The following is a 71,857-nucleotide window of genomic DNA, read 5'->3' on the forward strand; positions in this document are numbered from 1 at the left end:
GATATCTATTAACACTCACGCCTCGCTTCTAAAAGGCCATAATGGATGTTGCGAGTTTCCTGAGGATGTGGCGCACGTGCGTCGCGGGCTCACAGTCAACTGGTGCGTTGATGACGATGGCTTGTGGTGAGTGCAGCGAAGGAAGAAGAGATATAGAGGATGTTTTGACTGACCCTTTCGCTCAGGAAATGTATCATCCCATGTAATTAACTCATTAATGCCATGTAATGCCACAGACTGGAATATATTCCGGGATTCCTCTGATAACATTGAGGAGGTTACCACATCAGTCACCGGCTCAATCAGTGCATCGACAACGTGACCATACAAAAATACCCCAACCAGAAGCTATGGATTACAGGTAACATACACACTGAGCTAAAGGATAGAGGTGCCGCTTTCAAGGAGAGGGACAGGCAAAGCGTCAATACAGGGTTAAGATCGAATCCTACTATGCCTGCTCTGACGCTCAACGAATGTGGTAGGGCTTTCAAACTATCCCGGATTACAAAGGGATACCCAGCCGCAAGCTTCCTAGCAAGGCCGCAGGGCTAGACAGAATACCAGGACGTGTACTTGCATGCGCTGACCAGCTGGCAAGTGTCTTCATTGACATTTTCAATCTATCCCTGACCTGGTCTATAATATCAACTTGTTTCAAGCAGACCACCATAGTCCCCATGCCCAAGAATGCCAAGCTAACCTGCCTAAATGACTACCGCCCAGTAGCACTCACATTTATAGCCATTCAATTCTTTGAAGGCTAGTCATGGCTCACATCACCCTGGACCCACTCCATTCGCATACCACCCCCACAGGTGACCAGCCTTTCAAAGCATTTCATGGCTATAAATGTGAGTGCTACAGGACGATAGTCATTTAGGCAGGTTAGTCCCCTTAAAGGTCATCACCAAGCTCAGGACTCTGGGACTGAACACCTCCCGCTACAACAGGATCGTGAACTTCCTGACGGGTCGCCCCCAAGCGGTGAGGGTAGGCAACAACACATCCGCCACGCTGACCATCAACACGAGGCCCCTCAGGGGTGAGCGCTGCTTAGTCCCCTCCTGTACTACCTGTTCAGCCATGACTCCATGGCCGAGCGCGACTCCAACACCATCATCAAGTTCCTCGGTGTCCACATCACTAAGGAATTAATATGCTCCACAAAACACCCACACAGTTGTGAAGAGTGCACGACAGCGCCTCTTCCCCCTCTGAAAAGATTTAGCATGGGCCCTCAGATCCTCATAAAGTTCTACAGCTGCACCATTGAGAGAGTTTTGACTGTCTGCATCACCGCTTGCTACGGCAACTGCAAAGCACCCAACCGCAAGGCGCTTACAAAGGATGGTGAGTTCGGATCAGTACATCACTGTGGCCGAGCTCCCTGCCATCCAGGACCTCTATACCAGTTGGTGTCGAAGACTCCAGCCACCCAAGCCATAGACTGTTCTCTCTGCTACCGCATAGCAAGCTGTACCAGTGCACCAAGTCTGGAACCAACAGGACCCTGAACAGCTTTTACCGTCAAGCCATAAGACTGCTAAACAAAATCCTAAATATCTAACGAAACAACTACCTGCATTGACCCTTTTTTGCACTAACTCTCTTGCACTGACTCCATGCACACACACTCACACATACTTAAACTGACACCGCAACACACACACACACACACACATATAAAATGCGCACACATGCATACTGATGACACACACGCTGCTGCTATCTGTCTATTATCTATCCTGTTGCCTAGTCACTTTACTCCTATCTATACATACATACACTGGCAAGAAAAAGTATGTAAACCCTTTGGAATTACCTGGATTTCTGCATAGATTGGTCATAAACTTTGATCTGATCTAAGTCACAACAATAGACAAACACAGTCTGCTTAAACTAATAACACACAAACCATTATATGTTTTCATGTCTTTATTGAACACACCGTGTAAATATTCACAGTGCAGGGTGGGAAAAGTATGTGAACCCTTGGATTTAATAACAGGTTGACCCTCCTTTGGCAGGAATAACCTCAACCAAATGTTTTCTGTAGTTGCAGATCAGACCTGCACAACGGTCAGGAGGAATTTTGGACCTTTCCTCTTTACAAACAGTTTCAGTTCAGCAATATTCTTGTTATGTCTGGTGTGATCTGGTCTCTTGAGGTCAGGCCACAGCATCTCAATCGGGTTGAGGTCAGGACTCTGACTGGGCCACTCCAGAAGGCGTATTATCTTCTGTTGAAGCCATTCTGTTGTTGATTTACTTCTGTGTTTTGGGTCGTTCTCCGATTGCATCACCAAACTTCTGTTGAGCTTAAATTGGCGGACAGCCTTACATTCTCCTGCAAAATGTCTTGATAAACTTAGAAATTCATTTTTCCGTTGATGATAGCAAGCTGTCCAGGCCCTGAGGCAGCAAAGCAGCCCCAATCCATGACGCTCCCTCCACCATACTTTACAGTTGGGATGAGGTTTTGATGTTGGTGTGCTGTGCCTTTTTTTCTCCACACATAGTGTTATGTGTTCTTACCAAACAACTCAACTGTAGTATCAGCTGTCCACAGAGCTACTGGAACATCCAGGTGCACTTTTGCGAACTTCAGACATGCAGCAATGTTTTTTTTGGACAGCAGTGGCTTCTTCCGTGGTGTCCTCCCATGAACACCATTGTTGTTTAGTGTTTTACGTATCGTAGACTCGTCAACAGAGATGTTAGCATGTTCCAGAGGTTTCTGTAAGTCTTTAGCTGACACTCTAGGTTCCCTCTTAACCTCATGGAGCATTCTGCACTGTGCTCTTGCAGTCATCTTTGCAGGACGGCCACTCCTAGGGAGAGTAGCAACAGTGCTGAACTTTCTCCATTTATAGAAAATGAACATTGATGAACATCAAGGCTTTTATAGATACTTTTGTAACCCTTTCCAGCTTTATGCAAGTCAGCAATTCTTAATCTTAGGTTTTCTGAGATCTCTTTTGTTCGAGGCATGGTTCACATCAGGCAATGCTTCTTGTGAATAGCAAACTCTCATTTTGTGAGTGTTTATTATAGGGCAGGGAAGCTCTAACCAATATATCCAATTGATTGGACTCTGGGTTAGGTGACTCCTGACTCCAATTAGCTTTTGAAGGAGTCATTATCCTAGGGGTTCACATACGTTTTCCAACCTACACTGTGAATGTTTAAATTATGTATTCAATATAGACAAGAAAAATACCATCGTTTGTGTGTTATTAATTTAAGCACACTATGTTTGTCTATTGTTGTGACTTAAATGAAGATCAGATCAAATTTTATGACCAATTTATGCAGAAATCCAGGTAATTCTAAAGGGTTCACATACTTTTTCTTGCCACTGTAGCTACTTCAATTACCTCGTACCCCCGCACATCGGCTCAGTACCGGTACTCCCTGTAAATAGCCATTTGATTTTGACTCTTTATTGTTATTTGTTATTCCCTGTGTCACTATTTCGATTTGATCTTTAAATTGTTTTGAAAAGGGACCTGTAGGTAAGCATTTCACTGTTAGTCTACATCTGTTGTTTACAAAGCATGTGACAAATAATATTTGATTTGAAATAAAAGCTTTGGCTATGGTACAGAGGATATGTGAACAATGCTATAAAAATGTTTCAATCTCTGTAGATAAATACAGACTACAATAGGCCTATTATTGAATTATAAAAGGTTTGGAAATAACCTAGGCCTATATGGTTTTTCAATTATTATTAGCCTATAAGCCTAATGGTAATGAAAAAAACATGATAGGCTATAAGCATAGGCCTACCGTATTACAAGGCACTAGTACTAGGCGATCCATGATGAGATGGAAATATTCTGGTAATATTCCCAACTATTTGATTGGGCTTGGTTATGAGATTGATTGTCATGGTAATTTGTCAATTCCGATACTATGTCAACGATATCCCTATCAGTGACTTTTCATTGGGGAGAGATGAAATTACTCCACATGAGATGCTGCAAGGCGGTGATAGGCCACTAGATGGCAGCAATGCCATGTTTGGGGAAACTAATCCTTGATGGGCAGAGTGTAGGCAGACAGGTTTTATCATCGGGACGATTATAATTATGAGCAGGCAATTTCATGCGTTCAATAAAAGATTAATTCGTTTTTGTTGTCGTTAAAACTAATGAATGGACCACTGTCGCCTAACACAATGTATAGCTTACATACCCTGTGTAGTGAACATGTTGCCTTTGTCTTCCCTATTACACATTTATTTCCATATAGGAACATTTAAAAACGCCAAATTGACTAGCGTGTGTAGCCTATAATAAAATATTTTATTTATAATGCAATTGTAATGCAATTCAAACGAAAATAGGCTAAACACGAATGGCAGTAAAATTGCATATAACATCGTAAACTAAAGATTTAGAGTTAAGATTTTTTTGAGGTGCAGGCTAAATAAAGAATTTCATCCGTTTCCGTTTATTCAAACCTTATATATGAACGTAGCAGGTGCTCCTTGTACATGTTGAACAATTATTCATTTTAAGAGACCTACATGCCCTCTTGCCATCAAATTCGTTCAACATTATCATTTCAAAATCGAAATAATTCTTAAACCTATAATGTTCTCCAATTATATAATATCGTACCAGTTCTACCAATTCCTAAATCTAAAGCATCGCAATGTAATCTAAAATCGGCCTACAAGCAACTTTTGTATGCTATTCAATTTCTTTACATATACTTTAACATTTACCACAGACCCATCTTCATTGTCTATGCTTAATTTCACCTAATTATGGCCTATACTGAACAATTAAAACGATATTTAGCAGAGTGATATGGAATATAGAAAGCTCCACCCTGCACCAGACACGTCCAATCACATTTTGAGATTTAACATTTGAAACGGTTCATTGGCTCTTGATATGAAGGCGGGGGATGTTGACGTAAGACCCTGACGTCCAATCAAAACAGACACCACACCCCATCTCTCATGACTATTAACAACTGAGATTACCATTGAAAATATTCATTTCAAAAGACACTGCACACAGGAACCCTTTTCGAAGAAACAAGAAAAAAACAGTGTCAAATTAGGTATGATATATATGGAACAAGAGCCATTTTGACAACAAAATATACATTTTAATTAGCTTGACAACAGGCAGACTAAATTTGAAAAAAAGCTGGCAATAGAAAAATCTTCTTCGTTGGCGTTAAAAATCGAAATATTAAAAGTATATTTGTCTAGTAACAAAATGTTATTCTTATAGTCCTAATGGTGTTCTCAGTGCTTTAGAAAAAAAAAAAAAAAAAAAAATAGGCCTACCTACCTATGCCAACTTCGTTTTAGTATGACCACAAAATAATTCTAAAATATAAATTAACATGGGGTAACCTGACTTTCAACTAGAAACAGGACTACTGTAACACTACACAGGCTATTGCCCTTTTCTGTTAAACTTACAAAGCTTTAAAAAAAATGTAGTATAACATAACTTCATATTTAAAGTTCTCTGTAACATAACTTCATAATTATTGATGCCTAAGCAACAGTTTCCCTAGTTGTGTAGGCCTGCACACATTACAACAAAATGCAGTTTTCTTGGTTTGGTTAAAACATTTCTTTACGGAGTATTTTGGTGGGTTAAGGGAAATTAACAAAATCATATGCTATAATCTAGCATAATATCTTCCGACTTATTGCAAATTAAATACATTAAATAGATTATTTCCAATATAATACATACAAATGTCAGCTTGCCTTCATATGAAAAATACCCATATTTGCCACTAATTACCATAAATATAGCCCATTTAAGCATAAAAGGCTAAATACACCCTTTAATATTTACACATAAATTCATACTGTCCATTCCACTGTAAGACAGTTGACCTTTGGACAGGCAGTGCAGATCATTTGAGTATTGACCACTTTATTTGTTCTTTGGCAGATTGCATTATCTGGAGAGAAAAAAAACAGAAATAACACTTTTTCAGATTGAGTGTGGAAAAACAACAGTATCACAGATCATATAGTAGTAGCCTATTATAGTATGCAGTGTGTTGTATTTATTGTTCATTGTGACACACTACAACCAGTAGGTGTCACTATTGTATTAATGTGAATGGAACTGCTCACACGTTCATCATTTACATGAAATATGAGCACCTTAAACTTGGCAAGTGTAACATCAAACGGTGTAAGTGTATTTTGTGTAGTAGACACAAAAAAGTGACAGTCAGCTTCTCTGAGCAGACTTAAATGTATTTTCATCTTGCTTGGAAACACAATTTAATTATATTCAACATCGGCAATGACCTGATGCAAGTGTGCCTCAGTGATTTATAAAATGTCACTCTTCCTGCTAAAATGAAATTCCACCAGAGAAACAAACTGCATTTCTGGGGCTGTTGAAACAGAGATGCATAGCATAAAACTACACACCAGGGGGCGCAAGGAACCCAGATAAAATTATGAACTTGTGTCTAGTGTTTACTGTCTACGTCTGGTCGTTTACGGTTTCGTTTAGTGCTAGAGTTTATTGTTTTAGGTTAATTGTCTAGGTCTAGTGTTTTTATGTAGGCACCATGACAATTCCATATATATTAGAGGGTCGAAAGGTATTGTCATTGACGTTTGGTTCCAACAAGGGAGAGAAACTGCCACAAGACAAATAGTTAATAGCTTTGGATATGAACCCTTCCTTGCAAGCAGGGTCTGACTCAGGATTACAGGGCAGTCTGAAAGTCACACATAGAGATGACCAGTATAGAACAGTCATGATGTGTCCATTCTATACGCTTCATATCTATCTGCAACATTCTGGACATTCTGGTCTTCTGAACAAGCCCCAAGAGACTCAAAATGTCCCATGTTGGAGGGTGAGGAATGAGAGGACTTACATTGGAGGTCATAGCCAATTTGTCCGTAATGTGCTGTGAGGGTTAAAGTAGAGGGTTAGGAGAAGCAGGAAAGAGGAAGTAACAGGCAGAACATTGCATGAAGGTAAGAGCAGCCATGTTGATCATGCAATGTGGCCCATTCCATAATTGACTATGCAGGTGTGAGCATGGCATCAAATCCAGATGCAGGTTAGTACATGCTGGCAAAGCTGGCAAATCTCCTAAATGATATTGAAAGCATTCTGTATGAATGCAGTGCATTTGGCACGCAAAGAATACATGATTCAAATGGATTAATCTATGTCTGAATGCAGTGACTTTAGTCAAATGGAAACCCTATTGTAGTATGATGACATGTCATATAACTGGACCCTATCCTTTAATCAACCTTCAAACAATCAGGTACTATGAGTAGCAATATTTGATCATTTTCAAATTGAACAATACTGGGAGACAATTATCCATATATTGTGTAGTGTGGCTTTATTCTACAGAACATTTAGTATAGAAATGATGAAAATGGGTAACTGGAAAGACACAAATCAGGGTTGGGGTCAAACCCATTCCAATCAATTCAGGAAGTACACCAAATTCCAATTCCAAAGCATTGAAGATAATTGGAATTTTGGTGTACTTCCTGAATTGACTAAAATTAAAAATGGAACTGACCCCAACCATGATAAGAATCATGTTCTAGTTCATATGCAATTAATGTACTGTGTATGAGAGTAGAATAAGGTTATGTTGAAATTAATGGCTAAAGCTGTATCAATGGAAAAGATAATCATAGTCTATACCCGCAGTGACATTATTTTGTGTGTGTGTGCGTGTGTATGACCTCACCTGAGCCACGCTCTGCTCTGACAGTGGGTTCTCATCCGCCTGGAATAGATACAGTAAAAGAGAGGACATGACGTCATAGCAATCACACACACACACCATTAGGGGCTGTGTGTGTAAAGAGTCAAGCACATAAAGCAAGCAACAACTAAGATAAAATAATACCTTTACAACAGTCATTTGATGCCTTGCGTTGCTAATGTAAATGCACTCTGACACTGGTGAATATGTCAATGTCCACCGCAATCCAATCAAAATGGCTGCCTCACACAAGGCATGCATTGTGCAAGGGAGTACTACAAAGGACCCTGCTGCTCTTAAAGTGTACCAACACCTATGGTATTTCCTGGAACCCCATACGGACTCCTTGAAACACTCGGGGTAACTTCAGTCTAACCACTGACAAACCCAAGCAAGACAGACTTAGTGGACGGTTGTTCCAACGTTGTGAACCTAAAGTGGCATGCTCTCTCACCATGCAGTTACCTGCACTGGATCTCCCCCCCCCTCCCTCACTCGCCCTCTCTGGTTGTAGGGGCAGTCTGTTGCTATGCACACTGGCTTCTGTCCGTCTGTCCATCAATGTTACCAACGATGTAATCAAAGAGGTCGAAGCCGTAGGCTTGCTCTGAACCATCCAGCTGACAGTGTGAGGAGATGGGTGGGGTCGGGGGAGAGAGAGGACACATGTAAGAGGAAGATGGACATGGGTGTTGAGGGGATGGTGGGGATGGGGGGGGCTAAAGACTAGCATTTGATGTTGTGATATCAAATAAGTTAATTCATTTTCCTAAAACATACAAGTTATCAGATTCCACAACAATCCACTAAACACAATCCCTACCTCAGTCGGTCCGAAAATATCATAATTTCCTATAGTCATCTGTGTCTTCGAGTATTGTACCCATATCAGAATCTATGTATTCATCCATACAGTAGACACAGTCAGTGATTGTAGATGTCTTACCCTGTAATTGACCTTCTGGATGACCTGCTGGGGGTCGCTTTCCAAGATCACCCTGGTAACACAATGATAGGGTCAGTAACTCAGAGAACACAACAAGATATTGTACCAGTAACTCCCAAAGCCCACCTCCGTCCCCTGAATGATACCTCAAATCAAAGTTTATTGGTGGTGTACACAGTTTAGCAGATGTTATAGCAGGTGCAGTTAAATTATTATGTTAATAACTCCTAACAAGGCAGTAAAATGTTAAAGGACACAAATAATCCAAATTTTTTTCAAAACAAGAAATCAAGAAATGTGGGAAAGAATCCAATTATCAACACAAATAGAAATGTAACAGTAATCCAAATGCAATCTATACGCTACCCCCCGTCGATAATTTCGTCCACTACTAAGAAGACTCCGTCCATGTTGTCCAATAGACACCTTCTCTCCACATTTTTCCTGTAAGTAAGAAAACTTGATTGACTGACTTGAATTGTAGTTAGTACGTGGAGCCCAATATGTGATTGGGTCTCATATTATTGTCCTTGTGACCAGAAATGTAGGGAACACTACTGCTCATATCACCTTAGGCTATTCTGTACATTTCAAACACTGACTTAAATTAACTTCCTGTGGTGCCAGTTGTCAAGGTTTGAAATGATACTAAACAGTTGGCATGGAGAAAAACTGCATGAAATGAGTAGAGAGAGCAAATAGATGAATTCACTCTCTCCCTCCCTGCATTGCTACTGCATTGGTTTCTATGGTAACGGCTCCAGCCCCTGTCAAGCTGTTCCACTACACTGAGGGCTCCGGGTGTGTCACTGTCATCCTATCATAATTTAACCCAAAATAAACAATCACTAACTTACTGTTAGTTAGCATCAACTGTTTCGGTTCCCCATATTTTGAACGCATGAAGGAAACAATTACACCAGAGTTACTCAAATCAGAAATGAACTTTTCGAATTTTGTTGACCTGTCCCCATATTTACAAGAGTGAGGTTTTCACTAATTATTTACCAAAAAAAATGGAATAATCGTTTCTTGCGTTGCTGTTGACTTTGTGGCGTTTTTTTCACCTCAATGTTTCTACAATCGTTAGCCTCTAAAGGTTGACTGACCTCCTCACATTTTAAAAGTGAGGCTACTTCAACATAGACAACACTTGTACGCTTACCTTAGGATTTGACCGAGGGACTCAAACAGACAGTTCAGTACAGCCATGAGCATGAGCTACAGGAAGAGAGAGCAGTGCAGTGGAGGAGGGGAGGATGAAAGGAAAACAAGAGAATTGAGAGGTATAGATGGAAGCCAGGAGAAATAAACAGAGAAAGGGTGTGAGAAAGAGAGAGAACAAAAAGTCAGGTGTGGTTGAGTCACACTGCTTGTTGTATATAAATGCTGATATGCCATAAAGGGACTGGTCTTTCGCTAGCAATGTACATAGCAACAAGAAGTGCTAAAGAAAATCTAATTATCGGCCATTTATTCTCATGGGCATTTGCTATATATAGGGTCTACATTGATGACGTCATGCCGACAAATGACCAGTGGCGTGTATTCATGGATGCCAAGGGAAGTCAGCCTTCCCCCAAAAATGTACCAATATATACACAGTATATATTTTAAAATCTTTTGTCTCTCTGAGTTTCATCATTTTCATTCAATTTTCAAAAGAGGCTGAATGTATCTACATATAGGCCATCTATCTGATGCTGTCTGGTCCAAACTAGTATGACATTGTTGCCACCTGTAGCACTGAATGCAAAGGAAGTCAGTGAGCATTTGGCCTCCCTTGATTTAAAAAGTCTTTTTTTTTAAATTGCCAATCAACGATGAGCTAAACTGAGCTCAACTGTGAATAGTCCTGGCGCACCAACAAAAAAAAGGAAAAAAAGAAAAGGGAAGCCAGTGTGGATTTTCGCATCACTCCTATCAAATCACATTGTGAGCATACGTCATTGACAGAAACAACTTCAATTGTTGCATCTCATTGTATTGTCGTCCTCCGGTGCCTAGCTAGCTAGCTCAAATTGGCACTTTCCTAAATTAGCCATGGATGGAGATAGGGATTCGGACTTGTGGTTGTAATTAATTATCTGTACTGGCCAATGATTAAAAATGGAGATTCTGATCCAACCATTAATGAATACATTGTGCCCCTGGCCTGAGAGGATGGAAGTTCAATATGTAGCTAGGTGTAGTAGGCTAATGTTAACTAGCTAACGTTGCCTATGAAAGGAAGTTAGGCTAGCTAGCAAGCATTTTAGGTAGTCTTGGACAACAACAAAAATAAGTGTGCACTGTATAACAGAGTGATAGACCGTTTTGTCAACATGAAAGAGAGGATGGCATTGGCGTTTCTCTACAAGTAGGATGAGTCAACATGTTTTCCTACTCGCACGAATGCGCACGCACACTCACACAGAAATCCGAACCATGGACAGCCACATCATATATAGCTTACGTTGATTGGACTAAATTGTTTTTGGTATCTTTTAGTTGTCACTGTATTAGACTAATCAGGGGTGACTTGATGACGTTGAAGTTGAAATGGTGCTGGAATAGTGGAGGCAGCGCTTTGTGGATTTCACCAGACAGAGGTCGCTCTCCGGTTGTGTGATAAAACAAAGGTGTGGTTGAATTTATTCTGCCACTGAGTCTTCTTATTGTCTCGGCTTTCAGGCATGTACACACACACACACACACACACACACACACACACACACACACACACATCTATATCACGGTCGCAAGACATTAATTAGCAGGTTAAAGATAAAACAAAGCAATTATCACAACACAGGTTGTAATGGGGACGGGGCTTCCCCAGTGATTTTTACCCATGCACCGCTACCGCAAATGACATGTTGCTTTCTGAGATCCGAATTCTAAATTGATATTCGAGGGCTTAACTCAGACTTTGTGTGAATTATGTGTTGAAGTCAATGCAAGATTAGTGCAAAAACTTCAGTTGCATGCTGGATCCAGGCCATAATGTAGTCTTTGAAGCACCAGTCTAGCCTTGTACTCCTTCTGCATCTGAAAGCACATTACCTACCTCATTCTCCTGTGCACTGCCCACCACGTAGAAGAACAGGTCAATGCTGCACTTATACACGATCGTCATCCCCTCCACAAAGGCAATCTCATCTGCTTAGAGAGAATGAGAGAGCGAGAGAGATAGAGAGCGAGAGAGAGAGCGAGAGAGAGAGCAAGTCGCTGAGATTTCAAGCCACCAAGTGATCTTTATTGCAACGTTAAAGCACATCCACATCTTATTCACATATACAGACATACCCAAGTGAGAGGTTTCATAGATGTCGCCAATAATGGAGGCTTCCAATTTAAATGAGTGTTGTCATATAAAATGCTAATCTCCTATGTGTGTGGGGAAGAAGGGATGGAGAGGAAGGAGGGATATCGAGATAGAGAGTGGGCATCCTCCTTAGGGGCAGGTGGACCCGGGGTGTCAGATGACTGCTGTGAATTTCATTGGAACAAAAGAGCGCGAGAGCTGTCTGTCGCTGAACTGGTTCCCTCCCCTTTTGTTCACTGTAACGTGAGCTTGGGACTGAAGGACCCAGAGGAACCAATACTGTTTCTCAACTTTTAGACAAACTAACCAATGAGGGTTGAGCCACAGGCTAATACTATACAGCTAACACTGCCTCATGGTCTCCTATGGTGGAGGATACACAGAAGGTGTGTGTACAACGGGTCGTGACCTAATAATGCTTTACACACAGTTTCCTATTGACGAGAAGGCAAAGACGACTGGTACACAGATGCAATGATTTACATTATGATCCTGTTGATACTGATTTCACTGCCAGTGCACATCTTCTCAACTCTCACCACATTGCTAGAAGCTATTTATTTTTATTTTTTTAAAGCTTAGTGGTTCATTAAAACTATAATATGGAACAGAATATCAGGCCTCAAGCTCCACTATCCACTTCAATAGTCTCCTGGGTAAAACTTACTGTCAGCTTTGTGTGTCTTGTTGAAAACGTTCTTTTCAAAGTTCTTCTGCTCCTTCATGGAGGGGTAGAGCTCTTTGTCGTAGTACTAAAACACGAACAAAGACAGACATTCGAGTCATTAGTTATGATTAATACACCATCTACAACAAGTGCTCATTTGGGGCAGTTATTTGGGGCAGTTCTCACAATGTCGACTCCACAACAATAACCAATGCGGGTCGCTATTGGACAACTGTTATTAGCATACCTTTGATAGAAGTCTGTTGCCATCGTTATCCAAAATGAAGACCGCTTTCACTGTGTACAGTGAGGGTTCCTGAAAGACAGTATGACCACATGTTGACCAGAATCAAGGACAATTTGCATTTCCATAGGACCTAGGCATACTGAACACATTCCTAACAGTTATTACTAGAGCACTGATGATAATGAAGATGATATTGGGGATGATAATACAGTCAAGTTATTCAAAAACATGAGGAATATGACAATATCAGGAAGAGATGCGAGTGTAGATGACGATGGTCCCAGTTCCTTCAGTTATTTCCATCCCATGGTGTTTTGGTTGAACCGGGCCAAAGTTCTGTTATGCACTGACTACCACAGACTCAGAGCCTAAGTGTATCACAGAACTTGGGCCAGGAACGTCACATTCAGGACTTTAGAGTTGAACTGGAGGAAAAGTCCAAACCAGTCATCCAGATGTCTACGGCAATTAGAAACAGTCAATAGTGGAACTAATTCCTTGAACAGTTCAATGAGGTGCAGGTTTCAGGTAACCAGTCCTATGGTCCTCTGTGCAACATTACTTTATGCATTAAGAACAGTGAATATCAATATCAAGAGTGCATTACTTATTGAAGTCCACATCCAGTACTGTGCAGCCATGACGGCCAACTAACAGAAAACACTGCAATTTACGTAGAGCAATACATCGGTTAAACTGATATCAGTAAAAAAAAAGTGTGTATATATACGAGAGAGAGAGATCTTTTGAGGCTGAGGAGGGTCAAGTACTGTACAACAGGTGTTAATCAACGAAAAGTAATTGCGGCCTTGTCCAGCGCTACTTGTATTATTCAAAGTTTAAATTAGTTTTTTTTTTTTTAATACTTGTAAAGTCGAAACGTAAACTTAAATGTATCTTAGTACAATGATAATCTGTCTAGAGTTTAACTCAAAAGTGTAAAACGATTCTATACATATTCTGTTGAAAAAAACCCACCTGTGGATTCAAGTGTTTGGTAAGAGTAAAATGCTGCGCAACGCACCTCCTCGGGTTGAAACCAAATATCGTAGACGTGGCACACAATATAGTCAGTGTTCACCCTTCAATGCTTGGGCAGGGTGATGTCACAGTTATAGTAAAAGTATAACCGACACCTCATGCCATTCATTTAAGTGTAAATCAGAACAAATGTAGTTATAATATCAGATATGTGACATGGGGTAGCTTTTCACACAGTATGCCCCTCTCTCTGGGATAATTTGGCAACTGTTCGAGTTTGTACAACAGCAACTGCCCATTGACGAGGAAAAAGTGCAACACATGTTGCTACTGATTGTGGAATTTCAGTACGCTACACTCAAATAGCGCATAGACTACATTCAGATTACAACGATAGTCGTGCAGAATACAGTACCTCCTAATGTCTGCTATCGTACCTGAAAAGATTACATCCAGCCAGTCAGAGACCTCAAACAATCACTTCTTAGGCTGGCCATACTGCAAAAATACTGAATACAACATCTTACGCAGCAAAGGGCTATAATGAATGCTATTCAAGCAATGGCCGACGAGGCCTAATCATGAGTTTGCAAGGTTAATGCTCGTTTAGAAATGTGTTTAAAGCGCCATATCCCTACCGATTGCTTACCAGAGACGCGATCTCCATAGTGGTTCTCTGGTGTTGACGTGGACAGGTTTGAGCTGTCATTCTACTAGACCTCGCAAAATCCTCTGACTCATGGGTGGGCGGATCTTCCGCAGGCCTGAAGGAGGCTCCGCGAAACCAAGCCCTTCATTCGGCCATGTTGGCTCCCTGTAGTTCGTGAATGATGTTTGGTCCTTGTTCTCTAGGAACCACAATGGTGTCAGTTTCTTATAGCGGTGCTTTTTACGCGTTACTCCAAAATTACCACCGATTAGGTTTTTGGTGAGTTCACCTACTTCATATGACCAAGCAGTGCATTATGGGACATTATGCATATACATCCTATCAGTAGTATATTTAATCGCATGTGTTTAGTACATGTCATACATGAACTACTCTTGTTCCAAGTGATAGCCTACTTTATTCTAAAATATGTGATTCAATCCATGTTGCGAGGCTTGTCTGGATTACCCAGCGCGGATGTCATTATTTTCTAGTTCATTCTAGCACGGCAGATGGCAGCAATGCACATAGGGATGGATTGACAGACAGCACAGACAGTATGATATTCTACTTTGGAGCCTGCGCACGGCGTGGCTGTGTTTAGCCATTGATTTGGCAGGGTTGGGCGGTATAGTCTATAGAGGGGCATGGTTTTTGACGCCGCAGAGTTATAGAAAAAAGAAAAGTGAAACGGTAGGCTTTACGTCATGTAGGGAGGGACAGCGAACTGCGTGGTGAACTGAGCAGGGGTTAAAAGTCTTCACTCTCCGATTTAGAGTCAGAATAGAAAATCTTCCAAAAGGATTGGGTTTGCTGCTTTTCCACTGATGTGCCTATTGTTGACAACTTTTGTATCCATAGTCCGGTAAGAGAATCAAAACAAGACACTGACATTACCTACACTCGTTTGTATTATTTGGCGTTTATGTAGGCCTAATGTTGGTGTTATTAATGTAAATAAACATGTAAACGAGTTATACACATTGTAGACTTTAAATTGAGATGAAGTGGAGTTTATGGCACAGTTAATAAGAACAGTTTTACATGGGATATTCAGTTGCTGGACCCTATTTGCCAATCAAAGTGGGACATTTCTGAAGAATGGGGGGAAAAAATATTGTCAATAGTTTTTATATCCTTGACGTTCATACATCATTCCAGATATTTTGAAATTAACCTCTAATGATTTCGCGGGGTCGTTCAGTGCCCTTTGATGAAGTAGCCTACACGTTAAATTCTCAAGTTCATCCTGTCAGGCAGATTCATGTTCAGTCATTTAAACCATCTTTTGTTGAACTGTCTCATATGACATGATGTTTCATGCAGGGGTAACTGCAATAGACTTGCCTATTGAAAACATATAGCAGAATACCATTGGTCACTAGTTTATTTACATGGCATAATACATAACAAACAGTCTACAGTTGCCGAAGTAATGCTGAGGAAATGTCTTGTCAAGTTATTCATTGACCCATTGATTGGCAGAATATGCTTGTTATTTCCCGGGTAACAGTGTGATTACATCATGTGGTGTAACCTTCACCACTGTCTGTCTAGTATCCGCCCTGGCGCTATCTACCAAACAACTTCTAGAACGAATAGAAGGAAGTAGGTCGAAGTGAAGTCACTGGTATCTGTTGATAACAAGAACACTTCCCTGTTTGTCATCTTTAGGGAGAATGTTTCAAAATTCCCAATGTGTCATACTATTAAGTGTACAATAATCTTATATAGGGCAGAACTAAGCCTTTTGGGTGCCCAAAGAGAGATTTTGTTGGGGGGGCCCCCCACCTCGCTCAAAACATTTTAGTGGCCCCCCTTTTGACAGCGGAGAGAGAAATTAAAGTTTTAAAGTTTATTTCCTGCAACTCTACACATTTTGCCATGGGGCAGAGAAAAAAACATCTGTTTTACAGCAAATGTCCTGCAATTCTACACATTTTGTAATGACTTATGCCATATAAATATAGAATCTGAGTGAGAATTACTAACAAAATCATTGGGGGCCCCATGGAGGTCAGGGCCCACGTGCCCAGTCGGTATTCGGCCATGATTACTAACTACTAACTACTAATCTAAAAATATTTTATTTTTGGGTTGTGGGCCCCCTAGCGTCCGGAGGCCCTAAGCGACCCTGATCTATGCCTGGAAGCGGCCCTGATATTATAGCATGGTGTTGAATTCAGCAGCCTCTGCTATTACATAAATTACGTTGGATTCACTACTTTTTATTTTATGAATGATCTTTTCAATGTGATATTCTTTTGAAATAACTCGTCAATTAATTGTATTATCTAACGTTATTTTTTTCATGTTGTGTTTGTCTGTATAGGATTTAACGATATTTGGAAGAGTGAAGAGGAGAGGATACACAACTTTTTATTTCACCATAATGTCTATTTTGGTGTATCCTAAATAGCCTTATTTTCCCTCTTTATTACATTGACTAGAAGCTATAGATAACCCATCATCAGACAATAAGTCTTCGGAGGCTTACACTTGGCATTTTGCCACCCACCACGTCTTCATTCCCTTTCCCCTCATTTCTTGCACTCACCCTGTAAACTCCGAAGACAAGACATGGTGTGTCTAAAGAAATATTTCACAGAGGGCTTGATCCAGGTAGCCATCCTGCTCAGTCTGGTTGGCGTCAGAGTAGATGTAGGCCCTTACCTGAACCCCTGGAACGAGATGATCCTGGGCCCCACCTCAGCCCTCACCCAGACTCAGTTCCACAACCTCCACAACCAGCTGGATGGCCAGGACCTCCACCCCAAGAGTGTAGACCTGGACGGCTTCTTCACAGCCCGGAGACTCCTGGGCTGGGTCCGCTCCCTGGACCGCCTCCGGGTGCCTAGCTCGGAGCTAGAAACCTGGCTGGTACGGCGCGAGCCTGATGTCCTGGTGGTGGGGGCTCCTGGTCAGCCAGCCCCCCTGGAGGGAGGGGCAGGTGGGTTGGAGGATCATGCGGGTGACCAGGTGGAGTCGGTCATGAGGTCAAGCGTGGTGGCAGGGTCGCAGGAGTCGGGTTACGGGCCAATCAGAGAGGACAGTCTGGACACCACGGCGCCACTTGTAAGAAGAAGCCATGAGGAGGAGGATGAGGATGAAGATCTCTATGAAGAGGTAAACTATGGTGAACTCTTCTACACTCTGTCAGTAAGACCAGTGGCAGCATAGAGTGGTGTTCAAGATAATTGGCTGTCAGAGCTTATTCAATGTTCAAATACAATGCAGTGCCTTAAACAAATGAATTCCATCCTTAGATATACAATAGTGAACTACATTACTGCAAACAAGTCCAAGACTCTGCCACTGGAGAAGTATGTTCAATTAGGCAACTATCAAACTGTTGATTTACAGAAGGCAAGTGATACATACGCCTGTCAAATATCATTAGGGATCAAGGGCAGGATTTACTGGAGGCTGAGATCACTCTATAAAAGGAGGCTTAACTGGGAGAGAAGAACACCCTTGTATGAAAACAGCCTTACAGTAAACAGAGTGGGGGTTCCCACCCTCCTTGGATTCAAGCAAGTGAAAGCTTCCTGGTTGTATTTGCTGTATCATGCTGTTAATTTCAAACCTGCATAACTAAGAGATTGCAAGATATTTACAAATCCCTTAATTTACAGCATTAGGGAATGCATCTAAGATTGCAAGTCAAGAATGAAGTGTAGGTTACTTTTCAGAATAAGTGACTGATAACTAATCCTAAAGGCCCATTCAGACTGTACGATTTTAGCCGTCTTACACCACAATTTCCACGTTGTGCGCAAATTCTTAGGTTGTAAACGATTGTCAGACGTCTTGGCTTATTCAGTGTGACTAGCAAATCAAATCAAACATAACTTAGCAGGTGTAAAAGACATGCCTGAAATTAGATCCCCTACCTACTGGTCTTGACGAGAAGGGAAAAAAATGTTGGGGGAGGTTCCATTCTGCACCGTTCAACCAATCTAGTAAATGTAGAGGACGAGTTAAGATGGAGTGTAGCCTTGTTAACATCCAAAAGAGGAAGTCGCGTCACAGGCTCTTTCCATTTCCCCTGAAAACCGGAACATCCGGTTGCTGTGTGACTAGGTCTGCCGATTTTAAGTACCACTATGTGTGGTCGTAGCCTCCGACAAAGTGTTGAGCCTTTATCGTGTAGTGTGGCTGGTGTTACAAGCCAATCCCAGTGACTGACCAATAGGAACACAGCCGGCACTGAGTATGCACACAATAATATGATTGAATAGTCAGATTAGTATTATAGTTTGATTTAAACGTTTACATGCTTTGCAAGAAGAACGATTTCTCTAATAATCGTCAGAAATGACAATTAACCCAAGTCACAACCCCATCATTATGTTTTAGCATTTGCTCACTTTTGTTCGAGCCTGTGTTTTGGCACCCAAAACACTCATTGAGCAACGGTTTTGGGCATTGAATGACAGAATCACGGGGAGTTAACGCAGCAGCATGCTAAAAGCTTGGCTGGACTTCCCCTTGTTTTTCAACAGCTGAGGGAGAGCTGCTTGTTGATATGTTCCATTAACTGTGAGGGGTGCGCTGGCTGGGCCCAGGCTGCTGTGTGTCAGGGGAAAGTAGACCAGAGAGGGGTGTGTGACTGGAAACATGTCCCACTTTAGCCACTGGCTGTTCAGATTTGCCCCATACATACAGCTTTCCACGCCCATCGCAGCCCAGCTGATTTGGTGTAGGAATAAACTGGCTGGCATAGTCATCATAAGTACACATTCTGTGTAGGCTAATTGTATTTGTACACCAATCATGTTTAGAAGTGCAATCACAATAATACTTGAATTTCCTATGGAAATAAAAGTATCAGAAGATACCTAAAATATTACAGTTAACATGTATTTATTTATTGAATATTGCAAACACGGGGGACAGGTTTTTTTCTGCTCTAACTTAGACTTTGAAGGGGAATTCCCAAATCACTTTAATTTAGCACTGAGGTACGCTATTAGTCACTTTGGGAGTGTATGGAGTTTTCAGTCACTGTAGGGTCTAAATATATATCTGCTTGGCAACATGCCTGAGTTTGCACCCTACACTGGACTCATCAACACTCCATAATGAGCTTGTTTTGGATTTGGGAAAAGTATGGGGGTTGATTTTGTTTTAGTCCTCTGCGTGTCATTGCTATCTCCTGGCTTCTGGTCTTTTGGGCCATTTGACTGCGTACCCAGTCTCAGCCACAATGACTGCAGACATCCACAGACACCGGAGGCTTTAGTTTTAGCCTCCCAAATCAGCTGCCACTCTCAGGGCAGAGAAAGTGGTGGTATTCGGCCTGGCCAATGTCACAGTTGACCAAGTATGCAGTTCAGACTGGACGTGTAGCCCTTTTGGCTATTTCTGGACAGGTGGGCATGTTTTTTTGGCATTGCTAACTGGTACTCAGTTCAAAATGTACATGCCTCATGTTTTCCCACCAACCCCCCATGGATGTATTCCTGCTGAAAAATATTTTCTTTTGGAACATTAGTTATGCTCTTCCTTCCATCGACGGTTATGCTTTCTGGGTCAACCAAGATCCCAGTAACTGACATTGAACTGACCATCTGAGGCCAAGTTATGGGCTGCAATCGTGATGTAACAATTCAGACATACTGGTAATCTTAGTTCCCTCCAAGGAACGAAGCGTCCCTGATAATGACCTTCACCCAGACTAACTCATCCAGGAAGCAGCAACTGCACAGAGACAGCTGGGCTGTATTTTTTTTTTAAACTCCAGCTGCATCATATTATGGCAGCAATTTGTGGTACTGTCTGGGGCATGCCACCACATCTCCCCCCCCTTATAGATGTTGTTATTGCTACAGGGCTAGACTGGACATGTCTAAAGTGCCAGACATCACCAGTCCTACAGTATTATGTTTGAGGAGAAAGGTCAACAAAGCTTCCTCTGCTCTGTGTGCATTCGTACAAAGAAGGGTCAAGGACCTCTCCTCAGGCCATGAGCTATAATTAAGCAATAAGGCTGGAGGGGGTGTGGTATATGGCTAATATACCACGGCTAAGGGCCAATATACCAAGGCTAAGGGCTGTTCTTAGGCCACAGCCCTTAGCCGTGGTATATTGGCCATCAGTGGGGCGGCAGGTAGCCTAGTGGTTAGAGCGTTGGGCCAGTAACCGAAAGGTTGCTAGATCGAATCCCGGAGCTAGGTAAAAATCTGTCGTTCTGCCCCTGAACAAGGCAGTTCACCCACTGTTCCTAGGCCGTCATTGTAAATAAGAATTTGTTCTTAACTGACTTGCATAGTTAAAGGTTAAATAATAATATCACAAACCCCCAAGGTGTGTTATTGCTATTAAACTGGTTACCAACGTAATTAGAGCAGTAAAAATAAATGTTTAGTCATACCCGTGGTATACGGTCTGATATACCACAGCTTTCAGCCAATCAGCATTCAGGGCTCGAACCACTCAGTTTATAATTTGTCTTAACTTCCTGGACTTATTATTCAGTTCTATTACAACTAATCTCTGCTCTATTACCTTGACTTGCTTAATGAAACACTGAAGTGCTGCCAGGCTCATTTGTCTGAGCCTCTCAGGGCAGTAACATTGTGACATGTCAATATTGTGGAAGGTGGCAAACTGACAACGTCAGTGTTGACTCACCAGCTCGGCTGTAACTACAGATGTTTGTCATGGAAACTTGGACTCAGAGTGCTTTGTAGGTATCTTTCACTCAGAACATTGCCCCTGTGACCACAGCTTGTTTGCTATGTAACACGAGGTGGCATCATTCTAGCACACATTCATACCTTTGATTTCACAATGCTTGTTTACTAGCTGAGGCTAGTAGTATATCACCTCTTCAGACAGGCACATGTATATGTATAGCCCTATACCCAGAGCCCTCTGGACCCCATCCAATGCCCAAATCTGTCCAGAGCTGCCTTCTTTGGCCTCACCCCCACTTACCTAATAATTCTCATGTTGTGCTTATGCCTAAGGAAAACATGCTGTGCAATCCCTTCCAGTCATATTCAGGTACACATTGACCCAAACCCATAAGAGTGATTGCAGAGTAGCAGGACCACAGGCCTTAGGGAATGGTCAGAGGCAGAGGTTGGAACCGGTTCAGGGAACAGAACAGAAAAGCAGACAAAACAATTTTGAGGAAGGGAAACAGAACCAGGAACAAAAGTGATCTATATTCTTCCGGAACAGAACTGTTATTTTCTAACCTTGAGAGCCGGTTAAATGTTATTTTCCGTTACCAAAATATTCCTAATGTGTAGTATATAATTTTGGTTCCAACCCCTGGTCAGACCTCAAACATGTTGTCAAATACTGTTCAAGGGGTCACAAGATCAAACAGTCAGTGTAAACAGCCAAAGAGAGGCCAAAGACAGTCATTAGTTCGTTTCACTCAGGTCGCTGTACTGTAAGGTTAGAATCGGGGCATCACAAATGGCAACATCCCAAACTCCAATAGTCCCTTTCGGTGGAGGGCGAGAGGATCAGCTGCAAATTTAGAACTGGTTTAGGGACATGACTGGAACAGTTGGTATCACTAAGCTCCAACTTAAGGAAAAGGTTAAGTCTATTCATAGCCATCTCACTGTTTGTATGCTATGTCTACTAATGTATGGGCCTGTATGGAAAAAATAAACAGTAGATTAAATGCAAGGTGGCTGCAATCCCCTTTCTCTTTTTGTTCCTGGCCAGTGTCCTATCTAACAATACTGCCCTACCGAGCAAAAAGGAAGTAATTGCTCATAGTGTGGAACTAAGGAAAAAATGGCTTTTACTTACCTTGGTTTCACAGTAACCTTATGCAGTTACTGCTAATATGACCCCCATTTTCTCCAAAACACAAGAGGCAGGATACTTGTCCACATGATTAAGCATGTATTTAATGTAGCAAAAATGACTAACTCATTTTGGACCAAATGAGCAGTTACTGCCTTTTTGCTTGGTAGGGCAAAATAGTACAGCGAGAACTTAAATAAAACATACAAGGATACATAGGGCATTGTATGGATGATTGATTTTCATAGTTAATATGCTTAATAAGGAGGTGTAGATAACATCGCTACACCTAACATTTCAATTATTATCATGTGTTCACAGGATACAGATATGCTTTGGCGGGATCACTCTGATCTTGGACACCATCAGAGGCCTGAGGAGGAGGAGGAGCTGGTGGGGGACACCTGGAGAGAAATCTGGAGTGATGGTGGACGCTCTTACGACCATGCAAATGGAGAACTTGCACAGGATTTATCTGATCAGGTGGGACTCAGTCCTGAGGCTTATAAAATGTCCATATGTCATACATACCTGTACCCTTGGACTTGTTCTTAGACATCCTGGTTCAATTATGTTATAAAACACACATGTTGAAATGTAAGACATGGTGCACTTTGGGAAAGAGTAATGCTCCGGTTGCTTGAAACCAAATATGGGTTTTCTATCCTGGCTGTGCGTCGTGAAGCGGGATGGAGTGTTTGGGGTAGATGAGGTGGAGATAGGAAGCAGTCTTCCCACGTGTGTAAAATAAGAACATAACCCAGAAACCTGCAGTTTCTAACCCCAATCTCTTGCACTCCTATGGGTTAGAAGAGACCTGAAACTCTTGCTAATCCACTATACCTAATTTTGGGAACAGGGGCGGCCACATATCATTAAAAGGCATTTGCACTCCTCAGTGGTGTATAGCTAGAGCATGAGTTTCCTTGACCTAAGGATAAATACAGTATAGTGAAATGAAATTAACATTTGATACCACACTACAAAATGTTTCAGATAAAAGCCACGCTGTTCCAACTGTTTAGTTTTACCCTCTTGCCATAACATGTTCTGTAAAAGCCTAATAATTTCCACCGTCTGTGTCAGTTCAGCTCAGAAGAAAGGAACCATTGTCTTCATCCAGAACATCCAGGTAGCTCTCTGCTCACTCCTGTTCTCTTCTCAGATTGCCAGCTTGGAAGCACAGTCCTCAATGTCCTTTCAGGAATGCCTACGGCTCTTGGAAGACACCTTCCCTTTTGGAGAGGAGACAGAGGTACAGTACAGTTGTTTTATTTGATGGTACTAGGGTAAGAGATGACCATTGATAGGTTTGTTGACCATTGGATGACCATTGTGATGTTGTTTCTGTTTTAAGCTGTCAGACCCAGTTGGCGTTGATCAGAGGGAAGCCAGCGGAGAGGACCCAACCCCTGTCCGAGAGCTTCTTCTGTCCCCCCTGCTGTCCCACGAGGATCCCTCTCTGGACTTGGAGCAGCAGTGGCATGATATTCTCGCCACCATGGAGCCAGAAGTAAGTCCTGTGTGGTTTCTGATTTTTATCCCCTTCACAAAATCATAATTTATTTAGAATGTCAAAGTGTATAAACTTTGAAATACCCTTGCCCTGAAAGTAATTCAAAATAAAATGTAATCCAACTTCTTGTACTATTTTGGAAGGATATGGACCTTGGCAGAGATGTAATGCAATCTGGATCTATTCAGAGTTCCAGCTTGATGGACCCCGTTCACCAGGATGTCAGCCTTCATCAGGCAATCCTCCCCGGAAGCAGCCAGGATAGTTACCCCTTCAACTCCAGCTTTGGGGGCAGTGTTCCCCTGTTGGCCCCACTCCAGCCAGCCCTGCTCAGTCAGTCCTCTGACTTTGACCTTAACTTGACCTTTGGCCCATCTGACCTGACAGATACCACTCTTCCTTTGGCACCCCATGGCACTGTTGGCAACCCCATGGCTTCCATTCAGTCAAGCCTCTTTCTGGAGGAACCAGTCCTGCCTAGCCCACTTGGCTCCCTATTGGATGATGCCTTGCTGGATGAGATTAGTTTCCTGGACCTGGCTCTGGAGGAAGGCTTCAACCCAACACAGGCCTCCCAACTTGAGGAGTTAGACTCTGACTCTGGACTTTCTCTGAACTTCAGCCACAGCCCTGCATCCCCTAGCAGCTCGGAGGCATCCTATTCCTCTTCTTCATCCTCTTCATCATCTGACTCTTCTGTGTTTTCTGACGAAGGGGCTGTGGGCTACAGCTCTGACATGGAGGTTATTGTGAAGCGAGAGGAAGGTGCCGTGGGAGGCTACTCCCCAGAAGTCCGTAAGATGTGCAGCACAAGCTACCAGAAGCCTGGGCGTTTCAACAACCTCCCTTGGCTGGAACAAGTGGGCCACGACCATACCTACAACCAGCCAAGGGCCACCTCTCCCACGCAGGGAAAATCACGTTACAGCAAAACCTATGAGCATGACATTTCCGATAAGCTTTGGGGCCGTGATGAGCGCCGGGCTCTCGCCATGAAGATCCCCTTCTCCAACGATCTCATTGTCAACCTGCCCGTGGAGGAGTTCAACGAACTTCTGACCAAGCATTGTCTCAGTGAGGCCCAACTCAACCTGATCCGAGACATTCGCAGGCGGGGCAAAAACAAGATGGCCGCTCAGAACTGCCGCCGACGCAAGCTTGATGTCCTGTTTGAGCTCGAGGAGGGAGTAGAAGGATTATGCCGCCACAAGGCCCGTCTGTTGAAGCAAAAGGCAGAGAACCTTCGCTCTGTCCGGGAAATGAAGCAGCGGCTCAGCGGTCTTTACCAGGAGGTTTTTTCCCGCCTGCGGGATGAGCAAGGAAGACCCTTGCCTGCCACTGACTACACCCTCCAATTTGGTAATGATGGACAGGTCCTGCTTGCTACACGGAACGGTTCAGCCAGTGAGCAAAACCGCAAGCCCCACAAGAAACAGAAGAACAGAAAAAAGTGAACATTTGTTGGGTGTGCAGTTTGGTGTAGCACTCAAGGAGTCGATTGACATGGGGATGGCTGTAAAGATTCAAGAATTTCTCACAATAAGAGGGAACTGAAAAGGAAAGATGTAAGAGGAAACCTAAATCAGTTTAATCTGCTCTGATAGTTTATTTGCTGGAAAGGACATGTAGCACATATGATCATGCAAGAATCTTGTGAGCATCTTGGAAAAACCTGTCTCGGGAGCAAAATAACTGTTGGGAGGACCATGTCAGCCTTCCAAAGAAATACAGTACATAAACACTAAGGTGACAAGGAGGAAGGGCTAGCCTATGGCCTTCAGCCAACAGACCGGGCTCTTGGCGCAGTGCGGGCACATTGCTGTCCCGGTCTTCCAGTGCCTATATGTTGAGAGGGTAGGCCTAGGTTCCTTGAAGTCATCACTCACCGGACAGTTTATTAGGTACACATCTAGTACCAGCTCAGAGCCCCCTTTGCCTCCAGAACAACCCGAACTCTTCGGGGCATGGATTCTACAATGTGTCGGAAACGTTTGTTGCTCAACTGGTATCAAGGAAAAACATTCCCCACACCAGTACACCAGCTTGTACCAGGCAGGATGGGTCCATGGACTCATGTCGTTTATACCAAGTCCTGACTCTGACGCAACAGGAACTGGGATTCAACAGACCAGGCAATGTTTTTCCAGTCCTCAATTGTCCAGTGTTGGTGATGACATGCCCACTGGAGCCGCTTCTTGTTTTTAGTTAACAGGAGTGGAACCCGGTATGGTGTCTGCTGCATTAGTCCATCTGTGACAAGGATCAACAAGTTGTGCGTTCCGAGATGCCGTTCTGCACACCACTGTTGTACTGCAGCGTTATTTGTCTGTTTGTGGCCCACCTGTTAGCTTGCACGATTCTTGTAATTCTCCTTCGATCTCATCAACGAGCTGATTTCACCCACAGGACTGCCGCTGAGTGGATGTTTTTTTGTTTGTGGCACCATTCTCGGTAAACCCTAGACACTTGTGTGTGAAAAGCTCTGGAGGGTGGGAGTTTGAGATACTGGATCTGGTGAGCCTGGCACCGACGATCATACCACGCTCAGGTCACTCGTTGCCCATTCAATCACATAGTAACTGAATGCCTCGATGCCAATCTGCCAGCATTACAAAGCAAGCCTCAGCCACAAGACTCACTGTCTGTAGGAGTGATCCATTTTCATGAACAGGGTGGTGTACCTTTTATATATATATTGACCAGTGAGTGTATACCCAAGTAAAAAGGACAGGGGAGCCTGGTTGAGAACAAAAAGGAACCAAAAAGATTTGCTCCAGTCTAAAGTGGACATAACAAGTTACCATTAACTGGCTGTCAGTGAAGGAGTTGGATAGTGCTTTTAGTAAAGCCTTAGTTACCCACACAGCCATCTGTGGTTCTCAGGGGATGTGACTACATGACATGATGCAGACAATGGTACAATGATATTCAGGAAATAGACTGGTTTAAAGTACCTGAATATAATATCTACTCAGGCCCAGTGCCAACAATATTGTGTTAATGATATGGTTGTGGACTTTTATTTGTAATAAGTTGAAATTTAATGCCTTATCACACTGGAATATAACTTAATGCTGCATATTCATAGATGTTAAAAAAGTCAAATGTATGAAATGCCACTACAAGTACTGTTATTGTGGATTCACACTACTTTTATGCTTTGTCAAGCACTTTCCAAGTGTCCAATATCATCAACAGAAAAGTATAAAAAAAGACACTGAATTGGGTGCTTTATGGTATTATTGGTTTGAAAAGAACAAGATTTTGTTTTAGGAGGTTCTCACCTCATACTTTTGAATACTTGCTGGCAACCAAGGGATATTGCTATTGGGTGAATAAAACATTTTCAACCTACATCTTTTTGATCCCTTGACGATTGAGTGATATTACTAAGAATACTTATACATAAAGAATTACAAGTTAACTTGTTTCATCAAATTATATGAAACACCGTTGTTAACAAAAAAGATTTATTGTCCAAAAACATTTAAACAAGTAAAAGTAACCACTGCAAATGGTGACATTGATTGAAAGCAAGAAACATGCAACGAGATGTATCTTCAGTAGACACGAGAAAGAGTCAAAGACAAAATAACTAAAAAGGTTACATATGAGCCACTTGTCTAGGATATACTGTATATATAGAAATCTTCCGGTCTAGTATATTAGAAAAGATATACAGCCCTCTTAGACTTGTAATGTTAAAATGAGCAGTAAAATGCCAGTGCAAAATCAATCCAAGGCAACAGGCTCTATACCAGGGTCTTCAGTACCTCAACATTTAAAATGTTAGTCACGATTAATCAGTTAACACTTTCATTCAAGCTATTGTTAGCTGTGATTAATCGATTAAATCAATTACTTAGGATTTTTTTTTTAAAAGAAGAGGAATATTCAGACGCAGTAGAGCAGTGAACAATTCTGCAATTAAGCCAGCGGTAGCAAAGCCCCACAAACCAAACTTGAATATAATCCACCCACGTCTGAGGGTGTCAGATCTTTAATTGGCAGCTCATTTTAATATAACATGTCCAGACTCGGCGAGTATTAACATCAGAGGTAAAGTCTGAAAGTAGAATTAGCTTAGTTGGAGAGGTCATCATGATCTGGTCTTGCGATTTCTTGGGCAGGAGGCCCATAATCTTTTTGTCAGTTGTGTGAGATGGACAAGTTGCTAGATTGATCTATATTCACATGGCTGTCAACACCTTGAATATATTTACTTTACACTATAAACAGATCACCATAAAACCGTTGTATTTACTTTGAATCACAATATAGACTATACCTAGGGACCAGTCTTTATTTAAAACAGGGGTTTAGTACAACAGAGGCATGTGCATAGACCAGGGCATTCCAACCCTGTTCCTGGAGAGCTACTCTCCAGTAGGTTCTCTTCAACCCCTGTTTTAATTTACCTGATTCAGCTTATCAACCAGCTAATTATTAGAATCAGGTGCGCTAGATTAGAGTTGGAGCAAAAACAAAGGTCTGTGGCTCTCCAGGTACAGGGTTGGAGAGCCCTGGCATAGGCACTACATTTACCTCTGTGTATACCTCTTGGGAGAGATTTGACACTTGAATTACTGGCTTATGTTGGTTGCATTGCAAGAAAACACTTTTTTTTGTCCATCCCTCATCTTCACAACCCCAGCCAACCATAGGCCTTGACTGAGCCCAACCCTTCCCACCCCCGTAATCCAAATCCACGTATTTACAGTGCAGTTTGACGGCAATACCAAACCTTCTAAAAGCCCCAATCACCTCAAGAAATCCTGTGAATGGTGAGCATGTACTGCACATGGGAAGAGCTCGTCAAGAAAGCGGGACAGACTATGTGGACGTTATAGTAAATGAAGCTTTCCATCAAAGATGAATCTAAGTGAAAGCCCATCTTTCGCATCTTCATCTGTAGCTTCTTACTTATTGCCGGTTTTCTGAGGGTATGTTATCTGACAGGAAAGTGGATCACACCAATCAAGTTTTATTAGCCATGGGTACGAGCCTACAAACAACTCAGGTTACATAGGTCATACTGGTGCTCTACAACAAAGTGAGTTGCTCCATACCAGGGTTTCTGTTGACTAGTAATAGCCAGTTTTTGGCCGATTTAAAAAAATAAAAAAAATTAAAAAAAAGTGAAAAGTGAAAAGCCGATAAATAAAATTGCCGCCGGCCAATTGTCTGCGAGAAGGAAAAAAATCCCATTGAAAAATGCTTTTTAGCCTATTCATTGATGGAAATACCAGTCGATGCAAATACATATGACCGGTCAAGATTATTGGTCTATAGGTAAATTTGCATAATTTGGTGGAATTAAATTGCTGTTTGTGTATTTTCGTTAGTCTTTATGTATCTTATCACATGTACACAGCATACAGATGCAGCGCCTAATTTGAGCGGAAAATCTGTCAGAGAACGGAGGAGCTGCTGGTACAGCTTCTCAAACAGCGTGTTCCATGCTGCTGGAGTCAAACGTGCTTTTACAAGCCCAATCATTGCATAACTAAATGCAATCGTGTGTTAAAATAAGATGGCCACCATTAAAAATAGCTATTTTATTTCTTAACTGGAAATAGAAGCGTCTACCACTTAGCAATGAAATGGAGGCAGTATGCATTTAAAAAAAAAAATTCTTAAATGTTTGAAACCTGAATGTTTTACTTCATATTTTGAGGCATGTCTTCCCTTGCTTCAAAGTAGCCTAGCCAACATCCGACCGTAGAAATGTAAAAGCAATTGTTTTAGAGTTCCATGTGCCATTTTGCTGTTCGTTACTCGTCTTGTTGGCTGAGGAAAAGTACATGTGGACAGTTATTCTAACATCTTCAAAGTGTGCATTGGAATTCGGTAAGGACGCACGCCGTTGCATCCTCGATTTGCATGTTCTTTTTTTTTTTGATGAATTACCATAATGTAAAAGTGATTTCTGTCATTCGGAGCACCATGGCTGTACGCCCTAATCGGGTTACGCACACAATGCATATGGGTCGAGAAAATGTCTCAAATGTCCGGGAAATTAAAATGCTGCCAGTCAAATGTCCAGCGCCACATTTTCCTAATGGAAACCCTGCTCCATACCATTGTTCACAACTCTATACACCTATGCGTAACACTTAAAGACCAGAATCTAGGTTAACTCCAGTCTGAACATCCAAAACACTCAACTAGAATCCTTCTTAGATCGCTCTCATAACCAAATAAAACCACAACTATTTACACATTATATGATAATGATATGGCAAGGGAAGGCAGGTGCCAACACTTAAAAAACAGAGTTTCTGAAAAAGTCGAAAGAGAAACAAAAAGCACCGCAAGTTGCTCGATGAGGGATGTGTAGGTACAAGATATATGTTCTGACTAGAAATCAACTTCAACATTTCACGCAGGAAAACTGGAAATTAAGATTGGCTATTTCAATTGAATTAGCTGAGAACTTTTGCTGGATCATGTTTTGGAACCTGACCCTTCCATTTTGTCAACTCAGCTGCTGTAGTGATACCTCGCTCACTCATCTCGACAAAAGCTTTTCTGAGGCGAAGCTTACAGTAAGAGGAGCTGGTGATTTTGAAGCAATTCAGTGCTCAGAAACTGAAAACTACATATCCCATGGTCCTAGCTGATAAGACCCAAAAGTGAGGCCTGATAAAGTAATCTTGAGACTTACGAGTTCTATTTACCCATGCCCCCCCAACCCACCTCCTTGACAAGTCTTCCCATCATCCCTACCCATCTGTCAACCTCTGTTTTAGTTTCAACAGTCCGGGTTTGCAGAACGAAGCTTTTGAAACAAATCAGCTTCTCTGTCCCTCCCCAACCACTCTAAACCCCACCCTCTGTACCCCCTTCCCCTTCATCCTGGACCTGTGGCTAGTTCTTATCATCCTTCTTCTCTTCCTCCTCGGTGGGGTAGGAGTGCCATGTCAGACGCTCCTCGTAGAAGGATATGACCACCTGTGGACATTTAATGTTGGCCTCCTTGGCCGGCACCAGGTCCGCCTCATCACTGTTCTTCCTGTGGAGACAGAATTTAAGGGTGAAGCCATTTAAACCAGTTTTATGTTCCACTCTCCCAGTAACATATAGCGAAAAGTGTCAAAATCCCAATGCTGCCCAGAACTCACCATTTCATGAGGAACATCAGCTCGCCACTGGAGTCTGTGGCTCCAATGATCCGTTCGGGGTCAAGTCCACGAGCAAAGCCTCTGGGCTTCTCCGCCTGAAAGAATGATGGATAAGGAAAGCGAAGGAGAGAAGGGGGAGAAGGTTCAGTACAGGACTAGGTTCACGATCTATAGTAGCAGACATGTTCTTTAACATTGAAGCCAAGTACAAGCTCTCACCTCATCTTTCCTCTTCTTGGGCCTGCCTTCTTCACCCCCTGCCTCTGTGTCAGACTCGCCAGCTTTCCTCTTGCCACCAGACTCTTTCTTGTAACTTTCTTTTTTGTTATGATGATTCTGCATGTACTCAGCAATCAGGTCTGGGCAATCCAGGTTGTCCTGCGGTTCCCATGTATTGTCCTCACTGTGGTAAACAAATAGTTTAAAAAGGTCAATTTATACCTGGGCAATAATCATCAGATTCCGTTCCAAACCCCCCCAGAACCAACTCATCGAAAATTCCCCAGCCCATGGCCCAACGAACAATTGAGGTCAGTCCGATGTTATAATAACGCATGAAAAAAGGGGCAGGGCCCAGGGTAGCAGGACTACCACAACACTGGAAGACGAAGTAGTAAAACAGACAGATGCCAAATATACAGCAGCTGAAGACCAACCTATTAAGTCCATCTCTGTGTCAACATGGACCAGAAAAAGATAGAAAGTGTTTGTGATGGCTATTGACTTTTTGTAGAACGATGAGAGCAACCAACAAGAGCAAAAACAACCAACCAAAAGGAAAGATTAGGTAGCAGGCTTTGGCTTATGCAGTGCCAAGCCCAAAGAGTAGGGCCCTATAAAATCTACAATATGGAGAACCCAGACAGATTCCAGACATTAAAATGGAATTCAACAACATTCAAACATGTATTGAACTTAGGACATCAACTAAATGTATTGTATTTATTAGAAAATGTATTTGCCCAAGATTATAATAAGACATGAACAAATAGCATAAGGGATAAGGGATTCATATTTTCCTTTAAACTTAGAAGAGGCAACGGTGCAGGAAAGCCCCTGAGTGTGCGCGATTGTCTACCACAAAGCTATTAGCGATGATGCGAATTACAACCGTCTTTGTGTGCTATAGGTCTCTTGCTGGTGCCAGACTGCACACTTGAATTTAAAAGGTATCTACACCCAAAAATGTAAATGTCTTAGATTTTTCCCAGACCTCAAAAGTGGTCTCCTGGTATGGTTTAAGCATTGTTGTGTACTTACAACATCCAATTTTGTTGATGTTCTAAATAAGAATTGTGATTTTTGGAGCGAAAAATTGAAAAACTGGGAAAATCTGGGGGGGGGAAATTAAATGGAATTAGGAAAAAATAAATAAAAATAAAGATTTTATAGGGCCCTATAGGAGCCTACGCAAACTTGTGTAGGGAGCTGGGTGATGTAGCCCAGTTCCATAATCTTTCACAGCTAGTGGAGTTGGTGCAAGCAAGACACTAATTTCAAGGACAGCATTTCTGCGATTCCTGGCAACTGGCGAGCGATAGCTATCCTAGTGTTTAAATGTTTGATGTTGATATTAGATTGTCATGATGCCTAAGAGACAACCATGAAGACAAGTAAAAACTAGCCAGCTGACTATGTATGCTCATTTGCTAGCCACACAAAACATGTAAACAATACGTTAGCTAGCTAGCTAACATTATTTAAAATGTTTCTTGCAGTTATATTTCAAATGTTTGGTGTTGGCTAGTGGGCATTACATAGCCAGCTGGCTTCATGGTTGTCTTTTTCTCACGATGCCCATATAATGTTCTGAGCTCTTAAATGCTAAATAAAACACAAGTGTATCTGTTAGCTGCAAACTTAACTAGCTAGCTGGGTTGACTTGTCTTGGTTTGTAACCCTTATTTGGTAATCAGTGTCTTTGTGCAGGTGGGACCTACTAGAGCCTGTCCTTCCAATTTTGTATTGGACATGCAACAGTCTCTAAAATCATTCCAAAGACTTGCAATGCCATTCATAAGGTGTTGAAAGACCAATATCTGAAGGTAAGTTTTGGCTGAGGGGAATTCTTGTGTAAATCATTATGCATGAGGTTGTACTCTTAATATTCTGTGATATAGTCCAGGGGACCCAAAAATGTTAACCCCTTTGATTCCCCAACTTTATTTACATAACTATTCAGACCCTTTGCTATGAAACTTAAATTGAGGTCAGGTGCATCCTGTTTCCATTTTTTCATCCTTGAGATGTTACTACAACTTGATTGGAGTCCACCGGTGGTAAATTCAATTGATTGGACATGATTTGGAAAGGCACACACCTGTCTATATAAAAAAGTCCCACAGTTGACAGTGCATGTCAGAGCAAAAACCAAGCCATGAGGTCGAAGGAATTGTGCTTAGAGCTTCGAGACAGGATTGTGTTGAGGCACAGATCTGGTGAAGGGTATCAACATTTTTTTGCAGCATTGAAGGTCCTCAAGAACACAGTGGCCTCCGTTATTCTTAAAATGGAAGAAGTTTGGAACCACAGACTCTTCCTAGAGATGGCTGCCCGGCCAAACTGAGCCATCGGGGGAGAAGGGCCTTGGTCAGGGAGGTGACCAAGAGAACCCGATGATCACTGACAGAGCTCTAGAGTTCCTCTGTGGAGATGGGAGAATTTTCCAGAAGGACAACCATCTCTGCAGCACTCCACCAATCAGACCTTTATGGTAGAGTGGCCAGACGGAAGCTACTCTGCAGTAAAAGGCACATGACAGCCAGCTTGGAGTTTGCCAAAAGGCAATTAAAGACTCTCAGACCATGAGAAACAAGATTCTCTGGTCTTATGAAACCAAGATTGAACTCTTTGGCCTGAATGTCAAGCGTCACATCTGGAGGAAACCTGGCACTATCCCTACGGTGAAGCATGGTGGTGGCAGCATCATGCTGTGGGGATGTTTTTCAGCGGCAGGGACTGGGAGACCTGTCAGGATCGAGGCAAAGACGAACGGAGCAAAGTACAGAGAAATTCTTGATGAAAACCTGCTACAGAGCGCTCAGGACCTCAGACTGGAGTGAAGGTTCACCTTCCAACAGGACAACAACCCTAAGCACACAGCGAAGACAACAAAGTAGTGGCTTTGGGACAAGTCTCTGAATGTCCTTGAGTTGCCCAGCAGGAGCTCGGACTTGAACTCAATCTAACATCTACAGAGAGATTTGAAAATAGCTATGCAGCAACGCTTACCATCCAACCTGACCGAGCTTGAGAGGATCTGCAGAGAGGAATGGGAGACACTCCCCAAATAAAGGTGTGCCAAGCTTGTAGTGTCATACCCAAGAAGACTCAAGGCTGTAATTGCAGCCAAAGGTTATTCAACAAAGTACTAAGTAAAGGGTCTGAATACTTAAGTAAATGTGATATCCGTTTTTTATTTTGTATACATTTCTAAAAACGCATTTTTGCTTCGTCAATTTTAGAACAAGGCTGTAAAGTAACAAAACGTGGGAAAAGGGGTCTGAAAACATTCCGAACGCACTGTACTTGCCAACCGCTGACAAGTGTTCCACACGACCACTTGTCTCAAGCCAGAGACAGTGGAGACCATTGTTGACCTTGCACAACATGCTCTGTGAGGAAAACAGCAACCAATATGCCCGACCTGTTGAGGACCCAGGGGGTATGACAAATCCTGTTGCATGGTGACAAGACCCCCAGCTACACTACCCCATGGGTACCAATAAAGAGATGCACAATTATAAACGTATACAGGATTGTATGTAATGTATGCCAATATAATTTATGTGACTAGCATTAGAAGCATTAAATCTTCACTCACTCTGAGAAGCCTTTCCATTTGAGCAGAAACTCAACGCGTCCCTTTACCACCCGTCGGTCCAGCACCTTCTCCACCACATATTCCTCCTCCTCTTCCTCTACCACCTCCTCCACCTTCTTCTTGGTCTGCTTCTTGCCTGCTGTTGCCACCAACTTGACCTCTTCCTTGGGGGGCTCTGGTGAAGGGGTGGAGAGCAGAACAGTTTGGTTAGACTTCATAGACTTTGTTCACAGCTATAAGTCCCAATGATTATGGGCACACTTCACTATGGTCAGGTTGAGTCAGATTACACAGATGGGATTCATCCCAAAAACATTTGTTGGACTTGTTTTGCCAATCAAAATACAAATTGTGTATTTTCTGCAATTAAGCAGTAGTGCCAGCATGGCAACCACAGGGATGCAAACTGACGTGGGCCCAAAAAGGTAACTTTTTTTTTGTTGCATTGAAACAAAAAAATCCCTGCTATGGGGAAATGCAGGTTTTAACTAATTAAACAACAAAGAATATGATCTACATGATCAGTCTCTGTGCGTAAAATGAAGTGATTCATGTGAACCTAACTCACAGCTAAAAAAATGTAAAGAAAGCAATCCAATGTTATTTGTTGCCTAGACTTTACTGCAAATGACACGCAAATCTTGAGAAAAAAAACAATGCACACTAATATTGCAGTTAGCCATGACACCCTTTATAATTGAACGCTTGTAACCACACACCTAAATACTGCACTCTGGAAAAAAACCATCTTAAAGTAGAAATAGAATGAAACAAACAGGCATTCTATTTTTGCTCTATTATAGTGGCCAATATAGACGTTGATCAGGTGCGCAAGGCTACATGTGTGCAAAAATAACATTCACGAAGTTAAAAATATATATAATCCCCCCTCACTCACGTGTTACTGTCAAGTTCAACAGAGCAAAAACAATATACACTGCTCAAAAAAATAAAGGGAACACTTAAACAACACAATGTAACTCCAAGTCAATCACACTTCTGTGAAATCAAACTGTCCACTTAGGAAGCAACACTGATTGACAATAACTTTCACATGCTGTTGTGCAAATGGAATAGACAACAGGTAGAAATTATAGGCAATTAGCAACACACCCCCAATAAAGGAGTGGTTCTGCAGGTGGGGACCACAGACCACTTCTCAGTTCCTATGCTTCCTGGCTGATGTTTTGGTCACTTTTGAATGCTGGCGGTGCTTTTACTCTAGTGGTAGCATGAGACGGAGTCTACAACCCACACAAGTGGCTCAGGTAGTGCAGCTCATCCAGGATGGCACATCAATGCGAGCTGTTGCAAGAAGGTTTGCTGTGTCAGTCAGCGTAGTGTCCAGAGCATGGAAGCGCTACCAGGAGACGTGGAGGAGGCCGTAGGAGGGCAACATCCAGCAGCAGGACCGCTACCTCCGCCTTTGTGCAAGGAGGAGCACTGCCAGAGCCCTGCAAAATGACCTCCAGCAGGCCACAAATGTGCATGTCTGCTCAAACGGACTACATGAGGGTGGTATGAGGGCCTGACGTCCACAGGTGGGGGTTGTGCTTACAGCCCAACACCGTGCAGGACGTTTGGCATTTGCCAGAGAACACCAAGATTGGCAAATTCGCCACTGTCGCCTTGTGCTCTTCACAGATGAAAGCAGGTTCACACTGAGCAAGTGACAGACGTGACAGAGTCTGGAGATGCCGTGGAGAACGTTCTGCTGCCTGCAACATCCTCCAGCATGACCGGTTTGGCGGTGGGTCAGTCATGGTGTGGGGTGGCATTTTTTGGGCCGGGCCGCACAGCCCTCCATGTGCTCGCCAGAGGTAGCCTGACTGCTATTATGTACCGAGATGAGATCCTCAGACCCCTTGAGACCATATGCTGGTGCGGTTGGCCCTGGGTTCCTCCTAATGCAAGACAATGCTAGACCTCATGTGGCTGGAGTGTGTCAGCAGTTCCTGCAAGAGGAAGGCATTGATGCTATGGACTGGCCCGCCCGTTCCCCAGACCTGAATCCAATTGAGCACATATGGGACATCACGTCTCGCTCCATCCACCAACGCCACGTTGCACCACAGACTGTCCAGGTGTTGGCGGATGCTTTAGTCCAGGTCTGGGAGGAGATCCCTCAGGAGACCATCTGCCACCTCATCAGGAGCATGCCCAGGCGTTGTAGGGAGGTCATACAGGCACGTGGAGGCCACACACACTACTGAGCCTCATTTTGACTTGTTTTAAGGACATTACATCAAAGTTGGATCAGCCTGTAGTGTGGTTTTCCACTTTAATTTTGAGTGTGACTCCAAATCCAGACCTCCATGGGTTGATAAATTGGATTTCCATTGATTATTTGTGTGTGATTTTGTTGTTATCACATTCAACTATGTAAAGAAAAAAAGTATTTAATAAGATTATTTCTTTCATTCAGATCTAGGATGTGTTGTTTAAGTGTTCCCTTTATTTTTTTGAGCAGTATATTTGGGCTACATTGCACATTATACACTTTCTGCAGGTGGACACCTGTCCTACAATGTGCCAGAAAAAGTGAGAAAGTGTGTGGCGTTCCTTTCATCTCTATAGTGGCATCCAGCTTAAACCAGGCCCAGCTCCAGCTACACTTGATCCCTGAATCCACTTGTTTAACAAGCAACGCCTCATTTTCACCTAATTCTCTCATTCTGAAAATTAACCACATACTGCAGAGGGAAAACATACGTTAACAGATAGTGGTTAGTTCGTTAGCTAGTTAACCTGTTAGGGCTAGGGGGCAGTATTGACACGGCCGGATAAAAAACGTACCCGATTTAATCTGGTTACTACTCCTGCCCAGTAACTAGAATATGCATATAATTATTGGCTTTGGATAGAAAACACCCTAAAGTTTCTAAAACTGTTTGAATGGTGTCTGAGTATAACAGAACTCAAATGGTAGGCCAAAACCTGAGAAGATTCCATGCAGGAAGTGGCCTGTCTGACAAGTTGTGTTTCATCTTGGCTCTTTTTATTGAAGACTGAGGATCTTTGCTCTAACGTGACACTTCCTACGGCTCCCATAGGCTCTCAGAGCCCGGGAAAAAGCTGAACGATATCGAGGCAGCCTCTGGCTGAAACACATTATCGCTTTTGGCAAGTGGCCGATCAGAGTACTATGGGCTTAGGCGTGTGCCCGAGTCGACCGAATGCTTTATTTTCTTTCGTCTGTTTACCTAAACGCAGATTCCCGGTCGGAATATTTTCGCTTTTTTATGAGAAAAATGGCATAAAAATTTATTTTAAACAGCGGTTGACATGCTTCGAAGTACGGTAATGGAATATTTAGAATTTTTTTGTCACAATTGCGCCATGCTCGTCACCCTTATTTACCCTTTCGGATAGTGTCTTGAACGCACGAACAAAACGCCGCTGTTTGGATATAACTATGGATTATTTTGAACCAAACCAACATTTGTTATTGAAGTAGAAGTCCTGGGAGTGCATTCTGACGAAGACAGCAAAGGTAATAAAATGTTTCTTATAGTAAATCTGACTTTGGTGAGTGCTAAACTTGCTGGGTGTCTAAATAGCTAGCCCTGTGATGCCGGGCTATCTACTGAGAATATTGCAAAATGTGCTTTCACAGAAAAGCTATTTTAAAAATCGGACATATCGAGTGCATAGAGGAGTTCTGTATCTATAATTCTTAAAATAATTGTTATGTTTTTTGTGAACGTTTATCGTGAGTAATTTAGTAAATTCACCGGCAGTGTTCGGTGGGAATGCTAGTCACATGCTAATGTAAAAAGCTGGTTTTTGATATAAATATGAACTTGATTGAACAAAACATGCATGTATTGTATAACATAATGTCCTAGGGTTGTCATCTGATGAAGATCATCAAAGGTTAGTGCTGCATTTAGCTGTGGTTTGGGTTTATGTGACATTATATGCTAGCTTGAAAAATGGGTGTCTGATTATTTCTGGCTGGGTACTCTGCTGACATAATCTAATGTTTTGCTTTCGTTGTAAAGCCTTTTTGAAATCGGACAGTGTGGTTAGATTAACGAGAGTCTTGTCTTTAAAATGGTGTAAAATAGTCATATGTTTGAAAAATTGAAGTTTTTGCATTTTTTTGGTTTTTGAATAACGCGCCACGGGATTACACTGGCTGTTACGTAGGTGGGACGATTTGGTGCCACCTACCCTAGAGAGGTTAACATTTCACAGATTACCAGGGTCCAGTAAGCAACGTTAGCACATTATAACTTGAGGAATGGCAAGGAGTCGTAAACCAGTTAATACTATAGCGAATTGGTTAGGTTACTAATGTTAGCTCATCTGATGTTGCTGACTTTATTAGCCAGCTAATTTTCACACATTAAACTCAATTATTTGATCAGTTAAGTTGGCTAATGTTGCTCAACATTTCTCCAGCTAGCAAGATACTTAATGCTAACAATACTTGTTCCACCCCACTTTCTCCCTCACCTCAAACTTTCCAAATGCCAGTTGTTTTTCGGTTAACTCACTCACTTTTGTACATCGCCTTGATCCGTACAATTTACCTTATTTTAGCGCCCCAAAAACGTAATACTTCCAGATCAACTGTAATGCCAATATCATTGTACAGCACAATTTCTGCCCTTTCCAACAAAATTAATGACATGACCTCCACGCTGCCCGTTTCTGCATAATTCAAGAAGGCAATGAGCTCCTTCGGGTCTTTTAAAAAATGGCAGGTGGGGTAGCGAAACTAATGCGTGATAGTGAGAAGGAGAGGAGATGTGTTGGAAAACGTGCTTTTTTTTCACTTGATCTGTCCAACTTATCACGTTATCGCCTCTAAAATGTAAATAAAACACTATAAAGAGTTTATATGTGTCATTACATACCTATTTGACGGTTTGTGTCGAATTTGAATCGGGTTTAGGGCGGTGCCAAAGTGATCTTCAGAAGTAAACAGCGGCTTTTAAAGGCATGATCGCTTACAGTGAAGACGCAAAAAATGACTAGGTATCCCCCCCTTACCCCCATCCCTGTCCATTTCTTGTTTTTAAACGATGAGAGAAGTGCTACACCTGGTGGAGAGAGATTAAGACAGAATTAGTTGCTTTATGCGTACTGTACGTTACGGAATGACACGTCACGATGTAAAGGAGGGTCCATTTTCTCGACTTTTCTCCAATACTATAGCGCCATTACCACGTCGATCAACGCTTGAATAGAAACGTAGTTCACACCCCAGATTTTGAAGTCAACACAGTCGCTACAGTCCCATTAGTTTTCTTTGTAGCCTCGTTTGAATGTCGCGGTTGCGCACATTTGTACGGAATGGGGTGAGTTTACGTTACAGCTCATGAAGTACGCTTCATCACCTTCTCGCCCCCGTCTCCGTGGTCAGGCTGCTCCCCTAACATTACCTCTTCGTTCGTTATCGTTCAGGGGACGAGCTGCTGTAACTGCCTTTCTACTCTATGCTGTCTTTCCAGATCACGCACTGATGATGTAACTAGCGAATTGGTTGTCTCTGCAGTCGCTTGCTGCGCTGCATTCTGTTATGTAAACCATTGGCTGAGCCTTTGACACAGCCAGGATTACTCCAAAACGCACATCACTCGTTCGCTTACAGCCAGTAGTGATCCAACCCCCACCTTTCGCCGAAAGGTGACTAGTTTGCGTCTCTGCAACCTTCGTACCTTTTTATTATCAACCCTGTTTGCCAACCCTTTCTTCATTACAGTTCATGGAATTGTAGAGGACTATGCTGAGACGGGCTCTCTGATGTAGGCTTCAGTGTGCCTCAAGATCTCTGGCTCTGAATCACTAACATCTGACTGATCCACTTTCAAATTGGGTTTTTGTAACTCTGTAAATATAACCAAACCATGGCAATGGGTTTCTGTATTCAAAGAGAGATCCTCCAACTGACCCTCGTGGATTTGTTTTTAGAGGGGGTTAAATTAGTTTGGTATGCTCCTGGGGTAGTTTTAAGGTGTCCGGTATGGGGACTTGACCCAAGGGTTGAACATTTGAAGCACATATAGATAGACACACAGGTTGGGCAAAGGATAAGAGGCGTCAAAGCCAATGAAAGGTTTCGGTCACACTTTATTTGGATAGAATCTGTTGATAAGCAACTGGATGCTAAGATTAGATTTAGAATAAGGGTAAAGGCTAGGGCAAGGGTTACGTTTAGAGTTAGGATAAAGGTTATGGTTAGGCTCAGCAGATAATTTGTTTAAAAGTTACTGATAGAGCATCTACAGATAGTCTGTAGTGTATCCCAAAAAAGAGTAACCAAAATTTCTGAAACTATGGTCCACCTCTAGCTCCACCATAACATTAAAGAGCTGGACTGCACCCTTGAAAAACTAAAGGGCACATCGTAAACTCAGCAAATAAAGAAACATTCCCTTTTCAGGACCCTGTCTTTCAAAGATAATTTGTAAAAATCCAAATAACTTCACAGATCTTCATTGTAAAGTGTTTAAACACTGTTTCCCATGTTTGTTCAATGAACCACAAACAATTAATGAATATGCACCTGTGGAACGGTCGTTAAGACACTAACAGCTTACAGACGGTAGGCAATTAAGGTCACAGTTATGAAAACTTAGGACACTAAAGCAGCCTTTCTACTGACTCTGAAAATCATCAAAAGAAAGATGCCCAGGGTCCCTCTTCATCCGTGTGAACGTGCCTTAGGCATGCTGCAAGGAGGCATGAGGACTGCAGATGTGGCCAGAGCAATAAATTGCAATGTCCGTACTGTGAGACGCCTAAGACAGCGCTACAGGGAGACAGGACGGACAGCTGATCATCCTCGCAGTGGCAGACCACGTGTAACACCTGCACAGGATCGGTACATCCGAACATCACACCTGCGGGACAGGTACAGGATTGCAACAACTGCCCGAGTTACACCAGGAATGCACAATCCATCCATCAGTGCTCAGACTGTCCGCAATAGGCTGAGAGAGGCTGGACTGAGGGCTTGTAGGCCTGTTGTAAAGGCAGGTCCTCACCAGACATCACCGGCAACAACATCGCCTATGGGCACAAACCCACCGCCGCTGGACCAGACAGGACTGGCAAAAAAAGTGCTCTTCACTGACGAGTCACAGTTTTGTCTTACCAGGGGTGATGGTCAGATTCGCGTTTATCGTCGAAGGAATGAGCGTTACACCGAGGCCTGTACTCTGGAGCGGGATTGAGGTGGAGGGTCCGTCATGGTCTGGGGCGGTGTCACAGGATCATCGGACTGAGCTTGTTGTCATTGCAGGTAATCGTAACGCTATGCGTTACAGGGAAGACATCCTCCTTCCTCATGTGGTACCCTTCCTGCAGGCTCATCCTGACATGACCCTCCAGCATGACAATGCCACCAGCCATACTGATCGTTCTGTGAGTGTTCTGCCATGGCCAGCGAAGAGCCCGGATCTCAATCCCATTGAGCACGTCTGGGACCTGTTGGATCGGACGGTGAGGGCTAGGGCCATCCCCCCAGAATGTCCAGGAACTTGCTGGTGCCTTGGTGGAAGAGTGGGGTAACATCTCACAGCAAGAACTGGCAAATCTGGTGCAGTCCACGAGGAGGAGATGCACTGCAGTACTTAATGCAGCTGGTGGCCACACCAGATACTGACTTACTTTTGATTTTGACCCCCCCTTTGTTCAGGGACATATTATTCCATTTCTGTTAGTCACATGTCTGTGGAACTTGTTCAGTTTATGTCTCAGTTGTTGAATCTTATGTTCATACAAATATTTACACATGTTAAGTTTGCTGAAAATAAACGCAGTCGACAGTGAGAGGATGTTTCTTTTTTTGCTGAGTTTATATGATTCATGGATATCTGAAATCTGAGGATAGACGAGATCGTGTAAAGGATGATGATCAAAGCAAACAGTAACAGATGAGTGCATTGTTGACGAATGTGTGTGGAGGGTGGACACAATGCAGTACATATTAGGCTTGGGCGCTATACCGTATACTGGGGTATTTGGAAAAAGCTACGGAATGGTTTTTCAATACCATTTAAGCTAGTGATGCACCAATATGACGTTTTTGGCCGATACCGATATCCAATATTTTTCTTGCCAAAAAAACTGATACCGATAACTGATATTTAAAATTTGTGGCCTTTTAAGCATTCTAGTAGAGTTAAATAGTTAACACACAGACGCAGTGGTCTAAGGCCCTGCATCACTACAGTCCCAGGTTCTAATCCAGGCTGTATCACATCAGGCCGTGATTGGGAGTTCCATAGTGCGGCGCACAATTGGCCTAGCGTCGTCCGGGTTTGGCCGTCATTGTAAATAAAAATTTGTTCTTAACTGACTTGCCTAGTTAAATAAAAGGTTACACACACACTGACCAAAAAGTTATTTTGTTGGCATTTACAGTAAAACAATCAAAACCTATTTATTTCACTTACTTGCTGTGCTGTTTTGTTCAGTCGTTTCATTCTCAACCAGGATTTCTATGGAACGCCGTTTGGGTCTTTGCATGCCAAAAAAGATACGTCAAATAACACTATTTGACGTGTCAAATAAGCTTGTTGACCAATCAGGACCTGAATATGACTGCATGTCACACAATAATTTAACACGTTCCTAATTTTTTAACGTAGTTATTACACTATCACTCGTATTTCATATGTCACAACGATTCATCGATACATATGCTATGATGCTGGTAAAGTTGTCTCGCGCATCTACTGTGCTGGTCATAAAAAAAGCTAGCTAGCTCACGAATGCAAACAATGTTCTTCCCCAAATACATATCAAAATGACACTGTTTCAGTAGCTATAGTTAGCTAGCTAACTATATAGCTAGGTGTCATCTAAAATAACCCTAATTTATAAGACAGTTCTTTTTTGATTAATGGTGGTCGGACCCATCTATGTGAAGCTAGCCACAATAAGCATTAGCCACAATAGTGGACTTTGCGGTTTGCCTTCAAAATAAAAGTGTGTTATTGACAGTGATGCAAATGCATACAAATAGTAGAATTATGCCAAAATTGAATAGATCATGCTAAACGAGGTTGGAATGTTGTTATATAAAAACAAAAGACAATTTGTTAATTGGACAAAAATCTGAACACTATTGTTCAATACACATAGGTTGACAAGAAATGTGGCTCAATTCACAGTTCTGCAATAAGAACTACGATGCTAATGCTCTCTCGGTGTCACTGAGTAGACTGATACCTCATGTTATTGATCCACAATCCATAGGTAAGGCTGTACAGTGAAATAAGTATGCCCCCAATGCCATTCTAAAGTATAATACATTGTGTGATTAACAGATTTGTCAAATTAACAAATTGTCTTTTGTTTTTATATAACATTCCAACCTCGTTTAGAAATACACCTATGTGTATTGAGCACTATTCCCGAGGTTAAACAATATTGTGTGGATGTCTTGGAGTCTGATAACTAAGGAGGACGTTGGGAAAAAATGTCTTGGGTATTGCGTAGCCGGTTACCCCATTTCATTGATCCCCAATCCTTAAGTAAAGCTGTACAGTATGAATGTCAATACACACAATAGGTTGACTGGGGAGGTGATTTTACACAGTCACAGTCACGCAATAAGAGTTACAATGCTAATATTTGCGTAAACTCTTCACAGTTGTGTTCTGTGGGTGTCAGCAAGTAGACTGATCACCCATTTCATTGCTTCACATTCCAACCTTGTTTAACATTATCTAGTCTAAATATGGCATGAATCCACCAACTGTAACCATCTGCATCACTTTCAAATAGGTACTTTTACTTTGAAGGCAAACTGCAAATTCCACTATTGTGCCTAATCCTTATTGTGGCTAACTTTACAACACATAACCCGGTCAGGTCGAGCCTCACTAGCCAGATGAAGCTAGCTGGCTGCTTATAACGTTAGCTTTGGGCAACAGGGTTAAGTAGCTGGCTAGCTATTATTTATTTTCATGAACTGAAGTTCAATTTAAATAAGCGAACAACAATACTTACTCACAAGGATACCGAAATCATTGCTAAGAATAGTGAAAATGACTGCAGTTTCTACTGTTCATTGTTTTCAGACTGGTTGTATTGGTGCTAGCTAGGTACCAAGCTAAAGCTAAGCTACCTCACTGCAGTCCCTGGTTCGAATCCAGGCTGTATCACATCCGGACGTGATTGGGAGTCCCATAGGGTGACGCACAATTGGCCCAGCGTCGTCCGGGTTTGGCCGGGGTAGGCCGTCATTGTAATTAATTATTTGTTCTTAACTGACTTGCCTAGTTAAATAAAGGTTACCATTTTTTATTATATATGAAAAATAAAATGTGCTAAATGCTCTGCAGTTGTGCAATTGGTTTGCTAATTCAGTAGCTAGTTAGCTATCTGGCTAAGTGGTTAGCTTCTTCCAAAATCAAGCATTCACTAGGTAACTGCAGAGAATCCCCTCCTGGATCAAGAACCTTGCTGGCTAATATTTGTTATTTGCGTGCAGCAAACTGTATCATTTGAGTTACTTGTCTAGTTTAGGTCAGAAGCTGTACAAAATGTTTTCAATGCGCTTGTTAGCATTTAGTTAGCATTCTCTATGGAATTTTAAATGTACTTGTTAGTATTGCTAACCTTCAGATTACAGAGTATCAGTGGGGTTTGAAAACAGCGCCCCTTGTGTTCAGTGCCGGTATTACCGAATATCCCAGTATGTCATACCTTCATACCGACCTTGTGCCAATCTGGATAGCACCCAAGCCTAGTACATATCACCCTAATCTTGTCAAGGTGGGCAGCCAAGTCAGAGAGAATACTCTGGATGCCCCACAAAAAAATATTGAGGTAATTCCTGTTCTAGAGCAGAAGAGCTAGTTTAGGTTCAACTTCTGAAGAATGACGCAGGCTACATTACATATTCAAGAATTGGAGGTGAGTAGGAATGCAGAGGGAAAGATCTCAATTGCGTAATCTTCGCGTCCTCCTTCCCAAAACCCATTGGACGAGAAAGCCAGTGGTCCCTCCCCTCTGACCTTATCCTCCAATGGGTTTTGCGAAGGAGACGAGAGGACGCAAGCATTATGCAATTGAGATCTTCCAAAGGTGATTTCCACATGGAGTGGAGAAACATCAACAAATATGGCACTGATAGCTGTCTGTGTAGCTAGCTAGCATGATAACCTTATCTAGCTAACCTTATCTAGCTAGCTAATGTTATCGGTTGTTGCTAGGTCTTTTTAACTATACCCTATTCAAAAGATTAGCCAGGTGGCTATGGCTGGTTCTGGATTTGTCCTAAGCATTTAGAGAAAACTTTGCCACAGATGGAAACCACCATCTTTGACTTCGCCATCTATTGTTGTCTCCAAAGTTCTGGGATTTTCCATAAAATTGTGACTGCTAATCCACCATAGAAAGTTTTAAGTTGAAGCTCCTTTAATATGGATAACTACGAAAGGTTTAGAGACATGTTTTCTACATTGTAATGGACACGGACAGTGCAATATTTGGTAGGTGGGCTGCAAACAGGCATTGGCTGCGTTACAGCCAAGCAAAATCAGCCCGTGCTCATGGTTCTCACAGAGGAAGTGAAATGAGACTTCAATGACTTTGCTCATGATGCACGACACAAATTAAATGCAACCACACCCTAAGCGCATCGGACACGAAACACCAATATAAATGTAACAGCAAAACAAAATATATAACAAGTTCCTTGAATTTTCTTTTGCGGGTGCCTTTTCATTATAGGATATTGTGGTTTCTAGCTGCACCAATCAAAGCAGTGGAGCGTTTTGTGAAGCAATGGGCAATTCTTCTTAGGACCAATGGAATGGTCGAAAAAGAGCAAACCCCACACACCTGGGGCACCGTGCCTTGCAAAACGAATTCACCCAAAAGTTTTGTGGTCAAAACCATTAATCTTGGGGCGACGGGGGAATCGGGGTTCCAAAATGTAATATTTTTTTACAGACTAGCTAAAACAATAAGTGAAACTTCACAAATTCTCCAATAGATTATGATAACTTGGTAAAAAAGTGGAGGTGCAAAAACACCTAACTTTGCAGGTTTTTCTTATTATTAAACAAGCTAGTTGATTGTAACATTCAAATAACACCCAGCCCAGAAATAAAAATGTAGACTGAAAAGTATTAGCACGTCATCTCATAGGGGAAAACACATGGCAATGACACGGAAAATAGTTACCACTTCGGATTTCCCACTTCAAGCCCAAATATATCATATATTGATTAAGGCGATCAACTTAAATCCTTGTGCAACATCATGGGTAAGCTATGGTCATCATCTTTTACTCCCCCCCCAAAAAAGTGAATTTCCGCTTGTGTGCGTTTAAGTTCTGCCAAAGCTGGCAAGTCCACCACCCAACCCTATGGCATTCATAAGACAGAAACAATGGATTACCGTTTGCATTAGTAGAAAGTTGATCTACACCTTCAGTGGTAACACCAGTAGTAACACTGGGGATCACGTCGCTAGGGGCTTCTGTAGCGGTAGCAGTAGGCTCACTCATTTTCAGGCTGGGAGAAGGCAGTGGAACCACTGGGTTCCTTGTCAACAGTGCTAAACAGGGTGAGAAGGGGGGGGGGGTCATGGATCAGAGGCATAAGGGAGAAATCACAGAAGGAAGTAGAGAATGGCATTGGTAAGAAGAACACATGGTATCGTCTCTCACAGTCAATCGACTACTAACGTGTAATGCATGCATACCACTACAGCACAGATAGAACAATGAGACAGATGTTTCGTCGGATGTATAAATGTGAAGCATCCAGTTGGCATTTCAACTCACCACCAAATATGGTGATGAGATGGAAGACCAGTGGTCGGCAGTGGGAGAAGATGGAGCGAGATGGATTTTGGCCATCATCCTGATCATTTTCTCATCTATAAAACATTTGATCTCAATAGAGATGTGACCAAAACTACAATCTGTTACAAACTTTATCCTTTGCTAGGCTCTCCCTAACAGAAATATGCAAATATGTGCTAGAAAGCACCAATAAGATCTCGGTAGCTCGTGCTTGGCTCTACCAAACTCCTTTCTTGTTCTGCCTACTATGATTCATTTGCGCCTATTGGAAAACAGGCTGCGGTCTATCTTGGGTTAGTTATAAAAAATAATCTTTGACTAGAGTTCCTACTACGTGGTCAGTACTAAAACGCATGGAGCGGCGATATGTTTCTATTAAATGAGCTGGCATGCATTGATTGTACTGCAAGTCTGCAACTAATGCAAACAAATACACAGAAAAACACATTTGACGAGAATCACTCTACGTGCGTCATCACTATTTCCAGACATATTTATGACTACAGTCTAAATGACTGTTGGTGTGATTCCCAGAGGAGAGCCCTAGGGGTTGGTACCCGTCTCGAATACATGATCTAAGCAGGGGGTAGGGACTATACGAGTTCTTGAACATTCCATTGGGCTGTAGCCTTGATGTGGTGTAGACTAATGCACACCTGCCAATATCGTAGGAAAGTGTAAAAAATGTCAAAAGCACAATCCTTTCAATCAGACCAGCAATCATGCAGTCAAACGCATAACATTACATGAGATTCAGCAGGTGAAGGGGTCGAGCTTCGAAACTAGACATCAATGCCACATACAGTCAAATCAACTAAAGCACACAATCACTACAAACCACTGGCAGAAGACAACATGGTGAGAACAAGAATATCTGGAGGAAGAAAGGGGAGGGCACACACATCCTGGTTCTTACCCTTTAGAATACACAACACCAAGAAAACGCTTACCCCCACCCCCTCTTAACTGAACATTGGGGTAAGCTGGGGTAAAACATCACTATCATACATACACTGACAACGCAAATGTGTTAAAAACATAATTAAATAGGACATCGTTTTTCAGTGTCATCATATTTTATAGGCTAAACAGTGCCAGCTTTGATGTGCAATTCAGCAGTTTATTTAAAAATGTAAGTAATTTCAAGGTGATGATTTCTGATTCCATTGCCCTATTTGGGTAGAATTGAGTTTAGGTGCACGCTGCAGTTCGCTGGTGGCTATAACGTTCTTAACAGACAATGCTAATAAACGACGCAAATTTAGCCACTTGTAAATCGATGCAAATATATTTGTATCAAAAGCAGTCCTTTCTTTGCTACAGCACGTTTCCTCTCTTTTATGAGTAGCCAATTCGATGAGACACATTCCTGCCTGAAAGAAGGTCATGAAATGTAGCAACCTAATCCTTTTCCTACATCAATAATAACGGACAATCACGCAGTGCAACAAAATAACAACATGGTCAAATACACGGTAACTGTAAAGGGCTAAACACAATTGCAATTTATTAACCAACCCGTTCCCTATGACATCAAGCCGTTCCCGTTTCACATGGTGGTGCTAGGGTTTCTTCCCCCCAGAGCTCTCGAGACAGAATGACTTGTCGTCCATGTTGACCTGAATCGTAGCACGAGCAATCTACACGAACTCGCGCGAAAACAATGCAATTGAATAGTCAAAACAGAATCCGCATGCAACAATGTAGCAAGATGCACACTGCAGGGTGAATATATTGGCCTATTGAAATATGCTTATCACGCAATGTGCATAATAGAAGGTTAACGCTGGGGGGAGAAAACCGCTAAAGAGCAGAAGGCTATGGTGAAGTAACTAGCCACTTACCTTTTACAGAGAATTGACTCGAATGAATGAATGGTCGGAAATTTTGTTATTTTTATAAAATGGATACCAATGGTTTATCTAAACAATTTTAGTGCTTACCTTATATAAATATCAGCTTGTAAAATCTATTTTAAAAAATACTCTCTTCTCGTTTTTGCGTAAAGCTACAGACAAAAGCCATCCAGTGCCTCCTTCGTACCCGCCAACTCCGGCCGAGCGTGGCTACGCAGCGTGTTATTGTATGGCACCATGGGAGATGAAGTCTTTAAACATTTTATTTTTCTTTCTTTCTTTTCTCTATTATAAACATATTATTCAGAGATGTTTGATGATCTTTATTTTCAATGTTTAGTTATTGGTCCAGCATGTCAATGGGTAGAGCAATTACTTTACTTACAATGTCTTGTACTTGGTTCTATTCTCTAGAATTCCAGGATTGATTGATGAATTTACCATAAAAAAGTCAAATTTTAGAAAGCAGTAGTAATTCAATAACCTATGACACCAACAGTTGTGGAAGCCTGAACACGTCTCCCCCCACCTTGCTCTCCATGTTTCTCTCTCTATTCCTGTTGGCTGGTTAGCCATCGCTGACTTCAGCCAGTGAAAAGCGACTGGCAGACCTTCTCTTCTCCTTCTCTATTGACAGGTTAATTTTTAACTGACTGCACTTGCATGACTGCACCAACATTTATATCATACATATTCTGAAGGTATAGCATCTTCGATGTCCCGACTGACAAACTGCTGTATGTGAAAACACTCAGACCTCTGATGAAAATGTCACCCATGAGAGCTGCCATCTTCACCCTCTCTGTGTCCTTTGGGATATCATTAGAAGCCATCCTGTTAATTGTTTGATTAATTATAATACTTAACAGTCAATAGCCCAGACAACCAATGCTTCCAGAGATAGACAACAAAATGTGCATTCTTATTGTTGGCATGTAAATCAAAAGGAACAGATGAAAAAACACAGATTTAATGTGTAAATGATTTAGAGCTGGGCAGTGATGCATACTAACAAAATATCAGTAAAAAGCTTGCATTACCTGCACACGCACTAGTCAAGGTTTTGTTAAAAACAAGACCACTGCTGCAGAGCTTGGTCTTGCGGCTGACACTGTATCCAACGTGTGTGTGTGTGTGTGTGTGTGTATGATGATGATATGTGTGATCTTATTATTATTATTAGTAGTAGTATCTGGAATGCACAAACAAAAGCCATTAAACAGGATCTCTTCTGCATGCTCTTCCACATCTACAGTAAGTGATCTTGTCAACACACATAGGGTCATATCCTCTTTGTTCCTTTGACACAAAAAAAGAGCTGTACTTTTGGAATGGAAATGCAAATGCCTCTTCATTTCCCATGAAAACCATGAATTGAATCAATTGGATAGGCTTGAAATAGAGGAGAAGGAATTAACTCATAGGTCTATATGGACAGGTGGACAGTATAATGTATATTTGTTTATGTAGATCCCTAATTGATTTGACTGTGTGGCGAAGCGTTAAGGGTCAGGCAGGATGACAAGTGGTGTGATCATGTCCCCTGTCTCCTGAGGCTAGGTAACGCATGTGTTCTTCAAATACATGAATACATACCACAAACACACACACGCATGTATGCACATACACACGCATGCAAACACACCTATTCCCCCCTCCAAACACACACTGCACCCCTACCCCCTTTTGCATGTACACAAACACATGCACACATATGGTGTCTGCATTAGAAGTATGAGTAAGTGGGGAGAGGAAGGAAATGCGGAGGGGGAGAGGAGGGAGATGGGTAGGGGGAGGAGGACAAACAACACGTTCAGCTTCATTAGCCAATAGCAACCCCTTTTAACAGGAAGCTATTATTCACCCAGGACCCCAAGTCAATTACAAGTAGGAAGGAGGTGACTTTGGTGGGAACTTTCAACAAACCCTAACTCTCATGGTATATGAAGAAAAAAAACCTCATATGTATCGATTATATAGTGGCCAAAGAACTTCTCCGATTGTCTGGTCCATGTCCTTAGTCTATGTAGCTGATGATTGTGTTTTAATTAGTGTTGACAATTGTTATATTCAAATGTAAGTTGTACTCACAAATCAGCATGTTGCTGCCACTTGCCACAATGTTCTGTTGAAAAACAGTAAAAAACAAAAAACAGCAATCTCAGTTCACGAGGACAAGGAAAAGTTTGAGATCTTACTAAAAAAGGAGAGGATAACCGAGGTTGAGAGGGATGAAGTCTACCTCAGTAGGATGAAAGCGGGTATAGAGAGAGAACGGGTGAAGGGAGAGGTGAGGAAGGAGGGAGGGGGATAAGGGGTGATAGGGTCTCTCTCAGGTAATGTTGAGGAAATAAACCTGATTGGGTTTTAGCAGAGAACAAAAGAGGAGAGCACACAGAATTCATCTTGTGTCTCTGCAGCATGATAGGTCTAATTACCCCATTACTCACTAGGACCAGTGACCCTGTGTGTGAGAGAGAGGGGTGGGGGGAAGTGAGAGACAGAGAGAGAGAGACAAAGAGGGGTATATATAGACAAACAGAGTAATTGAAAAAGAGAGGGTCCTGATGAAGAGAGAAAAATAAAGAGGGAGAAAGTAATGTGTTGTCGAAAAAAGTGTCTACAAATCTACATACAGCACGAGATAAACCTATCAAGAGATGATGTGCTACCATTGGAATGACTATTATAATTAAGCAATAATGCCCGAGGGGGTGTGACATATGGCCAATATACCACAGCTAAGGTCTTATGCGCTAAGTGGAGTGACTGGATACTTCAAGATAAGAAAAATATATAATTTTTAAATATAGAAATAGCAACACGAGGAATAAATACACAGTGAATAATGAATAACAATAATGAGTAAAAATAACATATAACATATAAAATAGCTAATACATGGTCTACCGAGTTGATGTGCAGGGGTATGAGGTAATTGAGGTAGCTACACCATACATGCATATTCGCAAATTAAACTTGAGAGCTTGCGAGTGTAAACTTTGAGCGACCACAACTGCATTTCTGCATGCAGTAAATTAATAACACAGCAGAGATTTTTGTTCGCCTGAAGAAATACCTACTTCATGTCAAGACTCAGAAAGGACTGCGTCCCTACACGGATGTCTTTTCTCCCTCTCACACCAATTTTCCAGTTTGCTCTCCAAATAAATGTTGCTTTCGCAACTGCTTACTATAATTTTATAACAGGGAAATTCTAGCCAATGAACATAGCCTGTAGCGGTCTACTGAAATGCTGGACCATAGAGATAAAAAAGGGTCAGTGAAAGGTGAATAATGGCTGACAATAATAAAGAGATAAATTCAATAGTTTTTCAATAGAGGTCCTAGCTAATCAACTATGATTTCAATATTGAAATTGAAGTAGTTATTTGGTCTTCTGTTATTAAAACAGGCTATTGATCAGGCAAGCTAGTTAAACGTCAGCTAGCTAGGAAGCTAACGTTAGCTAACTAATGTTAGCTAGCCTGTTAGGGCTAGGGGGCAGTATTGACACGGCCGGATAAAAAACGTACCCGATTTAATCTGGTTACTACTCCTGCCCAGTAACTAGAATATGCATATAATTATTGGCTTTGGATAGAAAACACCCTAAAGTTTCTAAAACTGTTTGAATGGTGTCTGTGAGTGTAACAGAACTCAAATGGCAGGCCAAAACCTGAGAAGATTCCATGCAGGAAGTGGCCTGTCTGACAAGTTGTGTTTCATCTGGGCTCTTTTTTTTGAAGACTGAGGATCTTTGCTCTAACGTGACACTTCCTACGGCTCCCATAGGCTCTCAGAGCCCGGGAAAAAGCTGAACGATATCGAGGCAGCCTCTGGCTGAAACACATTATCGCTTTTGGCAAGTGGCCGATCAGAGTACTATGTGCTTAGGCGCGTGCCCGAGTCGACCGAATGCTTTATTTAATTTTGTCTGTTTACCTAAACGCAGATTCCCGGTCGGAATATTATCGCTTTTTTATGAGAAAAATGGCATAAAAATTGATTTTAAACAGCGGTTGACATGCTTCGAAGTACGGTAATGGAATATTTAGATTTTTTTTGTCACAAATTGCGCCATGCTCGTCACCCTTATTTACCCTTTCGGATAGTGTCTTGAACGCACGACCAAAACGCCGCTGTTTGGATATAACTATGGATTATTTTGAACCAAACCAACATTTGTTATTGAAGTAGAAGTCCTGGGATTGCATTCTGACGAAGAACACCAAAGGTAATAACATTTTTCTTATAGTAAAGCTGACTTTGGTGAGTGCTAAACTTGCTGGGTGTCTACATAGCTAGCCCTGTGATGCCGGGCTATCTACTCAGAATATTGCAAAATGTGCTTTCACCGAAAAGCTATTTTAAAATCGGACATATCGAGTGCATAGAGGAGTTCTGTATCTATAATTCTTAAAATAATTGTTATGCTTTTTGTGAACGTTTATCGTGAGTAATTTAGTAAATTCACCGGCAGTGTTCGGTGGTAATGCTAGTCACATGCTAATGTAAAAAGCTGGTTTTTGATATAAATATGAACTTGATTGAACAAAACATGCATGTATTGTATAACATAATGTCCTAGGGTTGTCATCTGATGAAGATCATCAAAGGTTAGTGCTGCATTTAGCTGTGGTTTGGGTTTATGTGACATTTATATGCTAGCTTGAAAAATGGGTGTCTGATTATTTCTGGCTGGGTACTCTGCTGACATAATCTAATGTTTTGCTTTCGTTGTAAAGCCTTTTTGAAATCGGACAGTGTGGTTAGATTAACGAGAGTCTTGTCTTTAAAATGGTGTAAAATAGTCATATGTTTGAAAAATTGACGTTTTTGCATTTTTGAGGTTTTTGAATAACGCGCCACGGGATTACACTGGCTGTTACGTAGGTGGGACGATTTGGTGCCACCTACCCTAGAGAGGTTAGCTAACGTTTAACCATGTGGTTTCGTTTAATAGACCGTCTCTGGTTAAACTAAGTGCATTGTACCTAAATTGAGGAGGGGTTTAGTAAAAGAGGAGAACATGGAACACCAGCAAGACTGGGTGGCAGAAGAAGGGTGAGAGGCAGGGCGAGGTGAGGTGAGAACCGACAGGGGAAGAGGGCTCAAAACAAACCGAGAAAACTGACAGCCAAACAGTCCTGTCAGGTGGAAAACACTCAACAGAAACAATTCCCCCACAAAACCCCAACAGAAAAACAGGCACTTATGTGTGACTCCCAATCAGCAACAACACTTTACAGCTGTGCCTGATTGGAAGCCACACGGCCAAAATCAATTAACCAAACCAACATAGAAAAATGCACATAGAACGCCCACCCAATGTAACACCCTGGCCTAACCAAAATAAAGAACAAAAACCCCTCTCTATGGCCAGGGCGTTACATAACCACATAATTTGATCTACAATCTGATTGAAATAAAGATGAAAGATTTGTATAACTTTCACTCTGTCAGTTTTTGTGCAGTTACAGGAAATGAGAATGACCTTAAACCATTTATCTCACTCCATCCTTCTTTCCATGCAGGTCCACTGTCACCAAAATGTAGTGGTGAAGTTGTTCTTAGTTGACAGAGACAGGAGATATAGGAGTCCATTCTGTTCCAAGTAGGTTACCTTGACTGTCCTCTATGCACAGCACTCTGGAGACTTCCTGCAGGTAACCATGACATCCACCAATCACCCCCTTAACTTAGTCATCAGTGGTACTGTGACTTCCTCACATTTCTTTGATGCTGAATGAATGCATTGTGCATAGGACATTTGTCACGTAGAGGGGATGATGACCAGCTGCTGTCTATTGGTTAGAAAGATGGTTATATAATGAATGTAAGTGATAATCATTGCTAAACGATAGCTCTCCACAAGGTGGGTTGGGCATGAAATGGCAGCAGGCTGTTCAATACTGAGCCATGTTGACTGACAAGTGGTGTGGATTGGTACAAGGAAATTCCACAGTTACAGAGTATTTGTATTTGTATTTATTATGGACCCCAATCTTCCTGGGGTCCAGCAAAATTAAGGCAGTTTATAAAAATTTTAAAACATTACAATACATTTACAGATTTCACAACACACTGTGTGCCCTCAGGCCCCAACTCCACCACTACCACATACAGTGAGGGAAAAAAGTATTTGATCCCCTGCTGATTTTGTACGTTTGCCCACTGACAAAGAAATGATCAGTCTATAATTTTAATGGTAGGTTTATTTGAACAATGAGAGACAGAATAACAACAAAAAAATCCAGAAAACGCATGTCAAAAATGTTATAAATTGATTGGCATTTTAATGAGGGAAATAAGTATTTGACCCCCTCTCAATCAGAAAGATTTCTGGCTCCCAGGTGTCTTTTATACAGGTAACGAGCTGAGATTAGGAGCACACTCTTAAAGGGAGTGCTCCTAATCTCACCTTGTTACCTGTATAAAAGACATCTGGGAGCCAGAAGAAATCAATCAATCAGATTCCAAACTCTCCACCATGGCCAAGACCAAAGAGCTCTCCAAGGATGTCAGGGACAAGATTGTAGACCTACACAAGGCTGGAATGGGCTACAAGACCATCGCCAAGCAGCTTGGTGAGAAGGTGACAACAGTTGGTGCGATTATTCGCAAATGGAAGAAACACAAAAAAACTGTCAATCTCCCTCGGCCTGGGGCTCCATGCAAGATCTCACCTCGTGGAGTTGCAATGATCATGAGAACGGTGAGGAATCAGCCCAGAACTACACGGGAGGATCTTGTCATTGATCTCAAGGCAGCTGGGACCATAGTCACCAAGAAAACTATTGGTAACACACTACACCGTGAAGGACTGAAATCCTGCAGCACCCGCAAGGTCCCCCTGCTCAAGAAAGCACATATACATGCTCATCTGAAGTTTGCCAATGAACATCTGAATGATTCAGAGGACAACTGGGTGAAAGTGTTGTGGTCAGATGAGACCAAAATGGAGCTCTTTGGCATCAACTCAACTCGCCGTGTTTGGAGGAGGAGGAATGCTGCCTATGACCCCAAGAACACCATCCCCACCGTCAAACATGGAGGTGGAAACATTATGCTTTGGAGGTGTTTTTCTACTAAGGGGACAGGACAACTTCACCGCATCAAAGGGACGATGGATGGGGCCATGTACCGTCAAATCTTGGGTGAGAACCTCCTTCCCTCAGCCAGGGAATTTAAAATGGGTTGTGGATGGGTATTCCAGCATGACAATGACCCAAAACACACGGCCAATGCAACAAAGGAGTCGCTCAAGAAGAAGCACATTAAGGTCTTGGAGTGGCCTAGCCAGTCTCCAGTCCTTAATCCCATAGAAAATCTGTGGAGCGAGCTGAAGGTTCGAGTTGCCAAACGTCAGCCTCGAAACCATAATGACTTGGAGAAGATCTGCAAAGAGGAGTGGGACAAAATCCCTGCTGAGATGTGTGCAAACCTGGTGGCCAACTACAAGAAACGTCTGACCTCTGTGATTGCCACCAAGTACTAAGTCATGTTTTGCAGAAGGGTCAAATACTTATTTCCCTCATTAAAATGCAAATCAATTTATAACCTTTTTGGCATGTGTTTTTCTGGATTTTTTCGTTATTCTGTCTCTTACTGTTCAAAAAAACCTACCATTAAAATTATAGACCGATCATTTCTTTGTCAGTGGGCAAACGTACAAAATCAGCAGGGGATCAAATACTTTTTTCCCTCACTGTATCTACAGTACAAAATCCATGTTATCGTGTGTGTATGCATGTGTCTGTGCCTAGGTTTGTGTTACTTCACAGTCCCCGCTGCTCCATAAGTTTTAGGTTGTAGTTATTATAGGATTTTATAGGACTATTTCTCTCTATACCATTTGTATTTCATATACCTTTGACTATTGGATGTTCTTATCGGCACTTTAGTATTGCCAGCCTAATCTCAGGAGTTGATAGGCTTGAAGTCATAAACAGTGCTGTGCTTCAAGCATTGCGAAGAGCTGCTGGCAAATGCAGGAAAGTGCTGTTTGAATTCATTCTTATGAGCCTGCTGCTACCTACCACCTTTCAGTCAGACTGCTCTATCAAATATCAAATCAAAGACTTAATTATAATATAATAAACACACAGAAATACGAGCCTAAGGTCATTAATATGGTAAAATCCGGAAACTATCATTTCGAAAACAAAACATTTATTATTTCAGTGAAATACAGAACCATCAACCCTAAGTCTAAATATTGCTGTTACATTGCACAACCTTCAATGTTATGTCATAATTATGGAAAATTCATAATTATGGAAAACACAGTTCGCAACGAGCCAGGCGGCCCAAACTGTTGCATATACCCTGACTATGCTTGCACTGAACGCAAGAGAAGTGACACAATTTCCTTAGTTAATATTGCCTGCTAACATGCATTTATTTTAACTAAATATGCAGGTTTAGAAAAATATACTTCTGTGTATTGATTTTAAGAAAGGCATTGATGTTTATGGCTAGGTACATTTGTGTAACGAATGTGCTTTTTTCATGGATGTGCTTTTGTTAAATCATCACCCGTTTGGCAAAGTTGAATTAGGCTGTGATTCGATGATAAATTTACAGGCACCGCATTAATTATATGCAACACAGGACAAGCTAGTTAACCTAGTAATATCATCAATCATGTGTAGTTAACTACTGGTTATGTGAAGATTGATTGTTTTTTATAAGATAAGTTAAATGCTAGCTAGCAACTTACCTTGGCTCATTGCAACAACAGGGTCCTTTTGATGCTGCAATCGCGTAACAGGTGGTCAGCCTGCCACGCAGTTTCCTCATGGATTGCAATGTAATCGGCCATAATCGGCGTCCAAAAAGGCTGATTACCAATTGTTATGAAAACTTGAAATTGGCCCAAATTAATCGGCCATGCTCAAAGCCATGTCATTAGTAAAGATTGAAAAAAGTAATGGGCCTAGACAGCTGCCCTGGGGAATTCCTGTTTCTACCTGGATTATGTTGGATAGTAAGGAGGTAAGGCAATAAATAGGCCATAGTAGCGAAGTAATTACAATTTAGCAAATTAACACTGGTGATAGATGTGCAAGTAGAAATACTGGTGTGCAAAAGAGCAAAAAAGTAAATAAAAACAATATGGGGATAAGGTAGGTTGTTGGATGGGCTATTTACAGATGGGCTATGTACAGCTGCAGCGATCGGTAAGCTGCTCAGATAGCTGATGCTTAAAGTTAGTGAGGGAGATATAAGTCTGCCACCGACGCTGCCCGCTACCAAGTACTGTGGGCTCTCGTTCTCCGTGGCCGACGTGAGTAAGATGTTTAAGCGTGTTAAGCCTTTCTAGGCCGCCGACGCAGACGGCATCCCTAGCCACGTCCTCAGAGCATGCACAGACCAGCTGGCTGGAGTGTTTACGGACATATTCAATCTCTCCCTATCCCAGTCTGCTGTCCCCACTCGCTTCAAGGTGTCCACCATTGTTCCTCTGCCCAAGATAGCAAAGGTAACTGAACTAAATGACTATCGCCCCGTAGCACTCACTTCTGTCATCATGAAGTACTTTGAGAGGCTAGTTAAGGATCATATCACCTTTACTTTACCTGACACCCTAGATCCACTTCAATTTGCTTACCGCCTTAATAACAGATCCACAGACGATGCAATCGCATCACACTGGACACTGACCTATCTCATCTGGACAAGAGGAATACCTACGTAAGAATGCTTTTTATTGACTATAGCTCAGGCTTTAACTCCTCAGTAAGCTTGGGGCCCTGGGTCTGAACCCCACCCTGTGCAACTGGGTCCTGGACTTCCTGACGGGCCGCCCCCAAGGTGGTGAAGGTAGGAAACAACACCTCCACTTCGTTGATCCTCAACACGGGCCGCACAAGGGTGCATGCTCAGGCATCTATTATGCAGATGACACAGTGGTAGGCCTGATTACCAACATTGATGAGACAGCCTACAGGGAGGAGGTGAGGGCCCTGGTGGAGTGGTGCCAGGAAAACAACCTACCCCTCAACGTCAATAAAACAAATGAGCTGATCGTGGACTTCAGGAAACAGCAGAGGGAGTACGCCCCTATCCACATCGATGGGACCGCAGTGGAGAAGGTGGAAAGCTTCAAGTTCCTAGGCATACACATCACTGACAATCTGAAATGGTCCACCCACCCAGACAGTGTGGTGAAGGCGCAACAGCGCCTCTTCAAACTCGGGAGGCTGAAGGAAGAAATTCTGCTTGGAGCTAAGACCCTCACAAACTTTTACAGATGCACAATTGAGAGCATCCTGTCGGGCTGTATCACTGCCTGGTATGGCAACTGCACTATCCACAACCGCAGGGCTTTCCAGAGGGTGGTGCAGTCTGCCCAACGCATCACTGGGGTCACACTGCCTGCCCTCCAGGACACCTAAAGCACCTGATGTCACAGGAAGGCCAAAAAGATCATCAAGGACATCAACCACCCGAGCCATGGCCTGTTCACCCCGCTAACATCCGGAAGGCGAGGTCAGTACAGGTGCATCAAAGCTTGGACCGAGAGACTGAAAAACAGCTTCTATCTCAAGGCCATCAGACTGTTAAATAGCCATCACTAGCTGGCTACCACCTGGTTACTCAACCCTGTACCTTAGAGGCTGCTGCCCTATAAACATAAACATGGAATCACTGGTCACTTTAATAATGGAACACTAGTCACTTTAATAATGTTTTCATACTGCTTTACTCATCTCATAGGTGTATACAGTATTCTGTTCTATTTTAGTCAATGCCACTCCGACATTGCTCATCCTAATATTTATTTATATATTTCTTAATTCCATTCTTTTACTTTTAGATTTGTGTGTATTGTTGTGTATTGTTAGATACTACTGCACTGTTGGAGCTAGGAACACAAGCATTTCGCTATACCTGTAATAACATCTGCTAAATATGTGTATGTGACCTGTACAATTTGATTTGATTTACACTGAACAAAAATATAAACGTAACATGTAACAATTTTACAGTTCATATAGGGAAATCAGTCAATTTAAATAAATTCCTTAGGCCCTAATCTATGGATTTCACATGACTGGGATTACAGTTATGCATCTGTTGGTCACAGATACCTTAAAAAAAAGTAGAGGCCTGGATCAGAAAACCAGTCAGTATTTGGTGTGACCACCATTTGCCTTATGCAGCGTGACACATCTCCTTCGCATAGAGTTGATCAGGCTGTTGACTGTGGCCTGTGGAATGTTGTCCCACTCCTCTTCAATGGCTGTGCAAAGTTTCTGGATATTGGCGGTAACTGCATACTGTCATACAAGTCGATCCAGAGCATCCTAAAAATTCTCAATGAAAGACATGCCTGGTGAGTATGCAGGCCATGGAAGAACTGGGACATTTTCAGCTTCCAGGAATTGTGTACAGATCCTTTCGACATGGGGCTGTGCATTATCATGCTGAAACATGAAGTGATGGTGGCGCATGAATGGGCCTTAGGATCTCATCACGGTATCTCTGTGCATTTAAATTGCCATCGATAAAATTCAATTGTGTTCATTGTCCATAGCTTATGCCTGCCCATATTATAACCCCACCACCACCACGGGGCACTCTGTTCACAGTGTTTTATTGTCAGCAAACCGCTCACACAGACAACGCTGTCTGCCAACTTCCTGGTACAGTTGAAACCGGGATTCATCCATAAAGAGCACACAATGAGCATTTGCCCATTGAAGTCGGTCACGACGCCAAACTGCAGTCAGGATGACGAGCATGCAGTTGATCTTCCCTGAGACGGTTTCTTATAGTTTGTGCAGAAATTCTTTGGTTGTGCAAACCCACAGTTTCATCAGCTGTCCTGGTGGCTGGTCTCAGAGGATCCCGCAGGTGAAGAAGCCGGATGTGGAGTTCCTGGGCTGGCGTGGTTACACATGGTCTACGGTTGTGAGGTCAGTTGGACGTACTACCAAATTCTCTAAAACGGCGTTAGAGACAGCTTATGGTAGAGAAATTAACATTAAATATCTGGCAACAGATCGGATGGACATTCCTGCAGTCAGCATGCCAATTGCACACTCCCTCAAAACTTGAGACATCTGTGTGTTGTGTGACAAAACAGCACATTTTAGTGTTCTTTTATTGTACCCATCACAAGGTGCACCTGTGTAATGATCATGCTGTTTAATCAGCTTCTTGATATGCCACACCTGTCAGGTGGATGGATTATTTTGGCAAAGGAGACATGCTCACTAACAGGGATGGAAATAAATGCGTGCACAAAATTTGAGAGAAATAAGCTTTTTGTGCATATCGAACATTTCTGGGATCTTTTATTTCAGCTCAATGTATCATGGGACCAACACTTTACATGTTGCGTTTATATTTTCTGCTGCCTAGCCCCACCACCACAGAAAGCACTGAGCTAGGCTGAAACACCTGCATTTTGGAGCTGCCTTTCTCAAAGCAAAAAAGAGACCATGTTTGTATGTGGCTTTATTAACACCGACCGAGCCAGTTCTCAGTGCATTTTTGCGTTCCAGTTGAACATTTACCTGCTCTGTCGCAGTCTACCATCGAAAAGTCGTGCTATTTGTAATTTAGCAATATGATTGGCCGTTCATTCAAGCACCACGACACTCCCGCGAGTCACTCACAACTTCTCGAGCACTGGAGTCGAGCAGTACAGAAGCTGATAGTACAGAAGTTGATAGCTTCGCTCACAGCACATGCAAGCGGTCCTGAACAAAAAGAAGCGCCCATCAATCTACTTGCTGAGCTTATTTATTTGAGGAACGTAATTTACTTTCATGAGATCAGGAAAAACTCCAGGCCCCGGAAAAGACACGTACAAATTTTGCCAAATCAATCAAATCAAATCAATTTATTTGATATAGCCCTTCTTACATCAGCTGATATCTTAAAGTGCTGTACAGAAACCCAGCCTAAAATCCCAAACAGCAAGTAATGCAGGTGTAGAAGCACGATGGCTAGGAAAAACTCCCTAGAAATGCCAAAACCTAGGAAGAAACCTAGAGAGGAACCAGGCTATGAGGGGTGGCCAGTCCTCTTCTGGCTGTGCCGGGTGGAGATTATAACAGAACATGGCCAAGATGTTCAAATGTTCATAAATGACCAGCATGGTCAAATAATAATAATCACAGTAGTTGTCGAGGGTGCAACAAATCAGCACCTCAAGAGTAAATGTCAGTTGGCTTTTCATAGCCGATCATTGAGAGTATCTCTACCACTCCTGCTGTCTCTAGAGAGTTGAAAACAGCAGGTCTGGGACAGGTAGCACGTCCGGTGAACAGGTCAGGGTTCCATAGCCGCAGGCAGAACAGTTGAAACTGGAGCAGCAGCACGGCCAGGTGGACTGGGGCCAAACCACTTTGAACCTGTGGTGCCACCTCTGCCAAGCGGTGATGCAGCCAGTCAATATGCTCTCAATGGTGCAGCTGTAGAACTTGTTGATTATCTGAGTACTCTTTTCAGCCTCCTGCAGGGGAAGAGGCACTGTCAAGCCCCTTTCACAACTGTGTGTGTGAGGAACTTGAAGCTCTCGACCCACTCCACTACAGCCCCTCGTTTCCTGTAGTCCACAATCAGCTCCTTTGTCTTGCTGATGTAGAGGGGGAGGTTGTTGTCCTGGCACCACACTGCCAGATCTCTGACCTCCTCCCTATAGGCTGCCTCATTGTCGGTGATCAGTCCTACCACTGCCGTAATGCCAGAAAACTTGATGATGGTGTTGGACTCATGCACAGCTAGCACTTGTGGGTGAACAGGGAGTACAGGAGAGGACTAAGCACACACCTCTGAGGGGCCCCCGTGTTGATGGTCAGAGTGGCGGATGTGTTGTTGCCTACTCTCACTGCCTGGGGCGGCCTGTCAGGAAGTCCAGGATCCATTTGCAGAGGGAGGTGTTCAGTCCCAGGGTCCTGAGCTTAGTGACGAGCTTGGAGGGGACTATGGTGTTTAATGCTGAACTGTAGTCAATGAACAGCATTCTTACGTAGGTATTCCCTTTGTCCAGGTGGGTGAGGGCAGTGTGGAGTGCAATAGAGATTGTGTCATCTGTGGATCTGTTGGAGGTGTATGCAAATTGGAGAGGGTCCAGGGTGTCTGGGATGATGGTGTTGATGTGAGCCATGACCAGCCTTTCATGGCTATAAATGTGAGTGCTACAGGGTGATAGTAATTTCGGAAGGTTACCTTGGCGTTCCTAGGCATGGGGACTATGGTGGTCTGCTTGAAACAAGTTTGATATTACAGACCGGGTCAGGGAGAGGTTGAAAATGTCAGTGAAGACACTTGCCAGCTGGTCAGCGCATGCTCTGAGTATGCATCCTGGTATTCCGTCTGGCCCCACGGCCTTGCGAATGTTAACCTGTTTAAAGCATCTGGTAGGCTCGTGTCACTGGGCAGATCAGTACTGGGTTTCCCTTTATAATCCATTACAGTTTGCAAGCCCCGAAACATCTGTGAAGCGTCAGAGCCGGCTTAGTAGGATTTGATCTTAGCCCAGTATTGACACTTTGCCTGTTTGATGGCTCATCGGAGGTCATAGCAAGATTTCTTATAACCGTCCAGATTAGCAGTGGCGTGTATTCATGGATGCCAATGAAAGCCAAGCTTCCCCAAAAAATGTACCAAGAAATAAATATTAAAACATACAAAATAATGTATCTTTTGTTTCTCTGAGTTTCATACATTCAGCTTCTTGCGAATTTAAGGAAATGTATCTCGCTGGAGAAAGCATCCAAGCAAACAAAACAGCACGTGTGGTATGTGTAGCCAATCTATCTGATGCTATCTGGTCAAAAAGAGTATGCCATTGTTGTCGCCTGTAGCATTGAATGCAAGGGAAGCCAGCGAGCATTTGGCCTCACTTGATAAAAAAATCTAAATAATAAAAGCCAATCAGCATTGAGCTAAACTGAATAAGGTCAGCTGTGAATGGTCCTGGCGCACCCCAAAAAAGTGTCAAGGGAAGCCAGTTTGGATTTGGCTTCACACCAATCACATCACAACAGAAGCCAAATGTCATTGACAGAAAAAATTAATTAATTGTTGCATCTCGTTGTGTCATTGTCCTCCGGTGGCTAGCTAGCTAGCTAAAATTGTCCCTTTCCTTAATTAGCCATAGATGGAGATAGGGATTTGGACTTGTGGCTTTACTTAATTCTCCATACTGGCCAATGATTATAACGGCGATTCTAATCCAGCCATAAATTCATATACTGTGCCTGAGAGAATGGCAGTTCAACATGTAGCTAGATGTAGTGCACTAATGTTAACTAGTTGGCCTGGCGCAACATTGCCCATGAAAGGAAGTTAGGCTAGCTAGCAAGCATTTTAGCCAGGTAGCCAAGGACACCAAAAACTAAAAGTGTGTACTGTATGACAGCCATAGACCATTTAGGCAACATGACTAAATCGTTTTTGGTATCTTTTAGTTGTCACTGTATTAGATTAAGAACAGGTGATTAGATGATGTTGAAGTTGAAATGGTGGTGAATAGTGGAGGCAGTGCCTGTTTTCTTTGTGACTTGCAGTAACTCTCCGTGGTTCTAAATCAATAGTTGTTTAGTTGTCCGAAAATGTCGTAAACATTAACTTGCTTGACCATGCTATAGGTCATGTAACTGTTTGTTACATGCAATATGTTTTGTGGACTTTACTAAACAGATGTTGCTCTCCCGTGTTGTGATGAAACAAAGATTATTTTATTCTGCCACAGTATTTTCACAGTATTCCTCCCGGGGAAGGACTGCCCCTTCCATGATCTCGCCATCACGGTTGACAACTCCCTTGTGTCCTCCTCCCAGAGTGCTAAGAACCTTGGCGTGATCCTGGACAACACCCTGTCGTTCTCCACTAACATCAAGGCGGTGACCCGATCCTGTAGGTTCATGCTCTACAACATTCGCAGAGTACGACCCTGCCTCACACAGGAAGCGGCGCAGGTCCTAATCCAGGCACTTGTCATCTCCCGTCTGGATTACTGCAACTCGCTGTTGGCTGGGCTCCCTGCCTGTGCCATTAAACCCCTACAACTCATCCAGAACGCCGCAGCCCGTCTGGTGTTCAACCTTCCCAAGTTCTCTCACGTCACCCCGCTCCTCCGCTCTCTCCACTGGCTTCCAGTTGAAGCTCGCATCCGCTACAAGACCATGGTGATTGCCTACGGAGCTGTGAAGGGAACGGCACCTCCATACCTTCAGGCTCTGATCAGGCCCTACACCCAAACAAGGGCACTGCGTTCATCCACCACTGGCCTGCTGGCCCCCCTACCTCTGAGGAAGCACAGTTCCCGCTCAGCCCAGTCAAAACTGTTCGCTGCTCTGGCACCCCAATGGTGGAACAAGCTCCCTCACGACGCCAGGACAGCGGAGTCAATCACCACCTTCCGGAGACACCTGAAACCCCACCTCTTTAAGGAATACCTAGGATAGGATAAAGTAATCCTTCTAACCCCCCCCCCCCTTAAAAGATTTAGATGCACTATTGTAAAGTGGTTGTTCCACTGGATATCATAAGGTGAATGCACCATTTTGTAAGTCGCTCTGGATAAGAGCGTCTGCTAAATGACTTAAATGTAATGTAATGTATTTTTATTGTCTCGTCAAGTCATATGAACTAACAGGTTATAGAACAAACGACGCAATTATCACAACACGTAGGTTGTAATATGGCTTTTTTTCTGGCTTTGCTTCCCCTGTGTTTTTACCCACACACCACTACTGTGGATTAGTGGCCCACTCCTTGAAAGCAGCAGCTTTAGCTCTGTGCAGATGTTGCCCGTAATCCATGGTTTCTGGTTGGGATATGTACAGTATGTACGCTCACTGTGATGGGGGCTGTGTCGTCGATGCACTTATTAATGAGGCCGGTGACTGATGTAATAAACTCTTCAATGTTATCGGATGAATCCCGGAACATATTCCAGTCTGTGCTAGCAAAACCGTCATCAGACCACTTCTGTATCGATACTGGTAAGTCCTGTTTGAGTTTTTGCTTGTAAGAAGGAAGCAGGAGGATATAATTATAGTCTGATTTTCCAAAGGGATGGTGAGGGAGGGCTTTGCATGAGTTTCTGTGTGTGGAATAAAGATGATCTAGAGTTTTTTCACATCTAAGTTGCACACGTCAAAATGAGGTAAAATGGATTTAATTTTCCCTGCATTAACATCACCGGCGAAGAGAAATGCCGCCTTTCAATGTGCATTTTCTTGTTTGCTCGCCAATGTAGTCTCGTCAGTCTTGCCTGCCTCTTTTTTGCCGCCTCTTTCGAGTCCTGGGGATTAGGGCCTGTTCCGGAGTAAACAGAACATCCAGAGCTGCCGACTCGTTGAAGTATACATTTTTGTCCAAATCAAGGTAAATGATGGCGGATACATTGGGTGTGTTCGTAAATTCACTCTGGGGTGCTGGAGTGCACTCAGAATGTGCTCTGAGCTTTCATAAATTCAGAGCGTTGTCGGACTGTCCGTTTGTAAATTGATCGTTTCGCTCTCGGAGCGTTCAGAGCGCACACTGGACGCTCTGGCCAAGGTGTAGGGTTGATCCGAGTGTTCTGACCTCACAACGGCAGTCAAGCACACAAGCTAACAGGCTAACATTGGCTAGCTACTTCCAGACACAAATGAGAGAACACCTCACTCTGACCATTTTACTCTCCCTAGCAGAGCTGGTTAGGCTGTTTTACATGTTAACCAGAGCATTGGTGACTGTAACTGTTCTGCTGGAAACAATTTAAGTATGTTTTTTTGCAGAGGTTTACTGACACCGGCTATATTCAACAGGTGTTGAGCGTAGATAAATTCATCAGTTATTCTACACTCGGAAAGGCTGGTCACGAGAGTGCTCTGAAATCGGAATAGATAGCCAGAGTGAATTTACGATCGTACCCATTATGTACAAAAAAAAAAGTCAAGATCAGTGTAAAAAAAACACACAAAAGAGCAGAATTGGTCTGGGGCTGTAAGACAGCTGCTATTCACTGCAGCCCCATCTAGCACCCAAACCACCCAGTTTATAATACTGTATAATGTAAATTATAAAAATGAAATGTATCTGAATATCATCATTCTGAATATAAGAGCTAGTAAATGAAAGGCACAAAACAGTTGTTACTGTAAAAATAACAGTTCTGTTTTATTGAATATGTACGTTTTTGTTAAATCTAAGATAGAGCTCTCGTGATGTGTGATTGTGGGACAGTGAGCAAAGGTCTCCATAGTGCTGGTCAGTGGGAATCATAGCCAAGTCACTGAAGCAGTGGAGGCTGAGAGTGAGGCTCATCTCCCTAAGGTCTTTTACAGGCCTGCTGAAAGCCAGGGGCGAGGGCCTTTTGATGGCACGCTCAACCTGGTCGAACTCTGAGGTCACTTCCTGGCTCTTTGGCCAATCAGTGGTCTTGACAGGATGGAGGTCCCAGACCGATGAGTTGTGCACTGAAGGCTCCTCCAGGGCCGAGCTCCACCACGTTCCACACAGGGACTTGTCAAAGGCAGAGAGAGGACTCCAAAGCTGATAGGACGTACATAAATCCATCCTTTGACACACGGAGGCACACACAACATTACCTGTCAGCTATGGTAGTTTACAGACTGGAGCTAGAGTTATGGTTTCCACAAAATTGCTGTGAGTGTTTTCTCTTTGGTAGCAAAGTAGAACTGTTGGATATCTGTAGAATGTAGTTTTTGGTCCACTCTTAGAATGTAGAATGTTTGGTTTTGGAATACGTTGTTTGTGACATCACGTTCTAGGATGATTTTAGTTTGAATTCAACTTCTATGTTTTCTTTTGATCACTGCATGTTGCCATGATGTTTGGGATACCTTTATGACATCACCACACTGTATCTGTTTTGTGCTCCAAAACCCTACTTTGTATGCATCAAGGGGCAAGAGGCACTGCAGGAAATGAGGAAAGTAACACATGAATTAGTATTGGAATACAGTGCACAGCTTCTTAACATTCCATTGCATTAGTGGCATCGATGCTACTCTCTGTGACCACTGCTACTCTCTGTTGTTATCATCTATGCATAACTCTACCTACATGTACATATTACCTCAATTACCTCGACTAACCTGTGCCCCCGCACATTGACCGGTACCCCCTGTATACAGTCTCACTAGTGTTATTTTACTGCTGCTCTTTAATTACTTGTTACTTTTATTTCTTATTCTTATTCGTTTATTTACAACACCTGTTGTATTCGGCGCATGTGACTAATAAAATTTGATTTGATTTGATTGTCCACACTGGTTAATGTGGAAGGATGAGTTCCAAAGGTTATTCAATGCTGCCACCGTGTGGATAAAAGGGTTGAGTGCTCTCTTTCAACAAATACTGAGAGTGGTCACTGACACAATACAATACACATGTAGAACAATTGCAATTAAAATTATACAGATTTTTTTGGCCTAACATTGTACTGAAGTAATGGGTTCTGGCACACTACAGCCCAAGGGAAGCCGTGGCACCATTGTCATAGGCAAAGCAGACTATAGGGTTTTCTGTCATCCCCCAGGGATGCTGGCTCATGTCGTCTCCATGCCTCCCACAGTTGTGTCAAGTTGGCTGGATGTCCTTTGGGTGGTGGACCATTCTTGATACACACGGGAAACTGTTGAGCATGGAAAAACCCAGCAGCGTTGCAGTTCTTGACACAAACCGGTGGCACCTACTACCATACCCTGTTCAAAGGCACTTCAATATTTTGTCTTGCCCATTCACCCTCTGAATGGTACACATACACAATCCATGTCTCAATTGTCTCGAGGCTTAAAAATCCTTATTTAACCTGTCTCCTCCCCTTCATCTTCACTGACTGAAGTGGATTTAACAAGTGACACCAATAAGTGATCATAGCCCGGGCTTCAACTGGTCAGTCGAGTTCATGGAAAGAGCAGGTGTTCCTAATGTTTTGTACACTCAGTGTGTGTAATCATGTATATCAATTGATATAAAGGGGTATTTCAATTGCATATCATGACTACTTGTGAGAACTGTTATCCCATGTTAATACGGAAGCTTTATGAGATTGGGTTCATGTAAGATGTTGCTGTAGCAATAGGTAGCATTGGATGATTTACTTGTGTCTTAGCGGCAGTTAAAGTACAAGTTGAAACAGATATAAACTGTCCTTTGGGTGAGATGTTAAAACGAGGTCCTGACTCTCTCACTACAGATCCCATGGAAAGGACATTTCCACATTTAACCCAACCCCTCTGAATCAGGCATTGGTCACAAGAGCAGTAATGGTGAATGAGAATGTGTCCACACACACAATCAATCAATTTACTGAATGTTTCTGCCCTCTTTGGGTATAGTTACAGCAATATTACTTAAACATTTCCCAAACATAACAATATTTACAAGCAGAGCTCTACCAGAGCAGAGTGCATACTCAGCCTATGTGCCCTTGGGAGTATATATCACTTTGTACCCCACTCCCCCTATCCTGTAGTATACTATCTAGTCTAGTGTGTCGAGGGCTTGCACTTTCGTACAGTGAAGAAGAAAAATCGATACATTATTATCTCAGCTGGCTTGTCTAAGCGATAAACCGAGCCACTACTTACAGCAGGCTTTAATACGAATCTCCCACCCCAGGCGTTAATGGCACCATAATATACCTCCTCTGTCCGATACTGATGCTTTACAGCTTTATGCTCTGCTGCTTTTGGCCACCAGGTGGTGCTTCAGAGCAAGGTTGATTAAAGCTGCATTGATACCGTAAGGCTGGGATCATCAACTATATGTGGATTCAGCTTCGGGCCGATTTTGTCTTGAGCTGATGGTCGGGGGGCCAGAACATAATTACAAATACTTTTATAGGCTGAAAATTGACCACAAGAAGCCCAAACAAATATAATATTTGACAGAAACATCATCATTTTAAACCATGCTCACGTTTGTATACGATCAAGTATACATTATGCGTGGGAATACTTGGGACAGATTGACAAAACTGTTATCAGTGTTTTTACAATATTTTATGTACAACAATTAAAAACGAATTTTCCCCATAAAACTTGTGGGGGGGGGGCAAATAAAATAAACAGACATGCAGACACACAGTAGCAGATCTAATCTCTCTCTCTCTCTCTCTCTCTCTCTCTCTCTCTCTCTCTCTCTCTCTCTCTCTCCCCTCCCTCTCTCCTTCTACTCCAAATGCTGTAATGACTTGGTTCCCAGTTCTTTCAGGAGCTGTGTTTTACAAGTGGCGGCCATTCTGGTGGAGGGAGGGAGACACCCTCTGTCTAATGTTACCATGGTCACAGAGTTCTTTTGTCAGCTGCTAGGAGCCATGTCATCTACCCTGAAGCATTTCAGACAGTGCTGACTTTTAAGACGTGTGTAGCTAGAGCACATAGTCTCAAAACACAGTAATGTCAGCTTGTCCCCAACAATTTTTTGGACTCCACCACCCTTATGGGATAAGGTTAAGACTTAGGGAGGGAAAGCTGTTTCCCAATGTGTTCTATTTCTGCACATAGCTACAATCCCCAGCACCCCTATGCAGCAAACAGAACACGGACTATGGTTGTAATGACAGAGACATACATCAGAGGGCGCCCCAATTCTCACATCCCAAGCCATTGATCCTGCCCTTCTGTTCTGCTGGAGGGAAGGAGGAGAAGAGATGTAAGCAGGAGGATGGCTAATTAAACAAGTGCAGCCAAGAGAGGGACTGGTAGAGCAGAAAAGATGGTGAGCCACACACACACACACACACACACACACACACACACACACACACACACACACACACACACACACACACACACACACACACACACAGTCCCTTCTCTTTCCTTTTTTCCTACTCCATTCCCTTCTTTCCTCCTCGACTTCTCTCTTTCTCCTTCTCATATCCCCCCTCCTCCTCCACTCTCTCGCTCCCTCCATCTCTCCTGCGGCACCCGCTCTCCGCTCTCTCGCTCCCTCCATCTCTCCTGCAGCACCCGCTCTCTGCTGAGACAGGCGGTTGTAATATCTCCCCGGCCCATCTGTGCACGGCTCTCTCTACATTCCCCCACTGCTAGAGAAAAGGGCTTTCTGATGATCAACACGGCCTTTTTAATATGCTTCTTCATCACCAGCTGCACCGAGCCAATGCACCCAGGCACTGATGTATGCCCTCTCTCTCTCCCTCTCTCTTTTCTCGCTCCCTATTCCCCACTCTCCCTCCCTCTCGCTCCCTCACTCTCCCTTTCACCCTCGCCTGCTCTTTTTCACTGAGACCGAGAGAGTTCACGCAGAGTACATACATTGACAACGTTCGTTTGGGAGCATACGGTTTGCACTTCGTGACTACGAGTCACCCCCTCCCAATGCCCCCACACACACACTCTCCCCTGCTGCACTGAAAACTACTCCATCTGGCCCCTATGGTCCCTCACTTCCTCTTCTCTTCACCCGCCCCCCTTCTCCTCTT

At 42.7% G+C, this 71,857-nt stretch overlaps 3 protein-coding genes across 11 annotated transcripts; 1 reads left to right on the plus strand and 2 right to left on the minus strand.

The window, feature by feature from the left end:
* Window positions 1-5,073: 5,073 nt before the first annotated feature.
* LOC106600844 (coatomer subunit zeta-1) lies at window positions 5,074-14,769 on the minus strand. 7 transcript variants are annotated; one of them, XR_006769174.1, is made up of 11 exons: window positions 14,550-14,769; window positions 12,920-12,988; window positions 12,673-12,757; window positions 11,748-11,842; window positions 9,864-9,919; window positions 9,065-9,142; window positions 8,699-8,750; window positions 8,252-8,372; window positions 7,735-7,773; window positions 6,892-6,924; window positions 5,074-5,949 (listed from the first exon to the last, which is right to left on the minus strand). XR_006769174.1 is itself a non-coding variant. In XM_014192552.2 (10 exons), exons 1-10 carry the CDS (start codon window positions 14,607-14,609, stop codon window positions 5,902-5,904), a joined length of 612 nt encoding a protein of 203 aa, XP_014048027.1. In that variant the 5' UTR covers window positions 14,610-14,768; the 3' UTR covers window positions 5,074-5,901. The 7 variants fall into 7 exon arrangements, 4 of the variants coding, with proteins under 4 accessions (XP_014048027.1, XP_014048026.1, XP_014048028.1 ...); XR_001327908.2 differs by lacking the exon at window positions 6,892-6,924; XR_006769175.1 differs by lacking the exon at window positions 6,892-6,924 and having other exon boundaries at window positions 11,748-11,839; window positions 14,550-14,768.
* Window positions 14,770-14,894: 125 nt separating this feature from the next.
* Window positions 14,895-27,195, plus strand: LOC106600841 (endoplasmic reticulum membrane sensor NFE2L1). The gene is made up of 6 exons (XM_014192547.2): window positions 14,895-15,414; window positions 16,882-17,675; window positions 22,647-22,808; window positions 23,491-23,580; window positions 23,683-23,838; window positions 23,985-27,195. Exons 2-6 carry the CDS (start codon window positions 17,130-17,132, stop codon window positions 25,293-25,295), a joined length of 2,265 nt encoding a protein of 754 aa, XP_014048022.1. The 5' UTR covers window positions 14,895-15,414; window positions 16,882-17,129; the 3' UTR covers window positions 25,296-27,195.
* Window positions 27,196-27,294: 99 nt separating this feature from the next.
* On the minus strand, window positions 27,295-49,797 carry LOC106600842 (chromobox protein homolog 1). 3 transcript variants are annotated; one of them, XM_014192549.2, is made up of 7 exons: window positions 49,513-49,650; window positions 49,088-49,209; window positions 47,161-47,319; window positions 34,789-34,963; window positions 31,185-31,368; window positions 30,966-31,060; window positions 27,295-30,856 (listed from the first exon to the last, which is right to left on the minus strand). In XM_014192549.2, the coding sequence occupies exons 3-7, from the start codon at window positions 47,267-47,269 to the stop codon at window positions 30,712-30,714; spliced, it is 708 nt and encodes a 235-aa protein (XP_014048024.1). In that variant the 5' UTR covers window positions 47,270-47,319; window positions 49,088-49,209; window positions 49,513-49,650; the 3' UTR covers window positions 27,295-30,711. The 3 variants fall into 3 exon arrangements, with proteins under 3 accessions (XP_014048024.1, XP_014048023.1, XP_014048025.1); XM_014192548.2 differs by lacking the exon at window positions 49,088-49,209 and having other exon boundaries at window positions 49,513-49,797; XM_014192550.2 differs by lacking the exon at window positions 49,088-49,209 and having other exon boundaries at window positions 49,414-49,650.
* Window positions 49,798-71,857: the final 22,060 nt, after the last annotated feature.

The sequence above is a fragment of the Salmo salar genome, chromosome ssa03 (genome assembly GCF_905237065.1).
Source record: "Salmo salar chromosome ssa03, Ssal_v3.1, whole genome shotgun sequence".
Taxonomy (NCBI): domain Eukaryota; kingdom Metazoa; phylum Chordata; class Actinopteri; order Salmoniformes; family Salmonidae; genus Salmo; species Salmo salar.

What these genes read in the sequence shown, in the direction of transcription:
- LOC106600841 (XM_014192547.2), top strand. Translation starts at nt 17,130, where the DNA reads ATGGTGTGTCTAAAGAAATATTTCACAGAGGGCTTGATCCAGGTAGCC. An exon ending in CACAGGATTTATCTGATCAG is followed by an intron (nt 22,809 to 23,490) that starts GTGGGACTCAGT and finishes TTCTCTTCTCAG; the next exon opens with ATTGCCAGCTTGGAAGCACA. An exon ending in TCGCCACCATGGAGCCAGAA is followed by an intron (nt 23,839 to 23,984) that starts GTAAGTCCTGTG and finishes CTATTTTGGAAG; the next exon opens with GATATGGACCTTGGCAGAGA.
- LOC106600844 (XM_014192551.2), bottom strand. Translation starts at nt 14,609, where the DNA reads ATGACAGCTCAAACCTGTCCACGTCAACACCAGAGAACCACTATGGAG. An exon ending in GCAGTGCACAGGAGAATGAG is followed by an intron (nt 9,920 to 11,747) that starts GTAGGTAATGTG and finishes CTCTTCCTGTAG; the next exon opens with CTCATGCTCATGGCTGTACT. An exon ending in CAGAGCAGAGCGTGGCTCAG is followed by an intron (nt 6,925 to 7,734) that starts GTGAGGTCATAC and finishes TAACCCTCACAG; the next exon opens with CACATTACGGACAAATTGGC.
- LOC106600842 (XM_014192548.2), bottom strand. Translation starts at nt 47,269, where the DNA reads ATGAGTGAGCCTACTGCTACCGCTACAGAAGCCCCTAGCGACGTGATC. An exon ending in AAATGGAAAGGCTTCTCAGA is followed by an intron (nt 31,369 to 34,788) that starts GTGAGTGAAGAT and finishes TGTTTACCACAG; the next exon opens with TGAGGACAATACATGGGAAC. An exon ending in CTGATGTTCCTCATGAAATG is followed by an intron (nt 30,857 to 30,965) that starts GTGAGTTCTGGG and finishes CTGTCTCCACAG; the next exon opens with GAAGAACAGTGATGAGGCGG.